This window comes from Marmota flaviventris, chromosome 4 (genome assembly GCF_047511675.1).
Source record: "Marmota flaviventris isolate mMarFla1 chromosome 4, mMarFla1.hap1, whole genome shotgun sequence".
NCBI classification, from domain to species: Eukaryota; Metazoa; Chordata; class Mammalia; order Rodentia; family Sciuridae; genus Marmota; species Marmota flaviventris.
Window position 1 is genome coordinate 98,099,970 of NC_092501.1, and position 72,089 is coordinate 98,172,058.

The window sequence follows — 72,089 nt, forward strand, 5'->3', positions numbered from 1 at the left end:
ATGTCCTGAGCCTTGGAATTGCCAAACTCCTCAATGAATCAGAAGAGCTGGCGTTCAGGCTCAGTGGTAGAGAAACTGCTTCGCATGTCAAGGTCCTGGGTTCAATTCCCTCCCTTGAAAATGATTATTACAGGCATGAATAGGAATAGGATCCATGGCATCAATGTCGTGAAGGAGGAACTTTGGATGGGCAGCCTCAGAGACCATGCGAGGAAGTTATTGCCTATGTCCTAATAATACAATACTTTTTCTATAGGAAAGAGGAGAGGGGAAATGTATAGTGATGTAACATATTAAGTGAGTGCAGAATAAAGCACACAGAAGGAGGAGGTCACTGACTGAGTAAATCCGTGCATAGAGCACAATGTGGTTGTGAGCCATCAAAGAATATGCTGGGTGTCACGGTAGCACGCAATCTGATTGTTTTTACGTGGCTTCTTCATATGTCTCACTGGCTCACCATCTATTTTTGTGTCCAAGTCCAATATGGACCTCCGTCTCTCAGGAGCCTGACACTACCGCCTAGCTGTCCACTGCACATCTGGAAACTCTGCAGCACCTTAGCCTAAGCTTCCTCATTCATGATTATAAATCCCTAAATACAGTGGTGGATCTTGGGTTTTACACACAACTGAGTTAATGGTTGCCTTCAATGGTATTTTTCTTACATTGATAAAGGCAATTCTGTACCAACGTGAATGCCCAGGTGGACATTGGCCTTTTCTGTATCCAATCTCCCCTTCCAATGGGGGATACAAAAGAATGAGGAATGGGAGCCTTTCAGAGGTTTTCACTTAATGCCAACATTTCAGGTGTTTCCATAGACGCCTTTGCAAAGAACTCCTAGTGCAAAATGTACCTGATGTAATAGTCTTGACATCCTTCTTCCTGGCACCCTTCATCTCTATGTCTGTAGTTTCACGAGAATGTCTCAATCCAGTGGGATGCTGGATGGGTTTGGGAAAATGATATCCAATAAATGCTGTGTATTTACTGCAATGTGTAGGTCATAGGAAGAGAAGCGCAAGGTGCAATTACCTTCAAGGAAGGAGCCGTCTGAGATACTGAAAAGGAAAAGGGACATAGAGTCAATTAGCCATGCATGTGACAAAACCAGCCATACCTTGGTCTCATATTAAGAAGGAGCTGGACACTCATGCTTCACTTTGGGATTAACTTTGGTAGCCTTTGGCCCTTTAGGGTTTGTGTGCATATTTCCTGGTTTTGGGTTCTCAAAACCACAAGGCTGCATGGTAGCACCTTAAACAGGGGCAGAAACGTAGGTTGAATCAACACAAGCAGTGAAGTTTCCAACCCTGAGACTCTTTTCAATAGCCATAAATCAAAGAGGAAAGCGAATGGATGCCAACAGAAAGAGGCACAGTGAGGAAGGATGTGATGGCAGATATCTTCGTTGATACATAAGGGAGTTCTTCAGTGCGCTGCACTCCCAACACCTGTGCTGTTCCTCCAGTTGTACTAGAAGTCAGTGAGCACCAATTGTGTAGAGTCCAGTGAAAGGGGTCATCCATTTCTGATCCAAGAACTTTCCCTCCACCGATTGGCTGAGATATACACTTTCAGCAGAAGGGCTCATTAAAAACATTCTTGATTTCCATACCCACGGGGGACACTGGTGTGCCCTCCTTTCTTGCATCCTCTGCTTTAGGCAACTTGGGCTTGCTTGATGCAATCACAGGAGAAGACAGAGGGCCCAGTTCTATGAAACAATGGATGGTAAGATTAAAGTCTCAAACTATGGTAAAGCAAAGGGAAAGAGTCGACTGTGTTATCGCAGAAGTATTTCCTACCCATAACTTTCCATACTTAAAACTTCTGGGAAGGCCCATGAAAAATAAGTCTTTGGATACTCAAAAGTATGAGCTCTACAAAGTCTTCTGTTCCCACCGAGTCTGCTTTCCTATATCTTGGTCATCTTTCAAGGATTTCCATGAAATGACTCTCTCACAAAATGAGCTCTGAATAGGGTCAGGTGTCACTCAGCACTAGAGCACATTTGTAGCTTGCTAAGAGCTCTGGATTCCATCGCACTATGTCCCCCTCCCAGAATAGGGAAGGAGATGAGAGCTGTCTTTTTGAAAAAAGCCAGTGCTTCTACAAACATAGAGATCCCCTCGGAACCATTGACATCACTGCAAAATGCAGGCTCCAGGCCTGCAAGTGCGGCACAGGGAAATGACTTGCTCAAGTTTGACTCCATATACCATTCTCCTCTACTTTGAATAATCTACGGACAGAGTGTACCCCCAGTTTTCATTGGAAGACAGCTGAGATGCATTCCCTGCTTCCTCATCACCGTCTCCAAATGGACCTAGCTAACTTCATGCTTGCCTTCCTCCTTTCCCTTACCCTTGTGCTTTTCAGAAAGAACCTCGACTACGGTGGTCTCCATCTTGATTGTCCACTTGATTGCCTTTGTATGGATTTCTCCCACTCCCCCTTTTCTCAAATAACCTTACAAGGACCTTCCCCCTTGTCAAGAGCCATGCTCAGAGATGAAAGCAAAACCTTGGCCTTCCATTCGTCTCCTTTGGTCCTCAGCTATCTCCCCATGGCTCTTCACTGAGGCTACATTAAGGAGAAGCCCATTCCCTGACTCCTCAGAATGTGCTCGAGGGCCAGGAGCATTGGAATCACCTTAGAACCCATTACAGATGCAGAATTCAAGACCTGCCGAATTGCAATGCGTATCTTGAACCTGGTCCCCAACAGATGACCCACGGGAGTGGAGAGATGCAGTCTGTGGGAGTCCAACCCTAAATTCTTCAACTTCAACTGCCTATTAGGAATCGAGCCACAGTCTCCACTCTACCAGGTCCCCCAAACCAAAGATGTACAAGGAGTCAATTTTTCCAGTGGATCTTCGGTCAGGCTGGCACCTTGGTGATCAATCCATAACCAACCCTACACTTCCCAAGTCCACGAGGGTGCTCCAAAGAATACCAGCGTTTCTTAGGATGTTCAATTGTGTTTGTGGCTGTGGGAACATGTCAGTTTACCGGTGGTCCATCAAGGTAGCTCTGCATGACCTGGGACTGAGTTCCTAAACGCCTTTCTCACCAGGAGGAAGACTGGAAGATTGGAATAACTGGCACTACATCTAATGCCAAGTTTGGTCCCTGAAGCTCACAAGGCTTTCTGGCATCTCTAATATGCTTCTCTCCCTCTCTCTCTCTTTCTCTCTCTGTAGCCAGTCATCTGAGTATCCCCCCTTCACGGTGCACACCTGCTTGCTTCTTTTCTCTCCATTGACTCCCGGTACTCTGTTTTGCTCCTTCTTTAATCCACCTTCTACTGTCCCCTCCAGTGTTTCCCAACCTTAGTCTGCTCAGGTTTTGAATCATTGGTTCCAATCACCTCATGACACTCTGGATGTTACCTGTCCCTCAAAAGGCAGGAGATGTACCCATTGTTACCTTCCACTACTCAGTAGATTCCTGTCTTCCACTATTCAAATAGACTGCTGCTTAGGATTGAAATAAATATGCTGTCCACTGTAATTTTTTATATGAAAAATATAAAGGCTCTTACCTTCCAGAGTATGTGCTTCCATTTCAATCGTATCCTCAGAGGAACAATCCAAGCTCTCTCCTGAGCAAATCTCAGAGACTCTCTGGTAAAATTAATATGAAAATTGATAGCATTTAAAATTAATATCAATAACCGATTCTGAATCAGCATTTTAAAGCAGACATGTCACTTGGGCTGTGCACGTCAGTAAGGATTAACAAACTAGACAAGTCTAATCTTCCAAAATTGAACGATTGAAAAGAGATCTCCATATATCCTCCCCCATGAAGACCAACTTTCATCTTCACATGGCTACTGACTCTGAAAGGAGAACGCCACCACAGAAGAAACACATTCTCCCAAAACATACTATCTGATGCGCGAAACTGCGCAGACATACTACTCCTGTAACACCTAACCCGACTCAATGTTTTCTAGCATAAAGGAGAGAATGATATTTAAAATATACTGGAACACATTCTGACAAATTCGGATATCAGCCAGCATTACACACTGGCAACATTCTGATGACAGGACATTTGTGATAGAATCACATAGGTTTGTAAGACAATTGGAATTATGCTATGCTGAAGGGAAACAGAAGACTGTTACCTGGGCCTCCTTAGCTGAACAAAAATTTTTGCAATCTAAATCACCTTTGGGGAAATTTTTACTGAGAGGAAGACCCATCCATCTCATATGATGATAAAATTAGGGAGAGAAAGGTTTCTCCATTTTGCATTTACCTAACTTGGGCTTAATGATGTGGTTGTGTAGGCAGCACTTTTTAGTCAAAAAGAAAACAGTGACAGAAAAGGGTACCAAGGCATAAAATTGATTTTGAGTACACATTTTCAAGACGCCCTGGTACATGAAAATTGAATATGCCAGGAGACAGGCACAAAAAGAGTTCGGAAGAATGTAGCAGGGCAACTCAGAATATCATGGGAATGAAAATGGCTTTCCTGATTGCATAGTCCGAACATTCACTGTGGTTCTATGGGAAAGCACAGGTTTCTTTTCTTTTCTTTCTTTTCTTTTCTTTCATTCTTTCTTTATTTCCTTCTTTCTTTCTTTCTCTTTATTTCTTTCTTTATTTTTAAATATTCATTTTCTATCCTGCTCCTTTTGTCAATTTGTTTATTACTTCTGCAGTCCTTTGGGGGAGTTTCTTGGATCTTCGAGATACAAGATCCTATTCTTGTGCCAACAGTAATATTTTAACATCTTCCTTTCCTATTCTTGCCCCTTCCCCCATTTTCTCATGGCTCTCTTGCCTGAATGCTCAGGAAGCTGTGTTCCAGAATTGACCCAGTTCTCTAATGGGGAATAGACACTGAAGACAAGGCCTCTTGAAATCCATGGCCCTTGGTTAGAGGCTAGTGGTATAATCCTAACCTTTTGGGCCACAAGTAGGGACCACACTTGAACATGAGTCCATTCGGTGGCCATTGGTGTTTTTCATTAGTTCATCATAATAACCAGCTGTTACATCAGTCTAATATTTGATCAGAAGTCATTGATCATTTAAGGAGGTTATCCAAATGGAAGCAGAAAACACCAAGCAATTTTAGGCCTCAGACCTAAGGAGCAACTAGTTCAATAAGGTACCATGAATTCTGAAATGGTTTGCACGTTCTTAAACTTTCCAAGTGTTTTTAGACCTAAGGATTCAGTGATGATCTCGGCTTGATGAGAATAGTCAGAGAGGTCATTTCATGGGGCCTACTGTCCATTAGTAGAGCAAGGCAAATGTTGGGTAGCCAGGAAGGGAAATGGACATGTTTACATACCTTTGGCTTCCGCTTCTTGGAACCACCAAGGGTTGTGCCCGCTTCCTCTGCCTTCACATTGAAATGTGGTTCTGCTGACAAATATGCAGATTTACATAAATGAATTAGAACATCCTGAACAGTGATGCTGTGTCCTAATGGAAATACATAGGTCTAACAGTAATTCACTTCTCTTTTCCCACACATGCATTTACGTGCAGCTTCACTTTCAGCTGAATGCTGATTTTAGTACTTACATTGCTACCGTGTGTGAGTGAGTGATCCTGGAATGGAACCCATGGACTTTGGCATGCTTGGCAAACATTCTGCCACCGGATTTCCTCCCTTGGGATCTTACGCTAGGTATTAGGAAAACCATTGGATGAACCTGACATAAATTTCCTAGGTACACAGATTGGTGTTTCTTGCATTGCTCTTTGGCTAGCAATTTACTTGTTTTTCCACTGGATGATTCCCTTAGTTCTGGATCATCATGATTTCTGGATTGCAGGGAACAACATTATGGGTCCCATCCTCAGTCAATGGTATCAGTCACCATTGCCAAGAGTCTTGATTTACTTGACCTGATAGTTGACTGAGCTCCTGGTAAGTGCTAGTGTGGATAAAAGACTTCAGATGTGGTGGTGTTCCTGCAGGTAGGGCCAGAGCAGTGTCTCAATGAGTGAGCATGGGGGGCAGCCATGGGTCGGAAATGGTGACAGCAAGGAAGGGATTTGCAAGGGAGAGAAAGAGACCATGATTCAATGGCATCTGCATGGCTCAAAACAAATACAGTTGGAGTCGTGTCAAGTGACTGAAAGGACAGGGGACAGGGATGCATACACTGAGAGAGGCCCAATTTACACTCTGAAAGGTTTCTAGTTTACTTGACAACACTGGGAGCATCACGTGCATAAAACATCATTGCATAAAGGCAGCATGGGTACACCGAGGTTCATGCCTCATATGTGCAGTGTAGCGAGAACCACATGACAAATCCCCTGGGTACATCGAATGCGAGGGGCCTGTGCCAAATTGGTGGCGAATGTGTAGAAGGCAACCGCCCAATAAAATATCGATGCACACCTGGACTGGGGGAAGGTATGCAGACACGTAGAGGACACGAAGTCGTCGGTGTGAGGGAACAAAGAGCTTTTTAAGTGAATTCAACTAAAAATCTGTGTCCCTAGAACGGGACATCATTTCACAAGTCTACAAAACTTATCCAATCAGAAGGGACATGAAATAGAGAACAGGATTCAGGTTTTTGTGTTCACCATCTGGTTTCTGTCCTGCTCAGCTGCCTACACTGAGGAAAGTGTTCTTCATGTTTGGCGTGCGATGTCCTGAGCCTTGGAATTGCCAAACTCCTCAATGAATCAGAAGAGCTGGCATTCAGGCTCAGTGGTAGAGAAACTGCTTCGCATGTCAAGGTCCTGGGTTCAATTCCCTCCCTTGAAAATGATTATTACAGGCATGAATAGGAATAGGATCCATGGCATCAATGTCGTGAAGGAGGAACTTTGGATGGGCAGCCTCAGAGACCATGCGAGGAAGTTATTGCCTATGTCCTAATAATACAATACTTTTTCTATAGGAAAGAGGAGAGGGGAAATGTATAGTGATGTAACATATTAAGTGAGTGCAGAATAAAGCACACAGAAGGAGGAGGTCACTGACTGAGTAAATCCGTGCATAGAGCACAATGTGGTTGTGAGCCATCAAAGAATATGCTGGGTGTCACGGTAGCACGCAATCTGATTGTTTTTACGTGGCTTCTTCATATGTCTCACTGGCTCACCATCTATTTTTGTGTCCAAGTCCAATATGGACCTCCGTCTCTCAGGAGCCTGACACTACCGCCTAGCTGTCCACTGCACATCTGGAAACTCTGCAGCACCTTAGCCTAAGCTTCCTCATTCATGATTATAAATCCCTAAATACAGTGGTGGATCTTGGGTTTTACACACAACTGAGTTAATGGTTGCCTTCAATGGTATTTTTCTTACATTGATAAAGGCAATTCTGTACCAACGTGAATGCCCAGGTGGACATTGGCCTTTTCTGTATCCAATCTCCCCTTCCAATGGGGGATACAAAAGAATGAGGAATGGGAGCCTTTCAGAGGTTTTCACTTAATGCCAACATTTCAGGTGTTTCCATAGACGCCTTTGCAAAGAACTCCTAGTGCAAAATGTACCTGATGTAATAGTCTTGACATCCTTCTTCCTGGCACCCTTCATCTCTATGTCTGTAGTTTCACGAGAATGTCTCAATCCAGTGGGATGCTGGATGGGTTTGGGAAAATGATATCCAATAAATGCTGTGTATTTACTGCAATGTGTAGGTCATAGGAAGAGAAGCGCAAGGTGCAATTACCTTCAAGGAAGGAGCCGTCTGAGATACTGAAAAGGAAAAGGGACATAGAGTCAATTAGCCATGCATGTGACAAAACCAGCCATACCTTGGTCTCATATTAAGAAGGAGCTGGACACTCATGCTTCACTTTGGGATTAACTTTGGTAGCCTTTGGCCCTTTAGGGTTTGTGTGCATATTTCCTGGTTTTGGGTTCTCAAAACCACAAGGCTGCATGGTAGCACCTTAAACAGGGGCAGAAACGTAGGTTGAATCAACACAAGCAGTGAAGTTTCCAACCCTGAGACTCTTTTCAATAGCCATAAATCAAAGAGGAAAGCGAATGGATGCCAACAGAAAGAGGCACAGTGAGGAAGGATGTGATGGCAGATATCTTCGTTGATACATAAGGGAGTTCTTCAGTGCGCTGCACTCCCAACACCTGTGCTGTTCCTCCAGTTGTACTAGAAGTCAGTGAGCACCAATTGTGTAGAGTCCAGTGAAAGGGGTCATCCATTTCTGATCCAAGAACTTTCCCTCCACCGATTGGCTGAGATATACACTTTCAGCAGAAGGGCTCATTAAAAACATTCTTGATTTCCATACCCACGGGGGACACTGGTGTGCCCTCCTTTCTTGCATCCTCTGCTTTAGGCAACTTGGGCTTGCTTGATGCAATCACAGGAGAAGACAGAGGGCCCAGTTCTATGAAACAATGGATGGTAAGATTAAAGTCTCAAAGTATGGTAAAGCAAAGGGAAAGAGTCGACTGTGTTATCGCAGAAGTATTTCCTACCCATAACTTTCCATACTTAAAACTTCTGGGAAGGCCCATGAAAAATAAGTCTTTGGATACTCAAAAGTATGAGCTCTACAAAGTCTTCTGTTCCCACCGAGTCTGCTTTCCTATATCTTGGTCATCTTTCAAGGATTTCCATGAAATGACTCTCTCACAAAATGAGCTCTGAATAGGGTCAGGTGTCACTCAGCACTAGAGCACATTTGTAGCTTGCTAAGAGCTCTGGATTCCATCGCACTATGTCCCCCTCCCAGAATAGGGAAGGAGATGAGAGCTGTCTTTTTGAAAAAAGCCAGTGCTTCTACAAACATAGAGATCCCCTCGGAACCATTGACATCACTGCAAAATGCAGGCTCCAGGCCTGCAAGTGCGGCACAGGGAAATGACTTGCTCAAGTTTGACTCCATATACCATTCTCCTCTACTTTGAATAATCTACGGACAGAGTGTACCCCCAGTTTTCATTGGAAGACAGCTGAGATGCATTCCCTGCTTCCTCATCACCGTCTCCAAATGGACCTAGCTAACTTCATGCTTGCCTTCCTCCTTTCCCTTACCCTTGTGCTTTTCAGAAAGAACCTCGACTACGGTGGTCTCCATCTTGATTGTCCACTTGATTGCCTTTGTATGGATTTCTCCCACTCCCCCTTTTCTCAAATAACCTTACAAGGACCTTCCCCCTTGTCAAGAGCCATGCTCAGAGATGAAAGCAAAACCTTGGCCTTCCATTCGTCTCCTTTGGTCCTCAGCTATCTCCCCATGGCTCTTCACTGAGGCTACATTAAGGAGAAGCCCATTCCCTGACTCCTCAGAATGTGCTCGAGGGCCAGGAGCATTGGAATCACCTTAGAACCCATTACAGATGCAGAATTCAAGACCTCCCGAATTGCAATGCGTATCTTGAACCTGGTCCCCAACAGATGACCCACGGGAGTGGAGAGATGCAGTCTGTGGGAGTCCAACCCTAAATTCTTCAACTTCAACTGCCTATTAGGAATCGAGCCACAGTCTCCACTCTACCAGGTCCCCCAAACCAAAGATGTACAAGGAGTCAATTTTTCCAGTGGATCTTCGGTCAGGCTGGCACCTTGGTGATCAATCCATAACCAACCCTACACTTCCCAAGTCCACGAGGGTGCTCTAAAGAATACCAGCGTTTCTTAGGATGTTCAATTGTGTTTGTGGCTGTGGGAACATGTCAGTTTACCGGTGGTCCATCAAGGTAGCTCTGCATGACCTGGGACTGAGTTCCTAAACGCCTTTCTCACCAGGAGGAAGACAGGAAGATTGGAATAACTGGCACTACATCTAATGCCAAGTTTGGTCCCTGAAGCTCACAAGGCTTTCTGGCATCTCTAATATGCTTCTCTCCCTCTCTCTCTCTTTCTCTCTCTGTAGCCAGTCATCTGAGTATCCCCCCTTCACGGTGCACACCTGCTTGCTTCTTTTCTCTCCATTGACTCCCGGTACTCTGTTTTGCTCCTTCTTTAATCCACCTTCTACTGTCCCCTCCAGTGTTTCCCAACCTTAGTCTGCTCAGGTTTTGAATCATTGGTTCCAATCACCTCATGACACTCTGGATGTTACCTGTCCCTCAAAAGGCAGGAGATGTACCCATTGTTACCTTCCACTACTCAGTAGATTCCTGTCTTCCACTATTCAAATAGACTGCTGCTTAGGATTGAAATAAATATGCTGTCCACTGTAATTTTTTATATGAAAAATATAAAGGCTCTTACCTTCCAGAGTATGTGCTTCCATTTCAATCGTATCCTCAGAGGAACAATCCAAGCTCTCTCCTGAGCAAATCTCAGAGACTCTCTGGTAAAATTAATATGAAAATTGATAGCATTTAAAATTAATATCAATAACCGATTCTGAATCAGCATTTTAAAGCAGACATGTCACTTGGGCTGTGCACGTCAGTAAGGATTAACAAACTAGACAAGTCTAATCTTCCAAAATTGAACGATTGAAAAGAGATCTCCATATATCCTCCCCCATGAAGACCAACTTTCATCTTCACATGGCTACTGACTCTGAAAGGAGAACGCCACCACAGAAGAAACACATTCTCCCAAAACATACTATCTGATGCGCGAAACTGCGCAGACATACTACTCCTGTAACACCTAACCCGACTCAATGTTTTCTAGCATAAAGGAGAGAATGATATTTAAAATATACTGGAACACATTCTGACAAATTCGGATATCAGCCAGCATTACACACTGGCAACATTCTGATGACAGGACATTTGTGATAGAATCACATAGGTTTGTAAGACAATTGGAATTATGCTATGCTGAAGGGAAACAGAAGACTGTTACCTGGGCCTCCTTAGCTGAACAAAAATTTTTGCAATCTAAATCACCTTTGGGGAAATTTTTACTGAGAGGAAGACCCATCCATCTCATATGATGATAAAATTAGGGAGAGAAAGGTTTCTCCATTTTGCATTTACCTAACTTGGGCTTAATGATGTGGTTGTGTAGGCAGCACTTTTTAGTCAAAAAGAAAACAGTGACAGAAAAGGGTACCAAGGCATAAAATTGATTTTGAGTACACATTTTCAAGACGCCCTGGTACATGAAAATTGAATATGCCAGGAGACAGGCACAAAAAGAGTTCGGAAGAATGTAGCAGGGCAACTCAGAATATCATGGGAATGAAAATGGCTTTCCTGATTGCATAGTCCGAACATTCACTGTGGTTCTATGGGAAAGCACAGGTTTCTTTTCTTTTCTTTCTTTTCTTTTCTTTCATTCTTTCTTTATTTCCTTCTTTCTTTCTTTCTCTTTATTTCTTTCTTTATTTTTAAATATTCATTTTCTATCCTGCTCCTTTTGTCAATTTGTTTATTACTTCTGCAGTCCTTTGGGGGAGTTTCTTGGATCTTCGAGATACAAGATCCTATTCTTGTGCCAACAGTAATATTTTAACATCTTCCTTTCCTATTCTTGCCCCTTCCCCCATTTTCTCATGGCTCTCTTGCCTGAATGCTCAGGAAGCTGTGTTCCAGAATTGACCCAGTTCTCTAATGGGGAATAGACACTGAAGACAAGGCCTCTTGAAATCCATGGCCCTTGGTTAGAGGCTAGTGGTATAATCCTAACCTTTTGGGCCACAAGTAGGGACCACCCTTGAACATGAGTCCATTCGGTGGCCATTGGTGTTTTTCATTAGTTCATCATAATAACCAGCTGTTACATCAGTCTAATATTTGATCAGAAGTCATTGATCATTTAAGGAGGTTATCCAAATGGAAGCAGAAAACACCAAGCAATTTTAGGCCTCAGACCTAAGGAGCAACTAGTTCAATAAGGTACCATGAATTCTGAAATGGTTTGCACGTTCTTAAACTTTCCAAGTGTTTTTAGACCTAAGGATTCAGTGATGATCTCGGCTTGATGAGAATAGTCAGAGAGGTCATTTCATGGGGCCTACTGTCCATTAGTAGAGCAAGGCAAATGTTGGGTAGCCAGGAAGGGAAATGGACATGTTTACATACCTTTGGCTTCCGCTTCTTGGAACCACCAAGGGTTGTGCCCGCTTCCTCTGCCTTCACATTGAAATGTGGTTCTGCTGACAAATATGCAGATTTACATAAATGAATTAGAACATCCTGAACAGTGATGCTGTGTCCTAATGGAAATACATAGGTCTAACAGTAATTCACTTCTCTTTTCCCACACATGCATTTACGTGCAGCTTCACTTTCAGCTGAATGCTGATTTTAGTACTTACATTGCTACCGTGTGTGAGTGAGTGATCCTGGAATGGAACCCATGGACTTTGGCATGCTTGGCAAACATTCTGCCACCGGATTTCCTCCCTTGGGATCTTACGCTAGGTATTAGGAAAACCATTGGATGAACCTGACATAAATTTCCTAGGTACACAGATTGGTGTTTCTTGCATTGCTCTTTGGCTAGCAATTTACTTGTTTTTCCACTGGATGATTCCCTTAGTTCTGGATCATCATGATTTCTGGATTGCAGGGAACAACATTATGGGTCCCATCCTCAGTCAATGGTATCAGTCACCATTGCCAAGAGTCTTGATTTACTTGACCTGATAGTTGACTGAGCTCCTGGTAAGTGCTAGTGTGGATAAAAGACTTCAGATGTGGTGGTGTTCCTGCAGGTAGGGCCAGAGCAGTGTCTCAATGAGTGAGCATGGGGGGCAGCCATGGGTCGGAAATGGTGACAGCAAGGAAGGGATTTGCAAGGGAGAGAAAGAGACCATGATTCAATGGCATCTGCATGGCTCAAAACAAATACAGTTGGAGTCGTGTCAAGTGACTGAAAGGACAGGGGACAGGGATGCATACACTGAGAGAGGCCCAATTTACACTCTGAAAGGTTTCTAGTTTACTTGACAACACTGGGAGCATCACGTGCATAAAACATCATTGCATAAAGGCAGCATGGGTACACCGAGGTTCATGCCTCATATGTGCAGTGTAGCGAGAACCACATGACAAATCCCCTGGGTACATCGAATGCGAGGGGCCTGTGCCAAATTGGTGGCGAATGTGTAGAAGGCAACCGCCCAATAAAATATCGATGCACACCTGGACTGGGGGAAGGTATGCAGACACGTAGAGGACACGAAGTCGTCGGTGTGAGGGAACAAAGAGCTTTTTAAGTGAATTCAACTAAAAATCTGTGTCCCTAGAACGGGACATCATTTCACAAGTCTACAAAACTTATCCAATCAGAAGGGACATGAAATAGAGAACAGGATTCAGGTTTTTGTGTTCACCATCTGGTTTCTGTCCTGCTCAGCTGCCTACACTGAGGAAAGTGTTCTTCATGTTTGGCGTGCGATGTCCTGAGCCTTGGAATTGCCAAACTCCTCAATGAATCAGAAGAGCTGGCATTCAGGCTCAGTGGTAGAGAAACTGCTTCGCATGTCAAGGTCCTGGGTTCAATTCCCTCCCTTGAAAATGATTATTACAGGCATGAATAGGAATAGGATCCATGGCATCAATGTCGTGAAGGAGGAACTTTGGATGGGCAGCCTCAGAGACCATGCGAGGAAGTTATTGCCTATGTCCTAATAATACAATACTTTTTCTATAGGAAAGAGGAGAGGGGAAATGTATAGTGATGTAACATATTAAGTGAGTGCAGAATAAAGCACACAGAAGGAGGAGGTCACTGACTGAGTAAATCCGTGCATAGAGCACAATGTGGTTGTGAGCCATCAAAGAATATGCTGGGTGTCACGGTAGCACGCAATCTGATTGTTTTTACGTGGCTTCTTCATATGTCTCACTGGCTCACCATCTATTTTTGTGTCCAAGTCCAATATGGACCTCCGTCTCTCAGGAGCCTGACACTACCGCCTAGCTGTCCACTGCACATCTGGAAACTCTGCAGCACCTTAGCCTAAGCTTCCTCATTCATGATTATAAATCCCTAAATACAGTGGTGGATCTTGGGTTTTACACACAACTGAGTTAATGGTTGCCTTCAATGGTATTTTTCTTACATTGATAAAGGCAATTCTGTACCAACGTGAATGCCCAGGTGGACATTGGCCTTTTCTGTATCCAATCTCCCCTTCCAATGGGGAATACAAAAGAATGAGGAATGGGAGCCTTTCAGAGGTTTTCACTTAATGCCAACATTTCAGGTGTTTCCATAGACGCCTTTGCAAAGAACTCCTAGTGCAAAATGTACCTGATGTAATAGTCTTGACATCCTTCTTCCTGGCACCCTTCATCTCTATGTCTGTAGTTTCACGAGAATGTCTCAATCCAGTGGGATGCTGGATGGGTTTGGGAAAATGATATCCAATAAATGCTGTGTATTTACTGCAATGTGTAGGTCATAGGAAGAGAAGCGCAAGGTGCAATTACCTTCAAGGAAGGAGCCGTCTGAGATACTGAAAAGGAAAAGGGACATAGAGTCAATTAGCCATGCATGTGACAAAACCAGCCATACCTTGGTCTCATATTAAGAAGGAGCTGGACACTCATGCTTCACTTTGGGATTAACTTTGGTAGCCTTTGGCCCTTTAGGGTTTGTGTGCATATTTCCTGGTTTTGGGTTCTCAAAACCACAAGGCTGCATGGTAGCACCTTAAACAGGGGCAGAAACGTAGGTTGAATCAACACAAGCAGTGAAGTTTCCAACCCTGAGACTCTTTTCAATAGCCATAAATCAAAGAGGAAAGCGAATGGATGCCAACAGAAAGAGGCACAGTGAGGAAGGATGTGATGGCAGATATCTTCGTTGATACATAAGGGAGTTCTTCAGTGCGCTGCACTCCCAACACCTGTGCTGTTCCTCCAGTTGTACTAGAAGTCAGTGAGCACCAATTGTGTAGAGTCCAGTGAAAGGGGTCATCCATTTCTGATCCAAGAACTTTCCCTCCACCGATTGGCTGAGATATACACTTTCAGCAGAAGGGCTCATTAAAAACATTCTTGATTTCCATACCCACGGGGGACACTGGTGTGCCCTCCTTTCTTGCATCCTCTGCTTTAGGCAACTTGGGCTTGCTTGATGCAATCACAGGAGAAGACAGAGGGCCCAGTTCTATGAAACAATGGATGGTAAGATTAAAGTCTCAAACTATGGTAAAGCAAAGGGAAAGAGTCAACTGTGTTATCGCAGAAGTATTTCCTACCCATAACTTTCCATACTTAAAACTTCTGGGAAGGCCCATGAAAAATAAGTCTTTGGATACTCAAAAGTATGAGCTCTACAAAGTCTTCTGTTCCCACCGAGTCTGCTTTCCTATATCTTGGTCATCTTTCAAGGATTTCCATGAAATGACTCTCTCACAAAATGAGCTCTGAATAGGGTCAGGTGTCACTCAGCACTAGAGCACATTTGTAGCTTGCTAAGAGCTCTGGATTCCATCGCACTATGTCCCCCTCCCAGAATAGGGAAGGAGATGAGAGCTGTCTTTTTGAAAAAAGCCAGTGCTTCTACAAACATAGAGATCCCCTCGGAACCATTGACATCACTGCAAAATGCAGGCTCCAGGCCTGCAAGTGCGGCACAGGGAAATGACTTGCTCAAGTTTGACTCCATATACCATTCTCCTCTACTTTGAATAATCTACGGACAGAGTGTACCCCCAGTTTTCATTGGAAGACAGCTGAGATGCATTCCCTGCTTCCTCATCACCGTCTCCAAATGGACCTAGCTAACTTCATGCTTGCCTTCCTCCTTTCCCTTACCCTTGTGCTTTTCAGAAAGAACCTCGACTACGGTGGTCTCCATCTTGATTGTCCACTTGATTGCCTTTGTATGGATTTCTCCCACTCCCCCTTTTCTCAAATAACCTTACAAGGACCTTCCCCCTTGTCAAGAGCCATGCTCAGAGATGAAAGCAAAACCTTGGCCTTCCATTCGTCTCCTTTGGTCCTCAGCTATCTCCCCATGGCTCTTCACTGAGGCTACATTAAGGAGAAGCCCATTCCCTGACTCCTCAGAATGTGCTCGAGGGCCAGGAGCATTGGAATCACCTTAGAACCCATTACAGATGCAGAATTCAAGACCTGCCGAATTGCAATGCGTATCTTGAACCTGGTCCCCAACAGATGACCCACGGGAGTGGAGAGATGCAGTCTGTGGGAGTCCAACCCTAAATTCTTCAACTTCAACTGCCTATTAGGAATCGAGCCACAGTCTCCACTCTACCAGGTCCCCCAAACCAAAGATGTACAAGGAGTCAATTTTTCCAGTGGATCTTCGGTCAGGCTGGCACCTTGGTGATCAATCCATAACCAACCCTACACTTCCCAAGTCCACGAGGGTGCTCCAAAGAATACCAGCGTTTCTTAGGATGTTCAATTGTGTTTGTGGCTGTGGGAACATGTCAGTTTACCGGTGGTCCATCAAGGTAGCTCTGCATGACCTGGGACTGAGTTCCTAAACGCCTTTCTCACCAGGAGGAAGACAGGAAGATTGGAATAACTGGCACTACATCTAATGCCAAGTTTGGTCCCTGAAGCTCACAAGGCTTTCTGGCATCTCTAATATGCTTCTCTCCCTCTCTCTCTCTTTCTCTCTCTGTAGCCAGTCATCTGAGTATCCCCCCTTCACGGTGCACACCTGCTTGCTTCTTTTCTCTCCATTGACTCCCGGTACTCTGTTTTGCTCCTTCTTTAATCCACCTTCTACTGTCCCCTCCAGTGTTTCCCAACCTTAGTCTGCTCAGGTTTTGAATCATTGGTTCCAATCACCTCATGACACTCTGGATGTTACCTGTCCCTCAAAAGGCAGGAGATGTACCCATTGTTACCTTCCACTACTCAGTAGATTCCTGTCTTCCACTATTCAAATAGACTGCTGCTTAGGATTGAAATAAATATGCTGTCCACTGTAATTTTTTATATGAAAAATATAAAGGCTCTTACCTTCCAGAGTATGTGCTTCCATTTCAATCGTATCCTCAGAGGAACAATCCAAGCTCTCTCCTGAGCAAATCTCAGAGACTCTCTGGTAAAATTAATATGAAAATTGATAGCATTTAAAATTAATATCAATAACCGATTCTGAATCAGCATTTTAAAGCAGACATGTCACTTGGGCTGTGCACGTCAGTAAGGATTAACAAACTAGACAAGTCTAATCTTCCAAAATTGAACGATTGAAAAGAGATCTCCATATATCCTCCCCCATGAAGACCAACTTTCATCTTCACATGGCTACTGACTCTGAAAGGAGAACGCCACCACAGAAGAAACACATTCTCCCAAAACATACTATCTGATGCGCGAAACTGCGCAGACATACTACTCCTGTAACACCTAACCCGACTCAATGTTTTCTAGCATAAAGGAGAGAATGATATTTAAAATATACTGGAACACATTCTGACAAATTCGGATATCAGCCAGCATTACACACTGGCAACATTCTGATGACAGGACATTTGTGATAGAATCACATAGGTTTGTAAGACAATTGGAATTATGCTATGCTGAAGGGAAACAGAAGACTGTTACCTGGGCCTCCTTAGCTGAACAAAAATTTTTGCAATCTAAATCACCTTTGGGGAAATTTTTACTGAGAGGAAGACCCATCCATCTCATATGATGATAAAATTAGGGAGAGAAAGGTTTCTCCATTTTGCATTTACCTAACTTGGGCTTAATGATGTGGTTGTGTAGGCAGCACTTTTTAGTCAAAAAGAAAACAGTGACAGAAAAGGGTACCAAGGCATAAAATTGATTTTGAGTACACATTTTCAAGACGCCCTGGTACATGAAAATTGAATATGCCAGGAGACAGGCACAAAAAGAGTTCGGAAGAATGTAGCAGGGCAACTCAGAATATCATGGGAATGAAAATGGCTTTCCTGATTGCATAGTCCGAACATTCACTGTGGTTCTATGGGAAAGCACAGGTTTCTTTTCTTTTCTTTCATTCTTTCTTTATTTCCTTCTTTCTTTCTTTCTCTTTCTTTCTTTCTTTATTTTTAAATATTCATTTTCTATCCTGCTCCTTTTGTCAATTTGTTTATTACTTCTGCAGTCCTTTGGGGGAGTTTCTTGGATCTTCGAGATACAAGATCCTATTCTTGTGCCAACAGTAATATTTTAACATCTTCCTTTCCTATTCTTGCCCCTTCCCCCATTTTCTCATGGCTCTCTTGCCTGAATGCTCAGGAAGCTGTGTTCCAGAATTGACCCAGTTCTCTAATGGGGAATAGACACTGAAGACAAGGCCTCTTGAAATCCATGGCCCTTGGTTAGAGGCTAGTGGTATAATCCTAACCTTTTGGGCCACAAGTAGGGACCACCCTTGAACATGAGTCCATTCGGTGGCCATTGGTGTTTTTCATTAGTTCATCATAATAACCAGCTGTTACATCAGTCTAATATTTGATCAGAAGTCATTGATCATTTAAGGAGGTTATCCAAATGGAAGCAGAAAACACCAAGCAATTTTAGGCCTCAGACCTAAGGAGCAACTAGTTCAATAAGGTACCATGAATTCTGAAATGGTTTGCACGTTCTTAAACTTTCCAAGTGTTTTTAGACCTAAGGATTCAGTGATGATCTCGGCTTGATGAGAATAGTCAGAGAGGTCATTTCATGGGGCCTACTGTCCATTAGTAGAGCAAGGCAAATGTTGGGTAGCCAGGAAGGGAAATGGACATGTTTACATACCTTTGGCTTCCGCTTCTTGGAACCACCAAGGGTTGTGCCCGCTTCCTCTGCCTTCACATTGAAATGTGGTTCTGCTGACAAATATGCAGATTTACATAAATGAATTAGAACATCCTGAACAGTGATGCTGTGTCCTAATGGAAATACATAGGTCTAACAGTAATTCACTTCTCTTTTCCCACACATGCATTTACGTGCAGCATCACTTTCAGCTGAATGCTGATTTTAGTACTTACATTGCTACCGTGTGTGAGTGAGTGATCCTGGAATGGAACCCATGGACTTTGGCATGCTTGGCAAACATTCTGCCACCGGATTTCCTCCCTTGGGATCTTACGCTAGGTATTAGGAAAACCATTGGATGAACCTGACATAAATTTCCTAGGTACACAGATTGGTGTTTCTTGCATTGCTCTTTGGCTAGCAATTTACTTGTTTTTCCACTGGATGATTCCCTTAGTTCTGGATCATCATGATTTCTGGATTGCAGGGAACAACATTATGGGTCCCATCCTCAGTCAATGGTATCAGTCACCATTGCCAAGAGTCTTGATTTACTTGACCTGATAGTTGACTGAGCTCCTGGTAAGTGCTAGTGTGGATAAAAGACTTCAGATGTGGTGGTGTTCCTGCAGGTAGGGCCAGAGCAGTGTCTCAATGAGTGAGCATGGGGGGCAGCCATGGGTCGGAAATGGTGACAGCAAGGAAGGGATTTGCAAGGGAGAGAAAGAGACCATGATTCAATGGCATCTGCATGGCTCAAAACAAATACAGTTGGAGTCGTGTCAAGTGACTGAAAGGACAGGGGACAGGGATGCATACACTGAGAGAGGCCCAATTTACACTCTGAAAGGTTTCTAGTTTACTTGACAACACTGGGAGCATCACGTGCATAAAACATCATTGCATAAAGGCAGCATGGGTACACCGAGGTTCATGCCTCATATGTGCAGTGTAGCGAGAACCACATGACAAATCCCCTGGGTACATCGAATGCGAGGGGCCTGTGCCAAATTGGTGGCGAATGTGTAGAAGGCAACCGCCCAATAAAATATCGATGCACACCTGGACTGGGGTAAGGTATGCAGACACGTAGAGGACACGAAGTCGTCGGTGTGAGGGAACAAAGAGCTTTTTAAGTGAATTCAACTAAAAATCTGTGTCCCTAGAACGGGACATCATTTCACAAGTCTACAAAACTTATCCAATCAGAAGGGACATGAAATAGAGAACAGGATTCAGGTTTTTGTGTTCACCATCTGGTTTCTGTCCTGCTCAGCTGCCTACACTGAGGAAAGTGTTCTTCATGTTTGGCGTGTGATGTCCTGAGCCTTGGAATTGCCAAACTCCTCAATGAATCAGAAGAGCTGGCGTTCAGGCTCAGTGGTAGAGAAACTGCTTCGCATGTCAAGGTCCTGGGTTCAATTCCCTCCCTTGAAAATGATTATTACAGGCATGAATAGGAATAGGATCCATGGCATCAATGTCGTGAAGGAGGAACTTTGGATGGGCAGCCTCAGAGACCATGCGAGGAAGTTATTGCCTATGTCCTAATAATACAATACTTTTTCTATAGGAAAGAGGAGAGGGGAAATGTATAGTGATGTAACATATTAAGTGAGTGCAGAATAAAGCACACAGAAGGAGGAGGTCACTGACTGAGTAAATCCGTGCATAGAGCACAATGTGGTTGTGAGCCATCAAAGAATATGCTGGGTGTCACGGTAGCACGCAATCTGATTGTTTTTACGTGGCTTCTTCATATGTCTCACTGGCTCACCATCTATTTTTGTGTCCAAGTCCAATATGGACCTCCGTCTCTCAGGAGCCTGACACTACCGCCTAGCTGTCCACTGCACATCTGGAAACTCTGCAGCACCTTAGCCTAAGCTTCCTCATTCATGATTATAAATCCCTAAATACAGTGGTGGATCTTGGGTTTTACACACAACTGAGTTAATGGTTGCCTTCAATGGTATTTTTCTTACATTGATAAAGGCAATTCTGTACCAACGTGAATGCCCAGGTTGACATTGGCCTTTTCTGTATCCAATCTCCCCTTCCAATGGGGGATACAAAAGAATGAGGAATGGGAGCCTTTCAGAGGTTTTCACTTAATGCCAACATTTCAGGTGTTTCCATAGACGCCTTTGCAAAGAACTCCTAGTGCAAAATGTACCTGATGTAATAGTCTTGACATCCTTCTTCCTGGCACCCTTCATCTCTATGTCTGTAGTTTCACGAGAATGTCTCAATCCAGTGGGATGCTGGATGGGTTTGGGAAAATGATATCCAATAAATGCTGTGTATTTACTGCAATGTGTAGGTCATAAAGAGAAGCGCAAGGTGCAATTACCTTCAAGGAAGGAGCCGTCTGAGATACTGAAAAGGAAAAGGGACATAGAGTCAATTAGCCATGCATGTGACAAAACCAGCCATACCTTGGTCTCATATTAAGAAGGAGCTGGACACTCATGCTTCACTTTGGGATTAACTTTGGTAGCCTTTGGCCCTTTAGGGTTTGTGTGCATATTTCCTGGTTTTGGGTTCTCAAAACCACAAGGCTGCATGGTAGCACCTTAAACAGGGGCAGAAACGTAGGTTGAATCAACACAAGCAGTGAAGTTTCCAACCCTGAGACTCTTTTCAATAGCCATAAATCAAAGAGGAAAGCGAATGGATGCCAACAGAAAGAGGCACAGTGAGGAAGGATGTGATGGCAGATATCTTCGTTGATACATAAGGGAGTTCTTCAGTGCGCTGCACTCCCAACACCTGTGCTGTTCCTCCAGTTGTACTAGAAGTCAGTGAGCACCAATTGTGTAGAGTCCAGTGAAAGGGGTCATCCATTTCTGATCCAAGAACTTTCCCTCCACCGATTGGCTGAGATATACACTTTCAGCAGAAGGGCTCATTAAAAACATTCTTGATTTCCATACCCACGGGGGACACTGGTGTGCCCTCCTTTCTTGCATCCTCTGCTTTAGGCAACTTGGGCTTGCTTGATGCAATCACAGGAGAAGACAGAGGGCCCAGTTCTATGAAACAATGGATGGTAAGATTAAAGTCTCAAAGTATGGTAAAGCAAAGGGAAAGAGTCGACTGTGTTATCGCAGAAGTATTTCCTACCCATAACTTTCCATACTTAAAACTTCTGGGAAGGCCCATGAAAAATAAGTCTTTGGATACTCAAAAGTATGAGCTCTACAAAGTCTTCTGTTCCCACCGAGTCTGCTTTCCTATATCTTGGTCATCTTTCAAGGATTTCCATGAAATGACTCTCTCACAAAATGAGCTCTGAATAGGGTCAGGTGTCACTCAGCACTAGAGCACATTTGTAGCTTGCTAAGAGCTCTGGATTCCATCGCACTATGTCCCCCTCCCAGAATAGGGAAGGAGATGAGAGCTGTCTTTTTGAAAAAAGCCAGTGCTTCTACAAACATAGAGATCCCCTCGGAACCATTGACATCACTGCAAAATGCAGGCTCCAGGCCTGCAAGTGCGGCACAGGGAAATGACTTGCTCAAGTTTGACTCCATATACCATTCTCCTCTACTTTGAATAATCTACGGACAGAGTGTACCCCCAGTTTTCATTGGAAGACAGCTGAGATGCATTCCCTGCTTCCTCATCACCGTCTCCAAATGGACCTAGCTAACTTCATGCTTGCCTTCCTCCTTTCCCTTACCCTTGTGCTTTTCAGAAAGAACCTCGACTACGGTGGTCTCCATCTTGATTGTCCACTTGATTGCCTTTGTATGGATTTCTCCCACTCCCCCTTTTCTCAAATAACCTTACAAGGACCTTCCCCCTTGTCAAGAGCCATGCTCAGAGATGAAAGCAAAACCTTGGCCTTCCATTCGTCTCCTTTGGTCCTCAGCTATCTCCCCATGGCTCTTCACTGAGGCTACATTAAGGAGAAGCCCATTCCCTGACTCCTCAGAATGTGCTCGAGGGCCAGGAGCATTGGAATCACCTTAGAACCCATTACAGATGCAGAATTCAAGACCTGCCGAATTGCAATGCGTATCTTGAACCTGGTCCCCAACAGATGACCCACGGGAGTGGAGAGATGCAGTCTGTGGGAGTCCAACCCTAAATTCTTCAACTTCAACTGCCTATTAGGAATCGAGCCACAGTCTCCACTCTACCAGGTCCCCCAAACCAAAGATGTACAAGGAGTCAATTTTTCCAGTGGATCTTCGGTCAGGCTGGCACCTTGGTGATCAATCCATAACCAACCCTACACTTCCCAAGTCCACGAGGGTGCTCCAAAGAATACCAGCGTTTCTTAGGATGTTCAATTGTGTTTGTGGCTGTGGGAACATGTCAGTTTACCGGTGGTCCATCAAGGTAGCTCTGCATGACCTGGGACTGAGTTCCTAAACGCCTTTCTCACCAGGAGGAAGACAGGAAGATTGGAATAACTGGCACTACATCTAATGCCAAGTTTGGTCCCTGAAGCTCACAAGGCTTTCTGGCATCTCTAATATGCTTCTCTCCCTCTCTCTCTCTTTCTCTCTCTGTAGCCAGTCATCTGAGTATCCCCCCTTCACGGTGCACACCTGCTTGCTTCTTTTCTCTCCATTGACTCCCGGTACTCTGTTTTGCTCCTTCTTTAATCCACCTTCTACTGTCCCCTCCAGTGTTTCCCAACCTTAGTCTGCTCAGGTTTTGAATCATTGGTTCCAATCACCTCATGACACTCTGGATGTTACCTGTCCCTCAAAAGGCAGGAGATGTACCCATTGTTACCTTCCACTACTCAGTAGATTCCTGTCTTCCACTATTCAAATAGACTGCTGCTTAGGATTGAAATAAACATGCTGTCCACTGTAATTTTTTATATGAAAAATATAAAGGCTCTTACCTTCCAGAGTATGTGCTTCCATTTCAATCGTATCCTCAGAGGAACAATCCAAGCTCTCTCCTGAGCAAATCTCAGAGACTCTCTGGTAAAATTAATATGAAAATTGATAGCATTTAAAATTAATATCAATAACCGATTCTGAATCAGCATTTTAAAGCAGACATGTCACTTGGGCTGTGCACGTCAGTAAGGATTAACAAACTAGACAAGTCTAATCTTCCAAAATTGAACGATTGAAAAGAGATCTCCATATATCCTCCCCCATGAAGACCAACTTTCATCTTCACATGGCTACTGACTCTGAAAGGAGAACGCCACCACAGAAGAAACACATTCTCCCAAAACATACTATCTGATGCGCGAAACTGCGCAGACATACTACTCCTGTAACACCTAACCCGACTCAATGTTTTCTAGCATAAAGGAGAGAATGATATTTAAAATATACTGGAACACATTCTGACAAATTCGGATATCAGCCAGCATTACACACTGGCAACATTCTGATGACAGGACATTTGTGATAGAATCACATAGGTTTGTAAGACAATTGGAATTATGCTATGCTGAAGGGAAACAGAAGACTGTTACCTGGGCCTCCTTAGCTGAACAAAAATTTTTGCAATCTAAATCACCTTTGGGGAAATTTTTACTGAGAGGAAGACCCATCCATCTCATATGATGATAAAATTAGGGAGAGAAAGGTTTCTCCATTTTGCATTTACCTAACTTGGGCTTAATGATGTGGTTGTGTAGGCAGCACTTTTTAGTCAAAAAGAAAACAGTGACAGAAAAGGGTACCAAGGCATAAAATTGATTTTGAGTACACATTTTCAAGACGCCCTGGTACATGAAAATTGAATATGCCAGGAGACAGGCACAAAAAGAGTTCGGAAGAATGTAGCAGGGCAACTCAGAATATCATGGGAATGAAAATGGCTTTCCTGATTGCATAGTCCGAACATTCACTGTGGTTCTATGGGAAAGCACAGGTTTCTTTTCTTTTCTTTCTTTTCTTTTCTTTCATTCTTTCTTTATTTCCTTCTTTCTTTCTTTCTTTCTTTCTCTTTATTTCTTTCTTTATTTTTAAATATTCATTTTCTATCCTGCTCCTTTTGTCAATTTGTTTATTACTTCTGCAGTCCTTTGGGGGAGTTTCTTGGATCTTCGAGATACAAGATCCTATTCTTGTGCCAACAGTAATATTTTAACATCTTCCTTTCCTATTCTTGCCCCTTCCCCCATTTTCTCATGGCTCTCTTGCCTGAATGCTCAGGAAGCTGTGTTCCAGAATTGACCCAGTTCTCTAATGGGGAATAGACACTGAAGACAAGGCCTCTTGAAATCCATGGCCCTTGGTTAGAGGCTAGTGGTATAATCCTAACCTTTTGGGCCACAAGTAGGGACCACACTTGAACATGAGTCCATTCGGTGGCCATTGGTGTTTTTCATTAGTTCATCATAATAACCAGCTGTTACATCAGTCTAATATTTGATCAGAAGTCATTGATCATTTAAGGAGGTTATCCAAATGGAAGCAGAAAACACCAAGCAATTTTAGGCCTCAGACCTAAGGAGCAACTAGTTCAATAAGGTACCATGAATTCTGAAATGGTTTGCACGTTCTTAAACTTTCCAAGTGTTTTTAGACCTAAGGATTCAGTGATGATCTCGGCTTGATGAGAATAGTCAGAGAGGTCATTTCATGGGGCCTACTGTCCATTAGTAGAGCAAGGCAAATGTTGGGTAGCCAGGAAGGGAAATGGACATGTTTACATACCTTTGGCTTCCGCTTCTTGGAACCACCAAGGGTTGTGCCCGCTTCCTCTGCCTTCACATTGAAATGTGGTTCTGCTGACAAATATGCAGATTTACATAAATGAATTAGAACATCCTGAACAGTGATGCTGTGTCCTAATGGAAATACATAGGTCTAACAGTAATTCACTTCTCTTTTCCCACACATGCATTTACGTGCAGCTTCACTTTCAGCTGAATGCTGATTTTAGTACTTACATTGCTACCGTGTGTGAGTGAGTGATCCTGGAATGGAACCCATGGACTTTGGCATGCTTGGCAAACATTCTGCCACCGGATTTCCTCCCTTGGGATCTTACGCTAGGTATTAGGAAAACCATTGGATGAACCTGACATAAATTTCCTAGGTACACAGATTGGTGTTTCTTGCATTGCTCTTTGGCTAGCAATTTACTTGTTTTTCCACTGGATGATTCCCTTAGTTCTGGATCATCATGATTTCTGGATTGCAGGGAACAACATTATGGGTCCCATCCTCAGTCAATGGTATCAGTCACCATTGCCAAGAGTCTTGATTTACTTGACCTGATAGTTGACTGAGCTCCTGGTAAGTGCTAGTGTGGATAAAAGACTTCAGATGTGGTGGTGTTCCTGCAGGTAGGGCCAGAGCAGTGTCTCAATGAGTGAGCATGGGGGGCAGCCATGGGTCGGAAATGGTGACAGCAAGGAAGGGATTTGCAAGGGAGAGAAAGAGACCATGATTCAATGGCATCTGCATGGCTCAAAACAAATACAGTTGGAGTCGTGTCAAGTGACTGAAAGGACAGGGGACAGGGATGCATACACTGAGAGAGGCCCAATTTACACTCTGAAAGGTTTCTAGTTTACTTGACAACACTGGGAGCATCACGTGCATAAAACATCATTGCATAAAGGCAGCATGGGTACACCGAGGTTCATGCCTCATATGTGCAGTGTAGCGAGAACCACATGACAAATCCCCTGGGTACATCGAATGCGAGGGGCCTGTGCCAAATTGGTGGCGAATGTGTAGAAGGCAACCGCCCAATAAAATATCGATGCACACCTGGACTGGGGGAAGGTATGTATGCAGACACGTAGAGGACACGAAGTCGTCGGTGTGAGGGAACAAAGAGCTTTTTAAGTGAATTCAACTAAAAATCTGTGTCCCTAGAACGGGACATCATTTCACAAGTCTACAAAACTTATCCAATCAGAAGGGACATGAAATAGAGAACAGGATTCAGGTTTTTGTGTTCACCATCTGGTTTCTGTCCTGCTCAGCTGCCTACACTGAGGAAAGTGTTCTTCATGTTTGGCGTGCGATGTCCTGAGCCTTGGAATTGCCAAACTCCTCAATGAATCAGAAGAGCTGGCATTCAGGCTCAGTGGTAGAGAAACTGCTTCACATGTCAAGGTCCTGGGTTCAATTCCCTCCCTTGAAAATGATTATTACAGGCATGAATAGGAATAGGATCCATGGCATCAATGTCGTGAAGGAGGAACTTTGGATGGGCAGCCTCAGAGACCATGCGAGGAAGTTATTGCCTATGTCCTAATAATACAATACTTTTTCTATAGGAAAGAGGAGAGGGGAAATGTATAGTGATGTAACATATTAAGTGAGTGCAGAATAAAGCACACAGAAGGAGGAGGTCACTGACTGAGTAAATCCGTGCATAGAGCACAATGTGGTTGTGAGCCATCAAAGAATATGCTGGGTGTCACGGTAGCACGCAATCTGATTGTTTTTACGTGGCTTCTTCATATGTCTCACTGGCTCACCATCTATTTTTGTGTCCAAGTCCAATATGGACCTCCGTCTCTCAGGAGCCTGACACTACCGCCTAGCTGTCCACTGCACATCTGGAAACTCTGCAGCACCTTAGCCTAAGCTTCCTCATTCATGATTATAAATCCCTAAATACAGTGGTGGATCTTGGGTTTTACACACAACTGAGTTAATGGTTGCCTTCAATGGTATTTTTCTTACATTGATAAAGGCAATTCTGTACCAACGTGAATGCCCAGGTTGACATTGGCCTTTTCTGTATCCAATCTCCCCTTCCAGTGGGGGATACAAAAGAATGAGGAATGGGAGCCTTTCAGAGGTTTTCACTTAATGCCAACATTTCAGGTGTTTCCATAGACGCCTTTGCAAAGAACTCCTAGTGCAAAATGTACCTGATGTAATAGTCTTGACATCCTTCTTCCTGGCACCCTTCATCTCTATGTCTGTAGTTTCACGAGAATGTCTCAATCCAGTGGGATGCTGGATGGGTTTGGGAAAATGATATCCAATAAATGCTGTGTATTTACTGCAATGTGTAGGTCATAGGAAGAGAAGCGCAAGGTGCAATTACCTTCAAGGAAGGAGCCGTCTGAGATACTGAAAAGGAAAAGGGACATAGAGTCAATTAGCCATGCATGTGACAAAACCAGCCATACCTTGGTCTCATATTAAGAAGGAGCTGGACACTCATGCTTCACTTTGGGATTAACTTTGGTAGCCTTTGGCCCTTTAGGGTTTGTGTGCATATTTCCTGGTTTTGGGTTCTCAAAACCACAAGGCTGCATGGTAGCACCTTAAACAGGGGCAGAAACGTAGGTTGAATCAACACAAGCAGTGAAGTTTCCAACCCTGAGACTCTTTTCAATAGCCATAAATCAAAGAGGAAAGCGAATGGATGCCAACAGAAAGAGGCACAGTGAGGAAGGATGTGATGGCAGATATCTTCGTTGATACATAAGGGAGTTCTTCAGTGCGCTGCACTCCCAACACCTGTGCTGTTCCTCCAGTTGTACTAGAAGTCAGTGAGCACCAATTGTGTAGAGTCCAGTGAAAGGGGTCATCCATTTCTGATCCAAGAACTTTCCCTCCACCGATTGGCTGAGATATACACTTTCAGCAGAAGGGCTCATTAAAAACATTCTTGATTTCCATACCCACGGGGGACACTGGTGTGCCCTCCTTTCTTGCATCCTCTGCTTTAGGCAACTTGGGCTTGCTTGATGCAATCACAGGAGAAGACAGAGGGCCCAGTTCTATGAAACAATGGATGGTAAGATTAAAGTCTCAAAGTATGGTAAAGCAAAGGGAAAGAGTCGACTGTGTTATCGCAGAAGTATTTCCTACCCATAACTTTCCATACTTAAAACTTCTGGGAAGGCCCATGAAAAATAAGTCTTTGGATACTCAAAAGTATGAGCTCTACAAAGTCTTCTGTTCCCACCGAGTCTGCTTTCCTATATCTTGGTCATCTTTCAAGGATTTCCATGAAATGACTCTCTCACAAAATGAGCTCTGAATAGGGTCAGGTGTCACTCAGCACTAGAGCACATTTGTAGCTTGCTAAGAGCTCTGGATTCCATCGCACTATGTCCCCCTCCCAGAATAGGGAAGGAGATGAGAGCTGTCTTTTTGAAAAAAGCCAGTGCTTCTACAAACATAGAGATCCCCTCGGAACCATTGACATCACTGCAAAATGCAGGCTCCAGGCCTGCAAGTGCGGCACAGGGAAATGACTTGCTCAAGTTTGACTCCATATACCATTCTCCTCTACTTTGAATAATCTACGGACAGAGTGTACCCCCAGTTTTCATTGGAAGACAGCTGAGATGCATTCCCTGCTTCCTCATCACCGTCTCCAAATGGACCTAGCTAACTTCATGCTTGCCTTCCTCCTTTCCCTTACCCTTGTGCTTTTCAGAAAGAACCTCGACTACGGTGGTCTCCATCTTGATTGTCCACTTGATTGCCTTTGTATGGATTTCTCCCACTCCCCCTTTTCTCAAATAACCTTACAAGGACCTTCCCCCTTGTCAAGAGCCATGCTCAGAGATGAAAGCAAAACCTTGGCCTTCCATTCGTCTCCTTTGGTCCTCAGCTATCTCCCCATGGCTCTTCACTGAGGCTACATTAAGGAGAAGCCCATTCCCTGACTCCTCAGAATGTGCTCGAGGGCCAGGAGCATTGGAATCACCTTAGAACCCATTACAGATGCAGAATTCAAGACCTGCCGAATTGCAATGCGTATCTTGAACCTGGTCCCCAACAGATGACCCACGGGAGTGGAGAGATGCAGTCTGTGGGAGTCCAACCCTAAATTCTTCAACTTCAACTGCCTATTAGGAATCGAGCCACAGTCTCCACTCTACCAGGTCCCCCAAACCAAAGATGTACAAGGAGTCAATTTTTCCAGTGGATCTTCGGTCAGGCTGGCACCTTGGTGATCAATCCATAACCAACCCTACACTTCCCAAGTCCACGAGGGTGCTCCAAAGAATACCAGCGTTTCTTAGGATGTTCAATTGTGTTTGTGGCTGTGGGAACATGTCAGTTTACCGGTGGTCCATCAAGGTAGCTCTGCATGACCTGGGACTGAGTTCCTAAACGCCTTTCTCACCAGGAGGAAGACAGGAAGATTGGAATAACTGGCACTACATCTAATGCCAAGTTTGGTCCCTGAAGCTCACAAGGCTTTCTGGCATCTCTAATATGCTTCTCTCCCTCTCTCTCTCTTTCTCTCTCTGTAGCCAGTCATCTGAGTATCCCCCCTTCACGGTGCACACCTGCTTGCTTCTTTTCTCTCCATTGACTCCCGGTACTCTGTTTTGCTCCTTCTTTAATCCACCTTCTACTGTCCCCTCCAGTGTTTCCCAACCTTAGTCTGCTCAGGTTTTGAATCATTGGTTCCAATCACCTCATGACACTCTGGATGTTACCTGTCCCTCAAAAGGCAGGAGATGTACCCATTGTTACCTTCCACTACTCAGTAGATTCCTGTCTTCCACTATTCAAATAGACTGCTGCTTAGGATTGAAATAAACATGCTGTCCACTGTAATTTTTTATATGAAAAATATAAAGGCTCTTACCTTCCAGAGTATGTGCTTCCATTTCAATCGTATCCTCAGAGGAACAATCCAAGCTCTCTCCTGAGCAAATCTCAGAGACTCTCTGGTAAAATTAATATGAAAATTGATAGCATTTAAAATTAATATCAATAACCGATTCTGAATCAGCATTTTAAAGCAGACATGTCACTTGGGCTGTGCACGTCAGTAAGGATTAACAAACTAGACAAGTCTAATCTTCCAAAATTGAACGATTGAAAAGAGATCTCCATATATCCTCCCCCATGAAGACCAACTTTCATCTTCACATGGCTACTGACTCTGAAAGGAGAACGCCACCACAGAAGAAACACATTCTCCCAAAACATACTATCTGATGCGCGAAACTGCGCAGACATACTACTCCTGTAACACCTAACCCGACTCAATGTTTTCTAGCATAAAGGAGAGAATGATATTTAAAATATACTGGAACACATTCTGACAAATTCGGATATCAGCCAGCATTACACACTGGCAACATTCTGATGACAGGACATTTGTGATAGAATCACATAGGTTTGTAAGACAATTGGAATTATGCTATGCTGAAGGGAAACAGAAGACTGTTACCTGGGCCTCCTTAGCTGAACAAAAATTTTTGCAATCTAAATCACCTTTGGGGAAATTTTTACTGAGAGGAAGACCCATCCATCTCATATGATGATAAAATTAGGGAGAGAAAGGTTTCTCCATTTTGCATTTACCTAACTTGGGCTTAATGATGTGGTTGTGTAGGCAGCACTTTTTAGTCAAAAAGAAAACAGTGACAGAAAAGGGTACCAAGGCATAAAATTGATTTTGAGTACACATTTTCAAGACGCCCTGGTACATGAAAATTGAATATGCCAGGAGACAGGCACAAAAAGAGTTCGGAAGAATGTAGCAGGGCAACTCAGAATATCATGGGAATGAAAATGGCTTTCCTGATTGCATAGTCCGAACATTCACTGTGGTTCTATGGGAAAGCACAGGTTTCTTTTCTTTTCTTTCTTTTCTTTTCTTTCATTCTTTCTTTATTTCCTTCTTTCTTTCTTTCTTTCTTTCTCTTTATTTCTTTCTTTATTTTTAAATATTCATTTTCTATCCTGCTCCTTTTGTCAATTTGTTTATTACTTCTGCAGTCCTTTGGGGGAGTTTCTTGGATCTTCGAGATACAAGATCCTATTCTTGTGCCAACAGTAATATTTTAACATCTTCCTTTCCTATTCTTGCCCCTTCCCCCATTTTCTCATGGCTCTCTTGCCTGAATGCTCAGGAAGCTGTGTTCCAGAATTGACCCAGTTCTCTAATGGGGAATAGACACTGAAGACAAGGCCTCTTGAAATCCATGGCCCTTGGTTAGAGGCTAGTGGTATAATCCTAACCTTTTGGGCCACAAGTAGGGACCACACTTGAACATGAGTCCATTCGGTGGCCATTGGTGTTTTTCATTAGTTCATCATAATAACCAGCTGTTACATCAGTCTAATATTTGATCAGAAGTCATTGATCATTTAAGGAGGTTATCCAAATGGAAGCAGAAAACACCAAGCAATTTTAGGCCTCAGACCTAAGGAGCAACTAGTTCAATAAGGTACCATGAATTCTGAAATGGTTTGCACGTTCTTAAACTTTCCAAGTGTTTTTAGACCTAAGGATTCAGTGATGATCTCGGCTTGATGAGAATAGTCAGAGAGGTCATTTCATGGGGCCTACTGTCCATTAGTAGAGCAAGGCAAATGTTGGGTAGCCAGGAAGGGAAATGGACATGTTTACATACCTTTGGCTTCCGCTTCTTGGAACCACCAAGGGTTGTGCCCGCTTCCTCTGCCTTCACATTGAAATGTGGTTCTGCTGACAAATATGCAGATTTACATAAATGAATTAGAACATCCTGAACAGTGATGCTGTGTCCTAATGGAAATACATAGGTCTAACAGTAATTCACTTCTCTTTTCCCACACATGCATTTACGTGCAGCTTCACTTTCAGCTGAATGCTGATTTTAGTACTTACATTGCTACCGTGTGTGAGTGAGTGATCCTGGAATGGAACCCATGGACTTTGGCATGCTTGGCAAACATTCTGCCACCGGATTTCCTCCCTTGGGATCTTACGCTAGGTATTAGGAAAACCATTGGATGAACCTGACATAAATTTCCTAGGTACACAGATTGGTGTTTCTTGCATTGCTCTTTGGCTAGCAATTTACTTGTTTTTCCACTGGATGATTCCCTTAGTTCTGGATCATCATGATTTCTGGATTGCAGGGAACAACATTATGGGTCCCATCCTCAGTCAATGGTATCAGTCACCATTGCCAAGAGTCTTGATTTACTTGACCTGATAGTTGACTGAGCTCCTGGTAAGTGCTAGTGTGGATAAAAGACTTCAGATGTGGTGGTGTTCCTGCAGGTAGGGCCAGAGCAGTGTCTCAATGAGTGAGCATGGGGGGCAGCCATGGGTCGGAAATGGTGACAGCAAGGAAGGGATTTGCAAGGGAGAGAAAGAGACCATGATTCAATGGCATCTGCATGGCTCAAAACAAATACAGTTGGAGTCGTGTCAAGTGACTGAAAGGACAGGGGACAGGGATGCATACACTGAGAGAGGCCCAATTTACACTCTGAAAGGTTTCTAGTTTACTTGACAACACTGGGAGCATCACGTGCATAAAACATCATTGCATAAAGGCAGCATGGGTACACCGAGGTTCATGCCTCATATGTGCAGTGTAGCGAGAACCACATGACAAATCCCCTGGGTACATCGAATGCGAGGAGCCTGTGCCAAATTGGTGGCGAATGTGTAGAAGGCAACCGCCCAATAAAATATCGATGCACACCTGGACTGGGGGAAGGTATGTATGCAGACACGTAGAGGACACGAAGTCGTCGGTGTGAGGGAACAAAGAGCTTTTTAAGTGAATTCAACTAAAAATCTGTGTCCCTAGAACGGGACATCATTTCACAAGTCTACAAAACTTATCCAATCAGAAGGGACATGAAATAGAGAACAGGATTCAGGTTTTTGTGTTCACCATCTGGTTTCTGTCCTGCTCAGCTGCCTACACTGAGGAAAGTGTTCTTCATGTTTGGCGTGCGATGTCCTGAGCCTTGGAATTGCCAAACTCCTCAATGAATCAGAAGAGCTGGCATTCAGGCTCAGTGGTAGAGAAACTGCTTCACATGTCAAGGTCCTGGGTTCAATTCCCTCCCTTGAAAATGATTATTACAGGCATGAATAGGAATAGGATCCATGGCATCAATGTCGTGAAGGAGGAACTTTGGATGGGCAGCCTCAGAGACCATGCGAGGAAGTTATTGCCTATGTCCTAATAATACAATACTTTTTCTATAGGAAAGAGGAGAGGGGAAATGTATAGTGATGTAACATATTAAGTGAGTGCAGAATAAAGCACACAGAAGGAGGAGGTCACTGACTGAGTAAATCCGTGCATAGAGCACAATGTGGTTGTGAGCCATCAAAGAATATGCTGGGTGTCACGGTAGCACGCAATCTGATTGTTTTTACGTGGCTTCTTCATATGTCTCACTGGCTCACCATCTATTTTTGTGTCCAAGTCCAATATGGACCTCCGTCTCTCAGGAGCCTGACACTACCGCCTAGCTGTCCACTGCACATCTGGAAACTCTGCAGCACCTTAGCCTAAGCTTCCTCATTCATGATTATAAATCCCTAAATACAGTGGTGGATCTTGGGTTTTACACACAACTGAGTTAATGGTTGCCTTCAATGGTATTTTTCTTACATTGATAAAGGCAATTCTGTACCAACGTGAATGCCCAGGTTGACATTGGCCTTTTCTGTATCCAATCTCCCCTTCCAGTGGGGGATACAAAAGAATGAGGAATGGGAGCCTTTCAGAGGTTTTCACTTAATGCCAACATTTCAGGTGTTTCCATAGACGCCTTTGCAAAGAACTCCTAGTGCAAAATGTACCTGATGTAATAGTCTTGACATCCTTCTTCCTGGCACCCTTCATCTCTATGTCTGTAGTTTCACGAGAATGTCTCAATCCAGTGGGATGCTGGATGGGTTTGGGAAAATGATATCCAATAAATGCTGTGTATTTACTGCAATGTGTAGGTCATAGGAAGAGAAGCGCAAGGTGCAATTACCTTCAAGGAAGGAGCCGTCTGAGATACTGAAAAGGAAAAGGGACATAGAGTCAATTAGCCATGCATGTGACAAAACCAGCCATACCTTGGTCTCATATTAAGAAGGAGCTGGACACTCATGCTTCACTTTGGGATTAACTTTGGTAGCCTTTGGCCCTTTAGGGTTTGTGTGCATATTTCCTGGTTTTGGGTTCTCAAAACCACAAGGCTGCATGGTAGCACCTTAAACAGGGGCAGAAACGTAGGTTGAATCAACACAAGCAGTGAAGTTTCCAACCCTGAGACTCTTTTCAATAGCCATAAATCAAAGAGGAAAGCGAATGGATGCCAACAGAAAGAGGCACAGTGAGGAAGGATGTGATGGCAGATATCTTCGTTGATACATAAGGGAGTTCTTCAGTGCGCTGCACTCCCAACACCTGTGCTGTTCCTCCAGTTGTACTAGAAGTCAGTGAGCACCAATTGTGTAGAGTCCAGTGAAAGGGGTCATCCATTTCTGATCCAAGAACTTTCCCTCCACCGATTGGCTGAGATATACACTTTCAGCAGAAGGGCTCATTAAAAACATTCTTGATTTCCATACCCACGGGGGACACTGGTGTGCCCTCCTTTCTTGCATCCTCTGCTTTAGGCAACTTGGGCTTGCTTGATGCAATCACAGGAGAAGACAGAGGGCCCAGTTCTATGAAACAATGGATGGTAAGATTAAAGTCTCAAAGTATGGTAAAGCAAAGGGAAAGAGTCGACTGTGTTATCGCAGAAGTATTTCCTACCCATAACTTTCCATACTTAAAACTTCTGGGAAGGCCCATGAAAAATAAGTCTTTGGATACTCAAAAGTATGAGCTCTACAAAGTCTTCTGTTCCCACCGAGTCTGCTTTCCTATATCTTGGTCATCTTTCAAGGATTTCCATGAAATGACTCTCTCACAAAATGAGCTCTGAATAGGGTCAGGTGTCACTCAGCACTAGAGCACATTTGTAGCTTGCTAAGAGCTCTGGATTCCATCGCACTATGTCCCCCTCCCAGAATAGGGAAGGAGATGAGAGCTGTCTTTTTGAAAAAAGCCAGTGCTTCTACAAACATAGAGATCCCCTCGGAACCATTGACATCACTGCAAAATGCAGGCTCCAGGCCTGCAAGTGCGGCACAGGGAAATGACTTGCTCAAGTTTGACTCCATATACCATTCTCCTCTACTTTGAATAATCTACGGACAGAGTGTACCCCCAGTTTTCATTGGAAGACAGCTGAGATGCATTCCCTGCTTCCTCATCACCGTCTCCAAATGGACCTAGCTAACTTCATGCTTGCCTTCCTCCTTTCCCTTACCCTTGTGCTTTTCAGAAAGAACCTCGACTACGGTGGTCTCCATCTTGATTGTCCACTTGATTGCCTTTGTATGGATTTCTCCCACTCCCCCTTTTCTCAAATAACCTTACAAGGACCTTCCCCCTTGTCAAGAGCCATGCTCAGAGATGAAAGCAAAACCTTGGCCTTCCATTCGTCTCCTTTGGTCCTCAGCTATCTCCCCATGGCTCTTCACTGAGGCTACATTAAGGAGAAGCCCATTCCCTGACTCCTCAGAATGTGCTCGAGGGCCAGGAGCATTGGAATCACCTTAGAACCCATTACAGATGCAGAATTCAAGACCTGCCGAATTGCAATGCGTATCTTGAACCTGGTCCCCAACAGATGACCCACGGGAGTGGAGAGATGCAGTCTGTGGGAGTCCAACCCTAAATTCTTCAACTTCAACTGCCTATTAGGAATCGAGCCACAGTCTCCACTCTACCAGGTCCCCCAAACCAAAGATGTACAAGGAGTCAATTTTTCCAGTGGATCTTCGGTCAGGCTGGCACCTTGGTGATCAATCCATAACCAACCCTACACTTCCCAAGTCCACGAGGGTGCTCCAAAGAATACCAGCGTTTCTTAGGATGTTCAATTGTGTTTGTGGCTGTGGGAACATGTCAGTTTACCGGTGGTCCATCAAGGTAGCTCTGCATGACCTGGGACTGAGTTCCTAAACGCCTTTCTCACCAGGAGGAAGACAGGAAGATTGGAATAACTGGCACTACATCTAATGCCAAGTTTGGTCCCTGAAGCTCACAAGGCTTTCTGGCATCTCTAATATGCTTCTCTCCCTCTCTCTCTCTTTCTCTCTCTGTAGCCAGTCATCTGAGTATCCCCCCTTCACGGTGCACACCTGCTTGCTTCTTTTCTCTCCATTGACTCCCGGTACTCTGTTTTGCTCCTTCTTTAATCCACCTTCTACTGTCCCCTCCAGTGTTTCCCAACCTTAGTCTGCTCAGGTTTTGAATCATTGGTTCCAATCACCTCATGACACTCTGGATGTTACCTGTCCCTCAAAAGGCAGGAGATGTACCCATTGTTACCTTCCACTACTCAGTAGATTCCTGTCTTCCACTATTCAAATAGACTGCTGCTTAGGATTGAAATAAATATGCTGTCCACTGTAATTTTTTATATGAAAAATATAAAGGCTCTTACCTTCCAGAGTATGTGCTTCCATTTCAATCGTATCCTCAGAGGAACAATCCAAGCTCTCTCCTGAGCAAATCTCAGAGACTCTCTGGTAAAATTAATATGAAAATTGATAGCATTTAAAATTAATATCAATAACCGATTCTGAATCAGCATTTTAAAGCAGACATGTCACTTGGGCTGTGCACGTCAGTAAGGATTAACAAACTAGACAAGTCTAATCTTCCAAAATTGAACGATTGAAAAGAGATCTCCATATATCCTCCCCCATGAAGACCAACTTTCATCTTCACATGGCTACTGACTCTGAAAGGAGAACGCCACCACAGAAGAAACACATTCTCCCAAAACATACTATCTGATGCGCGAAACTGCGCAGACATACTACTCCTGTAACACCTAACCCGACTCAATGTTTTCTAGCATAAAGGAGAGAATGATATTTAAAATATACTGGAACACATTCTGACAAATTCGGATATCAGCCAGCATTACACACTGGCAACATTCTGATGACAGGACATTTGTGATAGAATCACATAGGTTTGTAAGACAATTGGAATTATGCTATGCTGAAGGGAAACAGAAGACTGTTACCTGGGCCTCCTTAGCTGAACAAAAATTTTTGCAATCTAAATCACCTTTGGGGAAATTTTTACTGAGAGGAAGACCCATCCATCTCATATGATGATAAAATTAGGGAGAGAAAGGTTTCTCCATTTTGCATTTACCTAACTTGGGCTTAATGATGTGGTTGTGTAGGCAGCACTTTTTAGTCAAAAAGAAAACAGTGACAGAAAAGGGTACCAAGGCATAAAATTGATTTTGAGTACACATTTTCAAGACGCCCTGGTACATGAAAATTGAATATGCCAGGAGACAGGCACAAAAAGAGTTCGGAAGAATGTAGCAGGGCAACTCAGAATATCATGGGAATGAAAATGGCTTTCCTGATTGCATAGTCCGAACATTCACTGTGGTTCTATGGGAAAGCACAGGTTTCTTTTCTTTTCTTTCTTTTCTTTTCTTTCATTCTTTCTTTATTTCCTTCTTTCTTTCTTTCTTTCTTTCTCTTTATTTCTTTCTTTATTTTTAAATATTCATTTTCTATCCTGCTCCTTTTGTCAATTTGTTTATTACTTCTGCAGTCCTTTGGGGGAGTTTCTTGGATCTTCGAGATACAAGATCCTATTCTTGTGCCAACAGTAATATTTTAACATCTTCCTTTCCTATTCTTGCCCCTTCCCCCATTTTCTCATGGCTCTCTTGCCTGAATGCTCAGGAAGCTGTGTTCCAGAATTGACCCAGTTCTCTAATGGGGTATAGACACTGAAGACAAGGCCTCTTGAAATCCATGGCCCTTGGTTAGAGGCTAGTGGTATAATCCTAACCTTTTGGGCCACAAGTAGGGACCACACTTGAACATGAGTCCATTCGGTGGCCATTGGTGTTTTTCATTAGTTCATCATAATAACCAGCTGTTACATCAGTCTAATATTTGATCAGAAGTCATTGATCATTTAAGGAGGTTATCCAAATGGAAGCAGAAAACACCAAGCAATTTTAGGCCTCAGACCTAAGGAGCAACTAGTTCAATAAGGTACCATGAATTCTGAAATGGTTTGCACGTTCTTAAACTTTCCAAGTGTTTTTAGACCTAAGGATTCAGTGATGATCTCGGCTTGATGAGAATAGTCAGAGAGGTCATTTCATGGGGCCTACTGTCCATTAGTAGAGCAAGGCAAATGTTGGGTAGCCAGGAAGGGAAATGGACATGTTTACATACCTTTGGCTTCCGCTTCTTGGAACCACCAAGGGTTGTGCCCGCTTCCTCTGCCTTCACATTGAAATGTGGTTCTGCTGACAAATATGCAGATTTACATAAATGAATTAGAACATCCTGAACAGTGATGCTGTGTCCTAATGGAAATACATAGGTCTAACAGTAATTCACTTCTCTTTTCCCACACATGCATTTACGTGCAGCATCACTTTCAGCTGAATGCTGATTTTAGTACTTACATTGCTACCGTGTGTGAGTGAGTGATCCTGCAATGGAACCCATGGACTTTGGCATGCTTGGCAAACATTCTGTCACCGGATTTCCTCCCTTGGGATCTTACGCTAGGTATTAGGAAAACCATTGGATGAACCTGACATAAATTTCCTAGGTACACAGATTGGTGTTTCTTGCATTGCTCTTTGGCTAGCAATTTACTTGTTTTTCCACTGGATGATTCCCTTAGTTCTGGATCATCATGATTTCTGGATTGCAGGGAACAACATTATGGGTCCCATCCTCAGTCAATGGTATCAGTCACCATTGCCAAGAGTCTTGATTTACTTGACCTGATAGTTGACTGAGCTCCTGGTAAGTGCTAGTGTGGATAAAAGACTTCAGATGTGGTGGTGTTCCTGCAGGTAGGGCCAGAGCAGTGTCTCAATGAGTGAGCATGGGGGGCAGCCATGGGTCGGAAATGGTGACAGCAAGGAAGGGATTTGCAAGGGAGAGAAAGAGACCATGATTCAATGGCATCTGCATGGCTCAAAACAAATACAGTTGGAGTCGTGTCAAGTGACTGAAAGGACAGGGGACAGTGATGCATACACTGAGAGAGGCCCAATTTACACTCTGAAAGGTTTCTAGTTTACTTGACAACACTGGGAGCATCACGTGCATAAAACATCATTGCATAAAGGCAGCATGGGTACACCGAGGTTCATGCCTCATATGTGCAGTGTAGCGAGAACCACATGACAAATCCCCTGGGTACATCGAATGCGAGGGGCCTGTGCCAAATTGGTGGCGAATGTGTAGAAGGCAACCGCCCAATAAAATATCGATGCACACCTGGACTGGGGGAAGGTATGCAGACACGTAGAGGACACAAAGTCGTCGGTGTGAGGGAACAAAGAGCTTTTTAAGTGAATTCAACTAAAAATCTGTGTCCCTAGAACGGGACATCATTTCACAAGTCTACAAAACTTATCCAATCAGAAGGGACATGAAATAGAGAACAGGATTCAGGTTTTTGTGTTCACCATCTGGTTTCTGTCCTGCTCAGCTGCCTACACTGAGGAAAGTGTTCTTCATGTTTGGCGTGCGATGTCCTGAGCCTTGGAATTGCCAAACTCCTCAATGAATCAGAAGAGCTGGCATTCAGGCTCAGTGGTAGAGAAACTGCTTCGCATGTCAAGGTCCTGGGTTCAATTCCCTCCCTTGAAAATGATTATTACAGGCATGAATAGGAATAGGATCCATGGCATCAATGTCGTGAAGGAGGAACTTTGGATGGGCAGCCTCAGAGACCATGCGAGGAAGTTATTGCCTATGTCCTAATAATACAATACTTTTTCTATAGGAAAGAGGAGAGGGGAAATGTATAGTGATGTAACATATTAAGTGAGTGCAGAATAAAGCACACAGAAGGAGGAGGTCACTGACTGAGTAAATCCGTGCATAGAGCACAATGTGGTTGTGAGCCATCAAAGAATATGCTGGGTGTCACGGTAGCACGCAATCTGATTGTTTTTACGTGGCTTCTTCATATGTCTCACTGGCTCACCATCTATTTTTGTGTCCAAGTCCAATATGGACCTCCATCTCTCAGGAGCCTGACACTACCGCCTAGCTGTCCACTGCACATCTGGAAACTCTGCAGCACCTTAGCCTAAGCTTCCTCATTCATGATTATAAATCCCTAAATACAGTGGTGGATCTTGGGTTTTACACACAACTGAGTTAATGGTTGCCTTCAATGGTATTTTTCTTACATTGATAAAGGCAATTCTGTACCAACGTGAATGCCCAGGTTGACATTGGCCTTTTCTGTATCCAATCTCCCCTTCCAATGGGGGATACAAAAGAATGAGGAATGGGAGCCTTTCAGAGGTTTTCACTTAATGCCAACATTTCAGGTGTTTCCATAGACGCCTTTGCAAAGAACTCCTAGTGCAAAATGTACCTGATGTAATAGTCTTGACATCCTTCTTCCTGGCACCCTTCATCTCTATGTCTGTAGTTTCACGAGAATGTCTCAATCCAGTGGGATGCTGGATGGGTTTGGGAAAATGATATCCAATAAATGCTGTGTATTTACTGCAATATGTAGGTCATAGGAAGAGAAGCGCAAGGTGCAATTACCTTCAAGGAAGGAGCCGTCTGAGATACTGAAAAGGAAAAGGGACATAGAGTCAATTAGCCATGCATGTGACAAAACCAGCCATACCTTGGTCTCATATTAAGAAGGAGCTGGACACTCATGCTTCACTTTGGGATTAACTTTGGTAGCCTTTGGCCCTTTAGGGTTTGTGTGCATATTTCCTGGTTTTGGGTTCTCAAAACCACAAGGCTGCATGGTAGCACCTTAAACAGGGGCAGAAACGTAGGTTGAATCAACACAAGCAGTGAAGTTTCCAACCCTGAGACTCTTTTCAATAACCATAAATCAAAGAGGAAAGCGAATGGATGCCAACAGAAAGAGGCACAGTGAGGAAGGATGTGATGGCAGATATCTTCGTTGATACTTAAGGGAGTTCTTCAGTGCGCTGCACTCCCAACACCTGTGCTGTTCCTCCAGTTGTACTAGAAGTCAGTGAGCACCAATTGTGTAGAGTCCAGTGAAAGGGGTCATCCATTTCTGATCCAAGAACTTTCCCTCCACCGATTGGCTGAGATATACACTTTCAGCAGAAGGGCTCATTGAAAACATTCTTGATTTCCATACCCACGGGGGACACTGGTGTGCCCTCCTTTCTTGCATCCTCTGCTTTAGGCAACTTGGGCTTGCTTGATGCAATCACAGGAGAAGACAGAGGGCCCAGTTCTATGAAACAATGGATGGTAAGATTAAAGTCTCAAACTATGGTAAAGCAAAGGGAAAGAGTCGACTGTGTTATCGCAGAAGTATTTTCTACCCATAACTTTCCATACTTAAAACTTCTGGGAAGGCCCATGAAAAATAAGTCTTTGGATACTCAAAAGTATGAGCTCTACAAAGTCTTCTGTTCCCACCGAGTCTGCTTTCCTATATCTTGGTCATCTTTCAAGGATTTCCATGAAATGACTCTCTCACAAAATGAGCTCTGAATAGGGTCAGGTGTCACTCAGCACTAGAGCACATTTGTAGCTTGCTAAGAGCTCTGGATTCCATCGCACTATGTCCCCCTCCCAGAATAGGGAAGGAGATGAGAGCTGTCTTTTTGAAAAAAGCCAGTGCTTCTACAAACATAGAGATCCCCTCGGAACCATTGACATCACTGCAAAATGCAGGCTCCAGGCCTGCAAGTGCGGCACAGGGAAATGACTTGCTCAAGTTTGACTCCATATACCATTCTCCTCTACTTTGAATAATCTACGGACAGAGTGTACCCCCAGTTTTCATTGGAAGACAGCTGAGATGCATTCCATGCTTCCTCATCACAGTCTCCAAATGTACCTAGCTAACTTCTTGTTTGCCTTCCTCCTTTCCCTTACCCTTCTGCTTTTCAGAAAGAACCTCGACTACGGTGGTCTCCATCTTGATTGTCCACTTGATTGCCTTTGTATGGATTTCTCCCACTCACCCTTTTCTCAAATAACCTTACAAGGACCTTCCCCCTTGTCAAGAGCCATGCTCAGAGATGAAAGCAAAACCTTGGCCTTCCATTCGTCTCCTTTGGTCCTCAGCTATCTCCCCATGGCTCTTCACTGAGGCTACATTAAGGAGAAGCCCATTCCCTGACTCCTCAGAATGTGCTCTGAGGGCCAGGAGCATTGGAATCACCTTAGAACCCATTACAGATGCAGAATTCAAGACCTGCCGAATTGCAATGCGTATCTTGAACCTGGTCCCCAACAGATGACCCACGGGAGTGGAGAGATGCAGTCTGTGGGAGTCCAACCCTAAATTCTTCAACTTCAACTGCCTATTAGGAATCGAGCCACAGTCTCCTCTCTACCAGGTCCCCCAAACCAAAGATGTATAAGGAGTCAATTTTTCCAGTGGATCTTCGGTCAGGCTGGCACCTTGGTGATCAATCCATAACCAACCCTACACTTCCCAAGTCCACGAGGGTGCTCCAAAGAATACCAGTGTTTCTTAGGATGTTCAATTCTGTTTGTGGCTGTGGGAACATGTCAGTTTACAGGTGGTCCATCAAGGTAGCTCTGCATGACCTGGGACTGAGTTCCTGAACGCCTTTCTCACCAGGAGGAAGATAGGAAGATTGGAACAACGGGCACTACATCTCATGCCAAGTTTGTTCCTGAAGCTCACAAGGCTTTCTGGCATCTCTAATATGCTTCTCTCCCTCTCTCTCTCTTTTTCTCTCTTAGCCAGTCATCTGAGTTTCCCGCCTTCACGGTGCACATCTGCTTGATTCTTTTCTCTCCATTGACTCCCTGTACTCTGTTTTGCTCCTTCTTCAATCCACCTTCTACTGTCCCCTCCAGTGTTTCCCAACCTTAGTCTGCTCAGGTTTTGGATCATTGGTTCCAATCACCTCATGACACTCTGGATGTTACCTGTCCCTCAAAAGGCAGGAGATGTACCCATTGTTACTTTCCACTACTCAGTAGATTCCTGTCTTCCACTATTCAAATAGACTGCTGCTTAGGATTGAACTAAATAGGCTGTCCACTGTAATTTTTTATATGAAAAATATAAAGGCTCTTACCTTCCAGAGTATGTGCTTCCTTTTCAATCGTATCTTCAGAGGAACCATCCACGCTCTCTCCTGAGCAAATCTCAGAGACTCTCTGGTAAAATTAATATGAAAATTGATAGCATTTAAAATTAATATCAATAACCGATTCTGAATCAGCATTTTAAAGCAGACATGTCACTTGGGCTGTGCACGTCAGTAAGGATTAACAAACTAGACAAGTCTAATCTTCCAAAATTGAATGATTGAAAAGAGATCTCCATATATCCTCCCCCATGAAGACCAACTTTCATCTTCACATGGCTACTGACTCTGAAAGGAGAACGCCACCACAGAAGAAACACATTCTCCCAAAACATACTATCTGATGCGCGAAACTGCGCAGACATACTACTCCTGTAACACCTAACCCGACTCAACGTTTTCTAGCATAAAGGAGAGAATGATATTTAAAATATACTGGAACACATTCTGACAAATTCGGATATCAGCCAGCATTACACACTGGCAACATTCTGATGACAGGACATTTGTGATAGAATCACGTAGGTTTGTAAGACAATTGGAATTATGCTATGCTGAAGGGAAACAGAACAGCGTTACCTGGGCCTCCTTAGCTGAACAAAAACTTTTGCAATCTAAGTAACGTTTGGGGAAATTTTTACTGAGAGGAAGACCCATTCATCTCATATGATGATAAAATTAGGGAGAGAAAGGTTTCTCCATTTTGCATTTACCTAACTTGGGCTTAATGATGTGGTTGTGTAGGCAGCACTTTTTAGTCAAAAAGAAAACAGTGACAGAAAAGGGTACCAAGGCATAAAATTGATTTTGAGTACACATTTTCAAGACCCCCTGGTACATGAAAATTGAATATGCCAGGAGACAGGCACAAAAAGATTTCGGAAGAATGTAGCAGGGCAACTCAGAATATCATGGGAATGAAAATGGCTTTCCTGATTGCATACTCCGAACATTCACTGTGGTTCTATGGGAAAGCACAGGTTTCTTTCTGTTCTTTTCTTTCTTGATTTCTTTTTAAATATTCATTTTCTATCCTGCTCCTTTTGTCAATTTGTTTATTACTTCTGCAGTCCTTTGGGGGAGTTTCTTGGATCTTCGAGATACAAGATCCTATTCTTGTGCCAACAGTAATATTTTAACATCTTCCTTTCCTATTCTTGCCCCTTCCCTCATTTTCTCATGGCTCTCTTGCCTGAATGCTCAGGAAGCTGTGTTCCAGAATTGACCCAGTTCTCTAATGGGGAATAGACACTGAAGACAAGGCCTATTGAAATCCATGGCCCTTGATTAGAGGCTAGTGGTATAATCCTAACCTTTTGGGCCACAAGTAGGGACCACCCTTGAACATGAGTCCATTCGGTGGCCATTGGTGTTTTTCATTAGTTCATCATAATAACCAGCTGTTACATCAGTCTAATATTTGATCAGAAGTCATTGATCATTTAAGGAGGTTATCCAAATGGAAGCAGAAAACACCAAGCAATTTTAGGCCTCAGACCTAAGGAGCAACTAGTTCAATAAGGTACCATGAATTCTGAAATGGTTTGCACGTTCTTAAACTTTCCAAGTGTTTTTAGACCTAAGGATTCAGTGATGATCTCGGCTTGATGAGAATAGTCAGAGAGGTCATTTCATGGGGCCTACTGTCCATTAGTAGAGCAAGGCAAATGTTGGGTAGCCAGGAAGGGAAATGGACATGTTTACATACCTTTGGCTTCCGCTTCTTGGAACCACCAAGGGTTGTGCCCGCTTCCTCTGCCTTCACATTGAAATGTGGTTCTGCTGACAAATATGCAGATTTCCATAAATGAATTAGAACATCCTGAACAGTGATGCTGTGTCCTAATGGAAATACATAGGTCTAACAGTAATTCACTTCTCTTTTCCCACACATGCATTTACGTGCAGCTTCACTTTCAGCTGAATGCTGATTTTAGTACTTACATTGCTACCGTGTGTGAGTGAGTGATCCTGGAATGGAACCCATGGACTTTGGCATGCTTGGCAAACATTCTGCCACCGGATTTCCTCCCTTGGGATCTTACGCTAGGTATTAGGAAAACCATTGGATGAGCCTGACATAAATTTCCTAGGTACACAGATTGGTGTTTCTTGCATTGCTCTTTGGCTAGCAATTTACTTGTTTTTCCACTGGATGATTCCCTTAGTTCTGGATCATCATGATTTCTGGATTGCAGGGAACAACATTATGGGTCCCATCCTCAGTCAATGGTATCAGTCACCATTGCCAAGAGTCTTGATTTACTTGACCTGATAGTTGACTGAGCTCCTGGTAAGTGCTAGTGTGGATAAAAGACTTCAGATGTGGTGGTGTTCCTGCAGGTAGGGCCAGAGCAGTGTCTCAATGAGTGAGCATGGGGGGCAGCCATGGGTCGGAAATGGTGACAGCAAGGAAGGGATTTGCAAGGGAGAGAAAGAGACCATGATTCAATGGCATCTGCATGGCTCAAAACAAATACAGTTGGAGTCGTGTCAAGTGACTGAAAGGACAGGGGACAGGGATGCATACACTGAGAGAGGCCCAATTTACACTCTGAAAGGTTTCTAGTTTACTTGACAACACTGGGAGCATCACGTGCATAAAACATCATTGCATAAAGGCAGCATGGGTACACCGAGGTTCATGCCTCATATGTGCAGTGTAGCGAGAACCACATGACAAATCCCCTGGGTACATCGAATGCGAGGGGCCTGTGCCAAATTGGTGGCGAATGTGTAGAAGGCAACCGCCCAATAAAATATCGATGCACACCTGGACTGGGGGAAGGTATGCAGACACGTAGAGGACACGAAGTCGTCGGTGTGAGGGAACAAAGAGCTTTTTAAGTGAATTCAACTAAAAATCTGTGTCCCTAGAACGGGACATCATTTCACAAGTCTACAAAACTTATCCAATCAGAAGGGACATGAAATAGAGAACAGGATTCAGGTTTTTGTGTTCACCATCTGGTTTCTGTCCTGCTCAGCTGCCTACACTGAGGAAAGTGTTCTTCATGTTTGGCGTGCGATGTCCTGAGCCTTGGAATTGCCAAACTCCTCAATGAATCAGAAGAGCTGGCATTCAGGCTCAGTGGTAGAGAAACTGCTTCGCATGTCAAGGTCCTGGGATCAATTCCCTCCCTTGAAAATGATTATTACAGGCATGAATAGGAATAGGATCCATGGCATCAATGTCGTGAAGGAGGAACTTTGGATGGGCAGCCTCAGAGACCATGCGAGGAAGTTATTGCCTATGTCCTAATAATACAATACTTTTTCTATAGGAAAGAGGAGAGGGGAAATGTATAGTGATGTAACATATTAAGTGAGTGCAGAATAAAGCACACAGAAGGAGGAGGTCACTGACTGAGTAAATCCGTGCATAGAGCACAATGTGGTTGTGAGCCATCAAAGAATATGCTGGGTGTCACGGTAGCACGCAATCTGATTGTTTTTACGTGGCTTCTTCATATGTCTCACTGGCTCACCATCTATTTTTGTGTCCAAGTCCAATATGGACCTCCGTCTCTCAGGAGCCTGACACTACCGCCTAGCTGTCCACTGCACATCTGGAAACTCTGCAGCACCTTAGCCTAAGCTTCCTCATTCATGATTATAAATCCCTAAATACAGTGGTGGATCTTGGGTTTTACACACAACTGAGTTAATGGTTGCCTTCAATGGTATTTTTCTTACATTGATAAAGGCAATTCTGTACCAACGTGAATGCCCAGGTGGACATTGGCCTTTTCTGTATCCAATCTCCCCTTCCAATGGGGGATACAAAAGAATGAGGAATGGGAGCCTTTCAGAGGTTTTCACTTAATGCCAACATTTCAGGTGTTTCCATAGACGCCTTTGCAAAGAACTCCTAGTGCAAAATGTACCTGATGTAATAGTCTTGACATCCTTCTTCCTGGCACCCTTCATCTCTATGTCTGTAGTTTCACGAGAATGTCTCAATCCAGTGGGATGCTGGATGGGTTTGGGAAAATGATATCCAATAAATGCTGTGTATTTACTGCAATGTGTAGGTCATAGGAAGAGAAGCGCAAGGTGCAATTACCTTCAAGGAAGGAGCCGTCTGAGATACTGAAAAGGAAAAGGGACATAGAGTCAATTAGCCATGCATGTGACAAAACCAGCCATACCTTGGTCTCATATTAAGAAGGAGCTGGACACTCATGCTTCACTTTGGGATTAACTTTGGTAGCCTTTGGCCCTTTAGGGTTTGTGTGCATATTTCCTGGTTTTGGGTTCTCAAAACCACAAGGCTGCATGGTAGCACCTTAAACAGGGGCAGAAACGTAGGTTGAATCAACACAAGCAGTGAAGTTTCCAACCCTGAGACTCTTTTCAATAGCCATAAATCAAAGAGGAAAGCGAATGGATGCCAACAGAAAGAGGCACAGTGAGGAAGGATGTGATGGCAGATATCTTCGTTGATACATAAGGGAGTTCTTCAGTGCGCTGCACTCCCAACACCTGTGCTGTTCCTCCAGTTGTACTAGAAGTCAGTGAGCACCAATTGTGTAGAGTCCAGTGAAAGGGGTCATCCATTTCTGATCCAAGAACTTTCCCTCCACCGATTGGCTGAGATATACACTTTCAGCAGAAGGGCTCATTAAAAACATTCTTGATTTCCATACCCACGGGGGACACTGGTGTGCCCTCCTTTCTTGCATCCTCTGCTTTAGGCAACTTGGGCTTGCTTGATGCAATCACAGGAGAAGACAGAGGGCCCAGTTCTATGAAACAATGGATGGTAAGATTAAAGTCTCAAAGTATGGTAAAGCAAAGGGAAAGAGTCGACTGTGTTATCGCAGAAGTATTTCCTACCCATAACTTTCCATACTTAAAACTTCTGGGAAGGCCCATGAAAAATAAGTCTTTGGATACTCAAAAGTATGAGCTCTACAAAGTCTTCTGTTCCCACCGAGTCTGCTTTCCTATATCTTGGTCATCTTTCAAGGATTTCCATGAAATGACTCTCTCACAAAATGAGCTCTGAATAGGGTCAGGTGTCACTCAGCACTAGAGCACATTTGTAGCTTGCTAAGAGCTCTGGATTCCATCGCACTATGTCCCCCTCCCAGAATAGGGAAGGAGATGAGAGCTGTCTTTTTGAAAAAAGCCAGTGCTTCTACAAACATAGAGATCCCCTCGGAACCATTGACATCACTGCAAAATGCAGGCTCCAGGCCTGCAAGTGCGGCACAGGGAAATGACTTGCTCAAGTTTGACTCCATATACCATTCTCCTCTACTTTGAATAATCTACGGACAGAGTGTACCCCCAGTTTTCATTGGAAGACAGCTGAGATGCATTCCCTGCTTCCTCATCACCGTCTCCAAATGGACCTAGCTAACTTCATGCTTGCCTTCCTCCTTTCCCTTACCCTTGTGCTTTTCAGAAAGAACCTCGACTACGGTGGTCTCCATCTTGATTGTCCACTTGATTGCCTTTGTATGGATTTCTCCCACTCCCCCTTTTCTCAAATAACCTTACAAGGACCTTCCCCCTTGTCAAGAGCCATGCTCAGAGATGAAAGCAAAACCTTGGCCTTCCATTCGTCTCCTTTGGTCCTCAGCTATCTCCCCATGGCTCTTCACTGAGGCTACATTAAGGAGAAGCCCATTCCCTGACTCCTCAGAATGTGCTCGAGGGCCAGGAGCATTGGAATCACCTTAGAACCCATTACAGATGCAGAATTCAAGACCTCCCGAATTGCAATGCGTATCTTGAACCTGGTCCCCAACAGATGACCCACGGGAGTGGAGAGATGCAGTCTGTGGGAGTCCAACCCTAAATTCTTCAACTTCAACTGCCTATTAGGAATCGAGCCACAGTCTCCACTCTACCAGGTCCCCCAAACCAAAGATGTACAAGGAGTCAATTTTTCCAGTGGATCTTCGGTCAGGCTGGCACCTTGGTGATCAATCCATAACCAACCCTACACTTCCCAAGTCCACGAGGGTGCTCTAAAGAATACCAGCGTTTCTTAGGATGTTCAATTGTGTTTGTGGCTGTGGGAACATGTCAGTTTACCGGTGGTCCATCAAGGTAGCTCTGCATGACCTGGGACTGAGTTCCTAAACGCCTTTCTCACCAGGAGGAAGACAGGAAGATTGGAATAACTGGCACTACATCTAATGCCAAGTTTGGTCCCTGAAGCTCACAAGGCTTTCTGGCATCTCTAATATGCTTCTCTCCCTCTCTCTCTCTTTCTCTCTCTGTAGCCAGTCATCTGAGTATCCCCCCTTCACGGTGCACACCTGCTTGCTTCTTTTCTCTCCATTGACTCCCGGTACTCTGTTTTGCTCCTTCTTTAATCCACCTTCTACTGTCCCCTCCAGTGTTTCCCAACCTTAGTCTGCTCAGGTTTTGAATCATTGGTTCCAATCACCTCATGACACTCTGGATGTTACCTGTCCCTCAAAAGGCAGGAGATGTACCCATTGTTACCTTCCACTACTCAGTAGATTCCTGTCTTCCACTATTCAAATAGACTGCTGCTTAGGATTGAAATAAATATGCTGTCCACTGTAATTTTTTATATGAAAAATATAAAGGCTCTTACCTTCCAGAGTATGTGCTTCCATTTCAATCGTATCCTCAGAGGAACAATCCAAGCTCTCTCCTGAGCAAATCTCAGAGACTCTCTGGTAAAATTAATATGAAAATTGATAGCATTTAAAATTAATATCAATAACCGATTCTGAATCAGCATTTTAAAGCAGACATGTCACTTGGGCTGTGCACGTCAGTAAGGATTAACAAACTAGACAAGTCTAATCTTCCAAAATTGAACGATTGAAAAGAGATCTCCATATATCCTCCCCCATGAAGACCAACTTTCATCTTCACATGGCTACTGACTCTGAAAGGAGAACGCCACCACAGAAGAAACACATTCTCCCAAAACATACTATCTGATGCGCGAAACTGCGCAGACATACTACTCCTGTAACACCTAACCCGACTCAATGTTTTCTAGCATAAAGGAGAGAATGATATTTAAAATATACTGGAACACATTCTGACAAATTCGGATATCAGCCAGCATTACACACTGGCAACATTCTGATGACAGGACATTTGTGATAGAATCACATAGGTTTGTAAGACAATTGGAATTATGCTATGCTGAAGGGAAACAGAAGACTGTTACCTGGGCCTCCTTAGCTGAACAAAAATTTTTGCAATCTAAATCACCTTTGGGGAAATTTTTACTGAGAGGAAGACCCATCCATCTCATATGATGATAAAATTAGGGAGAGAAAGGTTTCTCCATTTTGCATTTACCTAACTTGGGCTTAATGATGTGGTTGTGTAGGCAGCACTTTTTAGTCAAAAAGAAAACAGTGACAGAAAAGGGTACCAAGGCATAAAATTGATTTTGAGTACACATTTTCAAGACGCCCTGGTACATGAAAATTGAATATGCCAGGAGACAGGCACAAAAAGAGTTCGGAAGAATGTAGCAGGGCAACTCAGAATATCATGGGAATGAAAATGGCTTTCCTGATTGCATAGTCCGAACATTCACTGTGGTTCTATGGGAAAGCACAGGTTTCTTTTCTTTTCTTTCATTCTTTCTTTATTTCCTTCTTTCTTTCTTTCTCTTTCTTTCTTTCTTTATTTTTAAATATTCATTTTCTATCCTGCTCCTTTTGTCAATTTGTTTATTACTTCTGCAGTCCTTTGGGGGAGTTTCTTGGATCTTCGAGATACAAGATCCTATTCTTGTGCCAACAGTAATATTTTAACATCTTCCTTTCCTATTCTTGCCCCTTCCCCCATTTTCTCATGGCTCTCTTGCCTGAATGCTCAGGAAGCTGTGTTCCAGAATTGACCCAGTTCTCTAATGGGGAATAGACACTGAAGACAAGGCCTCTTGAAATCCATGGCCCTTGGTTAGAGGCTAGTGGTATAATCCTAACCTTTTGGGCCACAAGTAGGGACCACCCTTGAACATGAGTCCATTCGGTGGCCATTGGTGTTTTTCATTAGTTCATCATAATAACCAGCTGTTACATCAGTCTAATATTTGATCAGAAGTCATTGATCATTTAAGGAGGTTATCCAAATGGAAGCAGAAAACACCAAGCAATTTTAGGCCTCAGACCTAAGGAGCAACTAGTTCAATAAGGTACCATGAATTCTGAAATGGTTTGCACGTTCTTAAACTTTCCAAGTGTTTTTAGACCTAAGGATTCAGTGATGATCTCGGCTTGATGAGAATAGTCAGAGAGGTCATTTCATGGGGCCTACTGTCCATTAGTAGAGCAAGGCAAATGTTGGGTAGCCAGGAAGGGAAATGGACATGTTTACATACCTTTGGCTTCCGCTTCTTGGAACCACCAAGGGTTGTGCCCGCTTCCTCTGCCTTCACATTGAAATGTGGTTCTGCTGACAAATATGCAGATTTACATAAATGAATTAGAACATCCTGAACAGTGATGCTGTGTCCTAATGGAAATACATAGGTCTAACAGTAATTCACTTCTCTTTTCCCACACATGCATTTACGTGCAGCATCACTTTCAGCTGAATGCTGATTTTAGTACTTACATTGCTACCGTGTGTGAGTGAGTGATCCTGGAATGGAACCCATGGACTTTGGCATGCTTGGCAAACATTCTGCCACCGGATTTCCTCCCTTGGGATCTTACGCTAGGTATTAGGAAAACCATTGGATGAACCTGACATAAATTTCCTAGGTACACAGATTGGTGTTTCTTGCATTGCTCTTTGGCTAGCAATTTACTTGTTTTTCCACTGGATGATTCCCTTAGTTCTGGATCATCATGATTTCTGGATTGCAGGGAACAACATTATGGGTCCCATCCTCAGTCAATGGTATCAGTCACCATTGCCAAGAGTCTTGATTTACTTGACCTGATAGTTGACTGAGCTCCTGGTAAGTGCTAGTGTGGATAAAAGACTTCAGATGTGGTGGTGTTCCTGCAGGTAGGGCCAGAGCAGTGTCTCAATGAGTGAGCATGGGGGGCAGCCATGGGTCGGAAATGGTGACAGCAAGGAAGGGATTTGCAAGGGAGAGAAAGAGACCATGATTCAATGGCATCTGCATGGCTCAAAACAAATACAGTTGGAGTCGTGTCAAGTGACTGAAAGGACAGGGGACAGGGATGCATACACTGAGAGAGGCCCAATTTACACTCTGAAAGGTTTCTAGTTTACTTGACAACACTGGGAGCATCACGTGCATAAAACATCATTGCATAAAGGCAGCATGGGTACACCGAGGTTCATGCCTCATATGTGCAGTGTAGCGAGAACCACATGACAAATCCCCTGGGTACATCGAATGCGAGGGGCCTGTGCCAAATTGGTGGCGAATGTGTAGAAGGCAACCGCCCAATAAAATATCGATGCACACCTGGACTGGGGTAAGGTATGCAGACACGTAGAGGACACGAAGTCGTCGGTGTGAGGGAACAAAGAGCTTTTTAAGTGAATTCAACTAAAAATCTGTGTCCCTAGAACGGGACATCATTTCACAAGTCTACAAAACTTATCCAATCAGAAGGGACATGAAATAGAGAACAGGATTCAGGTTTTTGTGTTCACCATCTGGTTTCTGTCCTGCTCAGCTGCCTACACTGAGGAAAGTGTTCTTCATGTTTGGCGTGTGATGTCCTGAGCCTTGGAATTGCCAAACTCCTCAATGAATCAGAAGAGCTGGCGTTCAGGCTCAGTGGTAGAGAAACTGCTTCGCATGTCAAGGTCCTGGGTTCAATTCCCTCCCTTGAAAATGATTATTACAGGCATGAATAGGAATAGGATCCATGGCATCAATGTCGTGAAGGAGGAACTTTGGATGGGCAGCCTCAGAGACCATGCGAGGAAGTTATTGCCTATGTCCTAATAATACAATACTTTTTCTATAGGAAAGAGGAGAGGGGAAATGTATAGTGATGTAACATATTAAGTGAGTGCAGAATAAAGCACACAGAAGGAGGAGGTCACTGACTGAGTAAATCCGTGCATAGAGCACAATGTGGTTGTGAGCCATCAAAGAATATGCTGGGTGTCACGGTAGCACGCAATCTGATTGTTTTTACGTGGCTTCTTCATATGTCTCACTGGCTCACCATCTATTTTTGTGTCCAAGTCCAATATGGACCTCCGTCTCTCAGGAGCCTGACACTACCGCCTAGCTGTCCACTGCACATCTGGAAACTCTGCAGCACCTTAGCCTAAGCTTCCTCATTCATGATTATAAATCCCTAAATACAGTGGTGGATCTTGGGTTTTACACACAACTGAGTTAATGGTTGCCTTCAATGGTATTTTTCTTACATTGATAAAGGCAATTCTGTACCAACGTGAATGCCCAGGTTGACATTGGCCTTTTCTGTATCCAATCTCCCCTTCCAATGGGGGATACAAAAGAATGAGGAATGGGAGCCTTTCAGAGGTTTTCACTTAATGCCAACATTTCAGGTGTTTCCATAGACGCCTTTGCAAAGAACTCCTAGTGCAAAATGTACCTGATGTAATAGTCTTGACATCCTTCTTCCTGGCACCCTTCATCTCTATGTCTGTAGTTTCACGAGAATGTCTCAATCCAGTGGGATGCTGGATGGGTTTGGGAAAATGATATCCAATAAATGCTGTGTATTTACTGCAATGTGTAGGTCATAAAGAGAAGCGCAAGGTGCAATTACCTTCAAGGAAGGAGCCGTCTGAGATACTGAAAAGGAAAAGGGACATAGAGTCAATTAGCCATGCATGTGACAAAACCAGCCATACCTTGGTCTCATATTAAGAAGGAGCTGGACACTCATGCTTCACTTTGGGATTAACTTTGGTAGCCTTTGGCCCTTTAGGGTTTGTGTGCATATTTCCTGGTTTTGGGTTCTCAAAACCACAAGGCTGCATGGTAGCACCTTAAACAGGGGCAGAAACGTAGGTTGAATCAACACAAGCAGTGAAGTTTCCAACCCTGAGACTCTTTTCAATAGCCATAAATCAAAGAGGAAAGCGAATGGATGCCAACAGAAAGAGGCACAGTGAGGAAGGATGTGATGGCAGATATCTTCGTTGATACATAAGGGAGTTCTTCAGTGCGCTGCACTCCCAACACCTGTGCTGTTCCTCCAGTTGTACTAGAAGTCAGTGAGCACCAATTGTGTAGAGTCCAGTGAAAGGGGTCATCCATTTCTGATCCAAGAACTTTCCCTCCACCGATTGGCTGAGATATACACTTTCAGCAGAAGGGCTCATTAAAAACATTCTTGATTTCCATACCCACGGGGGACACTGGTGTGCCCTCCTTTCTTGCATCCTCTGCTTTAGGCAACTTGGGCTTGCTTGATGCAATCACAGGAGAAGACAGAGGGCCCAGTTCTATGAAACAATGGATGGTAAGATTAAAGTCTCAAAGTATGGTAAAGCAAAGGGAAAGAGTCGACTGTGTTATCGCAGAAGTATTTCCTACCCATAACTTTCCATACTTAAAACTTCTGGGAAGGCCCATGAAAAATAAGTCTTTGGATACTCAAAAGTATGAGCTCTACAAAGTCTTCTGTTCCCACCGAGTCTGCTTTCCTATATCTTGGTCATCTTTCAAGGATTTCCATGAAATGACTCTCTCACAAAATGAGCTCTGAATAGGGTCAGGTGTCACTCAGCACTAGAGCACATTTGTAGCTTGCTAAGAGCTCTGGATTCCATCGCACTATGTCCCCCTCCCAGAATAGGGAAGGAGATGAGAGCTGTCTTTTTGAAAAAAGCCAGTGCTTCTACAAACATAGAGATCCCCTCGGAACCATTGACATCACTGCAAAATGCAGGCTCCAGGCCTGCAAGTGCGGCACAGGGAAATGACTTGCTCAAGTTTGACTCCATATACCATTCTCCTCTACTTTGAATAATCTACGGACAGAGTGTACCCCCAGTTTTCATTGGAAGACAGCTGAGATGCATTCCCTGCTTCCTCATCACCGTCTCCAAATGGACCTAGCTAACTTCATGCTTGCCTTCCTCCTTTCCCTTACCCTTGTGCTTTTCAGAAAGAACCTCGACTACGGTGGTCTCCATCTTGATTGTCCACTTGATTGCCTTTGTATGGATTTCTCCCACTCCCCCTTTTCTCAAATAACCTTACAAGGACCTTCCCCCTTGTCAAGAGCCATGCTCAGAGATGAAAGCAAAACCTTGGCCTTCCATTCGTCTCCTTTGGTCCTCAGCTATCTCCCCATGGCTCTTCACTGAGGCTACATTAAGGAGAAGCCCATTCCCTGACTCCTCAGAATGTGCTCGAGGGCCAGGAGCATTGGAATCACCTTAGAACCCATTACAGATGCAGAATTCAAGACCTGCCGAATTGCAATGCGTATCTTGAACCTGGTCCCCAACAGATGACCCACGGGAGTGGAGAGATGCAGTCTGTGGGAGTCCAACCCTAAATTCTTCAACTTCAACTGCCTATTAGGAATCGAGCCACAGTCTCCACTCTACCAGGTCCCCCAAACCAAAGATGTACAAGGAGTCAATTTTTCCAGTGGATCTTCGGTCAGGCTGGCACCTTGGTGATCAATCCATAACCAACCCTACACTTCCCAAGTCCACGAGGGTGCTCCAAAGAATACCAGCGTTTCTTAGGATGTTCAATTGTGTTTGTGGCTGTGGGAACATGTCAGTTTACCGGTGGTCCATCAAGGTAGCTCTGCATGACCTGGGACTGAGTTCCTAAACGCCTTTCTCACCAGGAGGAAGACAGGAAGATTGGAATAACTGGCACTACATCTAATGCCAAGTTTGGTCCCTGAAGCTCACAAGGCTTTCTGGCATCTCTAATATGCTTCTCTCCCTCTCTCTCTCTTTCTCTCTCTGTAGCCAGTCATCTGAGTATCCCCCCTTCACGGTGCACACCTGCTTGCTTCTTTTCTCTCCATTGACTCCCGGTACTCTGTTTTGCTCCTTCTTTAATCCACCTTCTACTGTCCCCTCCAGTGTTTCCCAACCTTAGTCTGCTCAGGTTTTGAATCATTGGTTCCAATCACCTCATGACACTCTGGATGTTACCTGTCCCTCAAAAGGCAGGAGATGTACCCATTGTTACCTTCCACTACTCAGTAGATTCCTGTCTTCCACTATTCAAATAGACTGCTGCTTAGGATTGAAATAAACATGCTGTCCACTGTAATTTTTTATATGAAAAATATAAAGGCTCTTACCTTCCAGAGTATGTGCTTCCATTTCAATCGTATCCTCAGAGGAACAATCCAAGCTCTCTCCTGAGCAAATCTCAGAGACTCTCTGGTAAAATTAATATGAAAATTGATAGCATTTAAAATTAATATCAATAACCGATTCTGAATCAGCATTTTAAAGCAGACATGTCACTTGGGCTGTGCACGTCAGTAAGGATTAACAAACTAGACAAGTCTAATCTTCCAAAATTGAACGATTGAAAAGAGATCTCCATATATCCTCCCCCATGAAGACCAACTTTCATCTTCACATGGCTACTGACTCTGAAAGGAGAACGCCACCACAGAAGAAACACATTCTCCCAAAACATACTATCTGATGCGCGAAACTGCGCAGACATACTACTCCTGTAACACCTAACCCGACTCAATGTTTTCTAGCATAAAGGAGAGAATGATATTTAAAATATACTGGAACACATTCTGACAAATTCGGATATCAGCCAGCATTACACACTGGCAACATTCTGATGACAGGACATTTGTGATAGAATCACATAGGTTTGTAAGACAATTGGAATTATGCTATGCTGAAGGGAAACAGAAGACTGTTACCTGGGCCTCCTTAGCTGAACAAAAATTTTTGCAATCTAAATCACCTTTGGGGAAATTTTTACTGAGAGGAAGACCCATCCATCTCATATGATGATAAAATTAGGGAGAGAAAGGTTTCTCCATTTTGCATTTACCTAACTTGGGCTTAATGATGTGGTTGTGTAGGCAGCACTTTTTAGTCAAAAAGAAAACAGTGACAGAAAAGGGTACCAAGGCATAAAATTGATTTTGAGTACACATTTTCAAGACGCCCTGGTACATGAAAATTGAATATGCCAGGAGACAGGCACAAAAAGAGTTCGGAAGAATGTAGCAGGGCAACTCAGAATATCATGGGAATGAAAATGGCTTTCCTGATTGCATAGTCCGAACATTCACTGTGGTTCTATGGGAAAGCACAGGTTTCTTTTCTTTTCTTTCTTTTCTTTTCTTTCATTCTTTCTTTATTTCCTTCTTTCTTTCTTTCTTTCTTTCTCTTTATTTCTTTCTTTATTTTTAAATATTCATTTTCTATCCTGCTCCTTTTGTCAATTTGTTTATTACTTCTGCAGTCCTTTGGGGGAGTTTCTTGGATCTTCGAGATACAAGATCCTATTCTTGTGCCAACAGTAATATTTTAACATCTTCCTTTCCTATTCTTGCCCCTTCCCCCATTTTCTCATGGCTCTCTTGCCTGAATGCTCAGGAAGCTGTGTTCCAGAATTGACCCAGTTCTCTAATGGGGAATAGACACTGAAGACAAGGCCTCTTGAAATCCATGGCCCTTGGTTAGAGGCTAGTGGTATAATCCTAACCTTTTGGGCCACAAGTAGGGACCACACTTGAACATGAGTCCATTCGGTGGCCATTGGTGTTTTTCATTAGTTCATCATAATAACCAGCTGTTACATCAGTCTAATATTTGATCAGAAGTCATTGATCATTTAAGGAGGTTATCCAAATGGAAGCAGAAAACACCAAGCAATTTTAGGCCTCAGACCTAAGGAGCAACTAGTTCAATAAGGTACCATGAATTCTGAAATGGTTTGCACGTTCTTAAACTTTCCAAGTGTTTTTAGACCTAAGGATTCAGTGATGATCTCGGCTTGATGAGAATAGTCAGAGAGGTCATTTCATGGGGCCTACTGTCCATTAGTAGAGCAAGGCAAATGTTGGGTAGCCAGGAAGGGAAATGGACATGTTTACATACCTTTGGCTTCCGCTTCTTGGAACCACCAAGGGTTGTGCCCGCTTCCTCTGCCTTCACATTGAAATGTGGTTCTGCTGACAAATATGCAGATTTACATAAATGAATTAGAACATCCTGAACAGTGATGCTGTGTCCTAATGGAAATACATAGGTCTAACAGTAATTCACTTCTCTTTTCCCACACATGCATTTACGTGCAGCTTCACTTTCAGCTGAATGCTGATTTTAGTACTTACATTGCTACCGTGTGTGAGTGAGTGATCCTGGAATGGAACCCATGGACTTTGGCATGCTTGGCAAACATTCTGCCACCGGATTTCCTCCCTTGGGATCTTACGCTAGGTATTAGGAAAACCATTGGATGAACCTGACATAAATTTCCTAGGTACACAGATTGGTGTTTCTTGCATTGCTCTTTGGCTAGCAATTTACTTGTTTTTCCACTGGATGATTCCCTTAGTTCTGGATCATCATGATTTCTGGATTGCAGGGAACAACATTATGGGTCCCATCCTCAGTCAATGGTATCAGTCACCATTGCCAAGAGTCTTGATTTACTTGACCTGATAGTTGACTGAGCTCCTGGTAAGTGCTAGTGTGGATAAAAGACTTCAGATGTGGTGGTGTTCCTGCAGGTAGGGCCAGAGCAGTGTCTCAATGAGTGAGCATGGGGGGCAGCCATGGGTCGGAAATGGTGACAGCAAGGAAGGGATTTGCAAGGGAGAGAAAGAGACCATGATTCAATGGCATCTGCATGGCTCAAAACAAATACAGTTGGAGTCGTGTCAAGTGACTGAAAGGACAGGGGACAGGGATGCATACACTGAGAGAGGCCCAATTTACACTCTGAAAGGTTTCTAGTTTACTTGACAACACTGGGAGCATCACGTGCATAAAACATCATTGCATAAAGGCAGCATGGGTACACCGAGGTTCATGCCTCATATGTGCAGTGTAGCGAGAACCACATGACAAATCCCCTGGGTACATCGAATGCGAGGGGCCTGTGCCAAATTGGTGGCGAATGTGTAGAAGGCAACCGCCCAATAAAATATCGATGCACACCTGGACTGGGGGAAGGTATGTATGCAGACACGTAGAGGACACGAAGTCGTCGGTGTGAGGGAACAAAGAGCTTTTTAAGTGAATTCAACTAAAAATCTGTGTCCCTAGAACGGGACATCATTTCACAAGTCTACAAAACTTATCCAATCAGAAGGGACATGAAATAGAGAACAGGATTCAGGTTTTTGTGTTCACCATCTGGTTTCTGTCCTGCTCAGCTGCCTACACTGAGGAAAGTGTTCTTCATGTTTGGCGTGCGATGTCCTGAGCCTTGGAATTGCCAAACTCCTCAATGAATCAGAAGAGCTGGCATTCAGGCTCAGTGGTAGAGAAACTGCTTCACATGTCAAGGTCCTGGGTTCAATTCCCTCCCTTGAAAATGATTATTACAGGCATGAATAGGAATAGGATCCATGGCATCAATGTCGTGAAGGAGGAACTTTGGATGGGCAGCCTCAGAGACCATGCGAGGAAGTTATTGCCTATGTCCTAATAATACAATACTTTTTCTATAGGAAAGAGGAGAGGGGAAATGTATAGTGATGTAACATATTAAGTGAGTGCAGAATAAAGCACACAGAAGGAGGAGGTCACTGACTGAGTAAATCCGTGCATAGAGCACAATGTGGTTGTGAGCCATCAAAGAATATGCTGGGTGTCACGGTAGCACGCAATCTGATTGTTTTTACGTGGCTTCTTCATATGTCTCACTGGCTCACCATCTATTTTTGTGTCCAAGTCCAATATGGACCTCCGTCTCTCAGGAGCCTGACACTACCGCCTAGCTGTCCACTGCACATCTGGAAACTCTGCAGCACCTTAGCCTAAGCTTCCTCATTCATGATTATAAATCCCTAAATACAGTGGTGGATCTTGGGTTTTACACACAACTGAGTTAATGGTTGCCTTCAATGGTATTTTTCTTACATTGATAAAGGCAATTCTGTACCAACGTGAATGCCCAGGTTGACATTGGCCTTTTCTGTATCCAATCTCCCCTTCCAGTGGGGGATACAAAAGAATGAGGAATGGGAGCCTTTCAGAGGTTTTCACTTAATGCCAACATTTCAGGTGTTTCCATAGACGCCTTTGCAAAGAACTCCTAGTGCAAAATGTACCTGATGTAATAGTCTTGACATCCTTCTTCCTGGCACCCTTCATCTCTATGTCTGTAGTTTCACGAGAATGTCTCAATCCAGTGGGATGCTGGATGGGTTTGGGAAAATGATATCCAATAAATGCTGTGTATTTACTGCAATGTGTAGGTCATAGGAAGAGAAGCGCAAGGTGCAATTACCTTCAAGGAAGGAGCCGTCTGAGATACTGAAAAGGAAAAGGGACATAGAGTCAATTAGCCATGCATGTGACAAAACCAGCCATACCTTGGTCTCATATTAAGAAGGAGCTGGACACTCATGCTTCACTTTGGGATTAACTTTGGTAGCCTTTGGCCCTTTAGGGTTTGTGTGCATATTTCCTGGTTTTGGGTTCTCAAAACCACAAGGCTGCATGGTAGCACCTTAAACAGGGGCAGAAACGTAGGTTGAATCAACACAAGCAGTGAAGTTTCCAACCCTGAGACTCTTTTCAATAGCCATAAATCAAAGAGGAAAGCGAATGGATGCCAACAGAAAGAGGCACAGTGAGGAAGGATGTGATGGCAGATATCTTCGTTGATACATAAGGGAGTTCTTCAGTGCGCTGCACTCCCAACACCTGTGCTGTTCCTCCAGTTGTACTAGAAGTCAGTGAGCACCAATTGTGTAGAGTCCAGTGAAAGGGGTCATCCATTTCTGATCCAAGAACTTTCCCTCCACCGATTGGCTGAGATATACACTTTCAGCAGAAGGGCTCATTAAAAACATTCTTGATTTCCATACCCACGGGGGACACTGGTGTGCCCTCCTTTCTTGCATCCTCTGCTTTAGGCAACTTGGGCTTGCTTGATGCAATCACAGGAGAAGACAGAGGGCCCAGTTCTATGAAACAATGGATGGTAAGATTAAAGTCTCAAAGTATGGTAAAGCAAAGGGAAAGAGTCGACTGTGTTATCGCAGAAGTATTTCCTACCCATAACTTTCCATACTTAAAACTTCTGGGAAGGCCCATGAAAAATAAGTCTTTGGATACTCAAAAGTATGAGCTCTACAAAGTCTTCTGTTCCCACCGAGTCTGCTTTCCTATATCTTGGTCATCTTTCAAGGATTTCCATGAAATGACTCTCTCACAAAATGAGCTCTGAATAGGGTCAGGTGTCACTCAGCACTAGAGCACATTTGTAGCTTGCTAAGAGCTCTGGATTCCATCGCACTATGTCCCCCTCCCAGAATAGGGAAGGAGATGAGAGCTGTCTTTTTGAAAAAAGCCAGTGCTTCTACAAACATAGAGATCCCCTCGGAACCATTGACATCACTGCAAAATGCAGGCTCCAGGCCTGCAAGTGCGGCACAGGGAAATGACTTGCTCAAGTTTGACTCCATATACCATTCTCCTCTACTTTGAATAATCTACGGACAGAGTGTACCCCCAGTTTTCATTGGAAGACAGCTGAGATGCATTCCCTGCTTCCTCATCACCGTCTCCAAATGGACCTAGCTAACTTCATGCTTGCCTTCCTCCTTTCCCTTACCCTTGTGCTTTTCAGAAAGAACCTCGACTACGGTGGTCTCCATCTTGATTGTCCACTTGATTGCCTTTGTATGGATTTCTCCCACTCCCCCTTTTCTCAAATAACCTTACAAGGACCTTCCCCCTTGTCAAGAGCCATGCTCAGAGATGAAAGCAAAACCTTGGCCTTCCATTCGTCTCCTTTGGTCCTCAGCTATCTCCCCATGGCTCTTCACTGAGGCTACATTAAGGAGAAGCCCATTCCCTGACTCCTCAGAATGTGCTCGAGGGCCAGGAGCATTGGAATCACCTTAGAACCCATTACAGATGCAGAATTCAAGACCTGCCGAATTGCAATGCGTATCTTGAACCTGGTCCCCAACAGATGACCCACGGGAGTGGAGAGATGCAGTCTGTGGGAGTCCAACCCTAAATTCTTCAACTTCAACTGCCTATTAGGAATCGAGCCACAGTCTCCACTCTACCAGGTCCCCCAAACCAAAGATGTACAAGGAGTCAATTTTTCCAGTGGATCTTCGGTCAGGCTGGCACCTTGGTGATCAATCCATAACCAACCCTACACTTCCCAAGTCCACGAGGGTGCTCCAAAGAATACCAGCGTTTCTTAGGATGTTCAATTGTGTTTGTGGCTGTGGGAACATGTCAGTTTACCGGTGGTCCATCAAGGTAGCTCTGCATGACCTGGGACTGAGTTCCTAAACGCCTTTCTCACCAGGAGGAAGACAGGAAGATTGGAATAACTGGCACTACATCTAATGCCAAGTTTGGTCCCTGAAGCTCACAAGGCTTTCTGGCATCTCTAATATGCTTCTCTCCCTCTCTCTCTCTTTCTCTCTCTGTAGCCAGTCATCTGAGTATCCCCCCTTCACGGTGCACACCTGCTTGCTTCTTTTCTCTCCATTGACTCCCGGTACTCTGTTTTGCTCCTTCTTTAATCCACCTTCTACTGTCCCCTCCAGTGTTTCCCAACCTTAGTCTGCTCAGGTTTTGAATCATTGGTTCCAATCACCTCATGACACTCTGGATGTTACCTGTCCCTCAAAAGGCAGGAGATGTACCCATTGTTACCTTCCACTACTCAGTAGATTCCTGTCTTCCACTATTCAAATAGACTGCTGCTTAGGATTGAAATAAATATGCTGTCCACTGTAATTTTTTATATGAAAAATATAAAGGCTCTTACCTTCCAGAGTATGTGCTTCCATTTCAATCGTATCCTCAGAGGAACAATCCAAGCTCTCTCCTGAGCAAATCTCAGAGACTCTCTGGTAAAATTAATATGAAAATTGATAGCATTTAAAATTAATATCAATAACCGATTCTGAATCAGCATTTTAAAGCAGACATGTCACTTGGGCTGTGCACGTCAGTAAGGATTAACAAACTAGACAAGTCTAATCTTCCAAAATTGAACGATTGAAAAGAGATCTCCATATATCCTCCCCCATGAAGACCAACTTTCATCTTCACATGGCTACTGACTCTGAAAGGAGAACGCCACCACAGAAGAAACACATTCTCCCAAAACATACTATCTGATGCGCGAAACTGCGCAGACATACTACTCCTGTAACACCTAACCCGACTCAATGTTTTCTAGCATAAAGGAGAGAATGATATTTAAAATATACTGGAACACATTCTGACAAATTCGGATATCAGCCAGCATTACACACTGGCAACATTCTGATGACAGGACATTTGTGATAGAATCACATAGGTTTGTAAGACAATTGGAATTATGCTATGCTGAAGGGAAACAGAAGACTGTTACCTGGGCCTCCTTAGCTGAACAAAAATTTTTGCAATCTAAATCACCTTTGGGGAAATTTTTACTGAGAGGAAGACCCATCCATCTCATATGATGATAAAATTAGGGAGAGAAAGGTTTCTCCATTTTGCATTTACCTAACTTGGGCTTAATGATGTGGTTGTGTAGGCAGCACTTTTTAGTCAAAAAGAAAACAGTGACAGAAAAGGGTACCAAGGCATAAAATTGATTTTGAGTACACATTTTCAAGACGCCCTGGTACATGAAAATTGAATATGCCAGGAGACAGGCACAAAAAGAGTTCGGAAGAATGTAGCAGGGCAACTCAGAATATCATGGGAATGAAAATGGCTTTCCTGATTGCATAGTCCGAACATTCACTGTGGTTCTATGGGAAAGCACAGGTTTCTTTTCTTTTCTTTCTTTTCTTTTCTTTCATTCTTTCTTTATTTCCTTCTTTCTTTCTTTCTCTTTATTTCTTTCTTTATTTTTAAATATTCATTTTCTATCCTGCTCCTTTTGTCAATTTGTTTATTACTTCTGCAGTCCTTTGGGGGAGTTTCTTGGATCTTCGAGATACAAGATCCTATTCTTGTGCCAACAGTAATATTTTAACATCTTCCTTTCCTATTCTTGCCCCTTCCCCCATTTTCTCATGGCTCTCTTGCCTGAATGCTCAGGAAGCTGTGTTCCAGAATTGACCCAGTTCTCTAATGGGGTATAGACACTGAAGACAAGGCCTCTTGAAATCCATGGCCCTTGGTTAGAGGCTAGTGGTATAATCCTAACCTTTTGGGCCACAAGTAGGGACCACACTTGAACATGAGTCCATTCGGTGGCCATTGGTGTTTTTCATTAGTTCATCATAATAACCAGCTGTTACATCAGTCTAATATTTGATCAGAAGTCATTGATCATTTAAGGAGGTTATCCAAATGGAAGCAGAAAACACCAAGCAATTTTAGGCCTCAGACCTAAGGAGCAACTAGTTCAATAAGGTACCATGAATTCTGAAATGGTTTGCACGTTCTTAAACTTTCCAAGTGTTTTTAGACCTAAGGATTCAGTGATGATCTCGGCTTGATGAGAATAGTCAGAGAGGTCATTTCATGGGGCCTACTGTCCATTAGTAGAGCAAGGCAAATGTTGGGTAGCCAGGAAGGGAAATGGACATGTTTACATACCTTTGGCTTCCGCTTCTTGGAACCACCAAGGGTTGTGCCCGCTTCCTCTGCCTTCACATTGAAATGTGGTTCTGCTGACAAATATGCAGATTTACATAAATGAATTAGAACATCCTGAACAGTGATGCTGTGTCCTAATGGAAATACATAGGTCTAACAGTAATTCACTTCTCTTTTCCCACACATGCATTTACGTGCAGCATCACTTTCAGCTGAATGCTGATTTTAGTACTTACATTGCTACCGTGTGTGAGTGAGTGATCCTGCAATGGAACCCATGGACTTTGGCATGCTTGGCAAACATTCTGTCACCGGATTTCCTCCCTTGGGATCTTACGCTAGGTATTAGGAAAACCATTGGATGAACCTGACATAAATTTCCTAGGTACACAGATTGGTGTTTCTTGCATTGCTCTTTGGCTAGCAATTTACTTGTTTTTCCACTGGATGATTCCCTTAGTTCTGGATCATCATGATTTCTGGATTGCAGGGAACAACATTATGGGTCCCATCCTCAGTCAATGGTATCAGTCACCATTGCCAAGAGTCTTGATTTACTTGACCTGATAGTTGACTGAGCTCCTGGTAAGTGCTAGTGTGGATAAAAGACTTCAGATGTGGTGGTGTTCCTGCAGGTAGGGCCAGAGCAGTGTCTCAATGAGTGAGCATGGGGGGCAGCCATGGGTCGGAAATGGTGACAGCAAGGAAGGGATTTGCAAGGGAGAGAAAGAGACCATGATTCAATGGCATCTGCATGGCTCAAAACAAATACAGTTGGAGTCGTGTCAAGTGACTGAAAGGACAGGGGACAGTGATGCATACACTGAGAGAGGCCCAATTTACACTCTGAAAGGTTTCTAGTTTACTTGACAACACTGGGAGCATCACGTGCATAAAACATCATTGCATAAAGGCAGCATGGGTACACCGAGGTTCATGCCTCATATGTGCAGTGTAGCGAGAACCACATGACAAATCCCCTGGGTACATCGAATGCGAGGGGCCTGTGCCAAATTGGTGGCGAATGTGTAGAAGGCAACCGCCCAATAAAATATCGATGCACACCTGGACTGGGGGAAGGTATGCAGACACGTAGAGGACACGAAGTCGTCGGTGTGAGGGAACAAAGAGCTTTTTAAGTGAATTCAACTAAAAATCTGTGTCCCTAGAACGGGACATCATTTCACAAGTCTACAAAACTTATCCAATCAGAAGGGACATGAAATAGAGAACAGGATTCAGGTTTTTGTGTTCACCATCTGGTTTCTGTCCTGCTCAGCTGCCTACACTGAGGAAAGTGTTCTTCATGTTTGGCGTGCGATGTCCTGAGCCTTGGAATTGCCAAACTCCTCAATGAATCAGAAGAGCTGGCATTCAGGCTCAGTGGTAGAGAAACTGCTTCGCATGTCAAGGTCCTGGGTTCAATTCCCTCCCTTGAAAATGATTATTACAGGCATGAATAGGAATAGGATCCATGGCATCAATGTCGTGAAGGAGGAACTTTGGATGGGCAGCCTCAGAGACCATGCGAGGAAGTTATTGCCTATGTCCTAATAATACAATACTTTTTCTATAGGAAAGAGGAGAGGGGAAATGTATAGTGATGTAACATATTAAGTGAGTGCAGAATAAAGCACACAGAAGGAGGAGGTCACTGACTGAGTAAATCCGTGCATAGAGCACAATGTGGTTGTGAGCCATCAAAGAATATGCTGGGTGTCACGGTAGCACGCAATCTGATTGTTTTTACGTGGCTTCTTCATATGTCTCACTGGCTCACCATCTATTTTTGTGTCCAAGTCCAATATGGACCTCCGTCTCTCAGGAGCCTGACACTACCGCCTAGCTGTCCACTGCACATCTGGAAACTCTGCAGCACCTTAGCCTAAGCTTCCTCATTCATGATTATAAATCCCTAAATACAGTGGTGGATCTTGGGTTTTACACACAACTGAGTTAATGGTTGCCTTCAATGGTATTTTTCTTACATTGATAAAGGCAATTCTGTACCAACGTGAATGCCCAGGTTGACATTGGCCTTTTCTGTATCCAATCTCCCCTTCCAGTGGGGGATACAAAAGAATGAGGAATGGGAGCCTTTCAGAGGTTTTCACTTAATGCCAACATTTCAGGTGTTTCCATAGACGCCTTTGCAAAGAACTCCTAGTGCAAAATGTACCTGATGTAATAGTCTTGACATCCTTCTTCCTGGCACCCTTCATCTCTATGTCTGTAGTTTCACGAGAATGTCTCAATCCAGTGGGATGCTGGATGGGTTTGGGAAAATGATATCCAATAAATGCTGTGTATTTACTGCAATGTGTAGGTCATAGGAAGAGAAGCGCAAGGTGCAATTACCTTCAAGGAAGGAGCCGTCTGAGATACTGAAAAGGAAAAGGGACATAGAGTCAATTAGCCATGCATGTGACAAAACCAGCCATACCTTGGTCTCATATTAAGAAGGAGCTGGACACTCATGCTTCACTTTGGGATTAACTTTGGTAGCCTTTGGCCCTTTAGGGTTTGTGTGCATATTTCCTGGTTTTGGGTTCTCAAAACCACAAGGCTGCATGGTAGCACCTTAAACAGGGGCAGAAACGTAGGTTGAATCAACACAAGCAGTGAAGTTTCCAACCCTGAGACTCTTTTCAATAGCCATAAATCAAAGAGGAAAGCGAATGGATGCCAACAGAAAGAGGCACAGTGAGGAAGGATGTGATGGCAGATATCTTCGTTGATACATAAGGGAGTTCTTCAGTGCGCTGCACTCCCAACACCTGTGCTGTTCCTCCAGTTGTACTAGAAGTCAGTGAGCACCAATTGTGTAGAGTCCAGTGAAAGGGGTCATCCATTTCTGATCCAAGAACTTTCCCTCCACCGATTGGCTGAGATATACACTTTCAGCAGAAGGGCTCATTAAAAACATTCTTGATTTCCATACCCACGGGGGACACTGGTGTGCCCTCCTTTCTTGCATCCTCTGCTTTAGGCAACTTGGGCTTGCTTGATGCAATCACAGGAGAAGACAGAGGGCCCAGTTCTATGAAACAATGGATGGTAAGATTAAAGTCTCAAAGTATGGTAAAGCAAAGGGAAAGAGTCGACTGTGTTATCGCAGAAGTATTTCCTACCCATAACTTTCCATACTTAAAACTTCTGGGAAGGCCCATGAAAAATAAGTCTTTGGATACTCAAAAGTATGAGCTCTACAAAGTCTTCTGTTCCCACCGAGTCTGCTTTCCTATATCTTGGTCATCTTTCAAGGATTTCCATGAAATGACTCTCTCACAAAATGAGCTCTGAATAGGGTCAGGTGTCACTCAGCACTAGAGCACATTTGTAGCTTGCTAAGAGCTCTGGATTCCATCGCACTATGTCCCCCTCCCAGAATAGGGAAGGAGATGAGAGCTGTCTTTTTGAAAAAAGCCAGTGCTTCTACAAACATAGAGATCCCCTCGGAACCATTGACATCACTGCAAAATGCAGGCTCCAGGCCTGCAAGTGCGGCACAGGGAAATGACTTGCTCAAGTTTGACTCCATATACCATTCTCCTCTACTTTGAATAATCTACGGACAGAGTGTACCCCCAGTTTTCATTGGAAGACAGCTGAGATGCATTCCCTGCTTCCTCATCACCGTCTCCAAATGGACCTAGCTAACTTCATGCTTGCCTTCCTCCTTTCCCTTACCCTTGTGCTTTTCAGAAAGAACCTCGACTACGGTGGTCTCCATCTTGATTGTCCACTTGATTGCCTTTGTATGGATTTCTCCCACTCCCCCTTTTCTCAAATAACCTTACAAGGACCTTCCCCCTTGTCAAGAGCCATGCTCAGAGATGAAAGCAAAACCTTGGCCTTCCATTCGTCTCCTTTGGTCCTCAGCTATCTCCCCATGGCTCTTCACTGAGGCTACATTAAGGAGAAGCCCATTCCCTGACTCCTCAGAATGTGCTCGAGGGCCAGGAGCATTGGAATCACCTTAGAACCCATTACAGATGCAGAATTCAAGACCTGCCGAATTGCAATGCGTATCTTGAACCTGGTCCCCAACAGATGACCCACGGGAGTGGAGAGATGCAGTCTGTGGGAGTCCAACCCTAAATTCTTCAACTTCAACTGCCTATTAGGAATCGAGCCACAGTCTCCACTCTACCAGGTCCCCCAAACCAAAGATGTACAAGGAGTCAATTTTTCCAGTGGATCTTCGGTCAGGCTGGCACCTTGGTGATCAATCCATAACCAACCCTACACTTCCCAAGTCCACGAGGGTGCTCCAAAGAATACCAGCGTTTCTTAGGATGTTCAATTGTGTTTGTGGCTGTGGGAACATGTCAGTTTACCGGTGGTCCATCAAGGTAGCTCTGCATGACCTGGGACTGAGTTCCTAAACGCCTTTCTCACCAGGAGGAAGACAGGAAGATTGGAATAACTGGCACTACATCTAATGCCAAGTTTGGTCCCTGAAGCTCACAAGGCTTTCTGGCATCTCTAATATGCTTCTCTCCCTCTCTCTCTCTTTCTCTCTCTGTAGCCAGTCATCTGAGTATCCCCCCTTCACGGTGCACACCTGCTTGCTTCTTTTCTCTCCATTGACTCCCGGTACTCTGTTTTGCTCCTTCTTTAATCCACCTTCTACTGTCCCCTCCAGTGTTTCCCAACCTTAGTCTGCTCAGGTTTTGAATCATTGGTTCCAATCACCTCATGACACTCTGGATGTTACCTGTCCCTCAAAAGGCAGGAGATGTACCCATTGTTACCTTCCACTACTCAGTAGATTCCTGTCTTCCACTATTCAAATAGACTGCTGCTTAGGATTGAAATAAATATGCTGTCCACTGTAATTTTTTATATGAAAAATATAAAGGCTCTTACCTTCCAGAGTATGTGCTTCCATTTCAATCGTATCCTCAGAGGAACAATCCAAGCTCTCTCCTGAGCAAATCTCAGAGACTCTCTGGTAAAATTAATATGAAAATTGATAGCATTTAAAATTAATATCAATAACCGATTCTGAATCAGCATTTTAAAGCAGACATGTCACTTGGGCTGTGCACGTCAGTAAGGATTAACAAACTAGACAAGTCTAATCTTCCAAAATTGAACGATTGAAAAGAGATCTCCATATATCCTCCCCCATGAAGACCAACTTTCATCTTCACATGGCTACTGACTCTGAAAGGAGAACGCCACCACAGAAGAAACACATTCTCCCAAAACATACTATCTGATGCGCGAAACTGCGCAGACATACTACTCCTGTAACACCTAACCCGACTCAATGTTTTCTAGCATAAAGGAGAGAATGATATTTAAAATATACTGGAACACATTCTGACAAATTCGGATATCAGCCAGCATTACACACTGGCAACATTCTGATGACAGGACATTTGTGATAGAATCACATAGGTTTGTAAGACAATTGGAATTATGCTATGCTGAAGGGAAACAGAAGACTGTTACCTGGGCCTCCTTAGCTGAACAAAAATTTTTGCAATCTAAATCACCTTTGGGGAAATTTTTACTGAGAGGAAGACCCATCCATCTCATATGATGATAAAATTAGGGAGAGAAAGGTTTCTCCATTTTGCATTTACCTAACTTGGGCTTAATGATGTGGTTGTGTAGGCAGCACTTTTTAGTCAAAAAGAAAACAGTGACAGAAAAGGGTACCAAGGCATAAAATTGATTTTGAGTACACATTTTCAAGACGCCCTGGTACATGAAAATTGAATATGCCAGGAGACAGGCACAAAAAGAGTTCGGAAGAATGTAGCAGGGCAACTCAGAATATCATGGGAATGAAAATGGCTTTCCTGATTGCATAGTCCGAACATTCACTGTGGTTCTATGGGAAAGCACAGGTTTCTTTTCTTTTCTTTCTTTTCTTTTCTTTCATTCTTTCTTTATTTCCTTCTTTCTTTCTTTCTCTTTATTTCTTTCTTTATTTTTAAATATTCATTTTCTATCCTGCTCCTTTTGTCAATTTGTTTATTACTTCTGCAGTCCTTTGGGGGAGTTTCTTGGATCTTCGAGATACAAGATCCTATTCTTGTGCCAACAGTAATATTTTAACATCTTCCTTTCCTATTCTTGCCCCTTCCCCCATTTTCTCATGGCTCTCTTGCCTGAATGCTCAGGAAGCTGTGTTCCAGAATTGACCCAGTTCTCTAATGGGGTATAGACACTGAAGACAAGGCCTCTTGAAATCCATGGCCCTTGGTTAGAGGCTAGTGGTATAATCCTAACCTTTTGGGCCACAAGTAGGGACCACACTTGAACATGAGTCCATTCGGTGGCCATTGGTGTTTTTCATTAGTTCATCATAATAACCAGCTGTTACATCAGTCTAATATTTGATCAGAAGTCATTGATCATTTAAGGAGGTTATCCAAATGGAAGCAGAAAACACCAAGCAATTTTAGGCCTCAGACCTAAGGAGCAACTAGTTCAATAAGGTACCATGAATTCTGAAATGGTTTGCACGTTCTTAAACTTTCCAAGTGTTTTTAGACCTAAGGATTCAGTGATGATCTCGGCTTGATGAGAATAGTCAGAGAGGTCATTTCATGGGGCCTACTGTCCATTAGTAGAGCAAGGCAAATGTTGGGTAGCCAGGAAGGGAAATGGACATGTTTACATACCTTTGGCTTCCGCTTCTTGGAACCACCAAGGGTTGTGCCCGCTTCCTCTGCCTTCACATTGAAATGTGGTTCTGCTGACAAATATGCAGATTTACATAAATGAATTAGAACATCCTGAACAGTGATGCTGTGTCCTAATGGAAATACATAGGTCTAACAGTAATTCACTTCTCTTTTCCCACACATGCATTTACGTGCAGCATCACTTTCAGCTGAATGCTGATTTTAGTACTTACATTGCTACCGTGTGTGAGTGAGTGATCCTGCAATGGAACCCATGGACTTTGGCATGCTTGGCAAACATTCTGTCACCGGATTTCCTCCCTTGGGATCTTACGCTAGGTATTAGGAAAACCATTGGATGAA

At 43.7% G+C, this 72,089-nt stretch overlaps 2 protein-coding genes across 2 annotated transcripts in view; both read right to left on the bottom strand.

The window, feature by feature from the left end:
* Positions 1-31,648: 31,648 nt before the first annotated feature.
* Positions 31,649-47,373, bottom strand: LOC139705509 (uncharacterized). Its single transcript, XM_071611738.1, has 10 exons — positions 47,331-47,373; positions 45,152-45,285; positions 43,432-43,513; positions 41,502-41,600; positions 40,919-40,944; positions 40,740-40,827; positions 38,561-38,634; positions 36,781-36,862; positions 34,088-34,948; positions 31,649-31,975 (listed from the first exon to the last, which is right to left on the bottom strand). The coding sequence occupies exons 1-9, from the start codon at positions 47,371-47,373 to the stop codon at positions 34,809-34,811; spliced, it is 768 nt and encodes a 255-aa protein (XP_071467839.1). The 3' UTR covers positions 31,649-31,975; positions 34,088-34,808.
* A 17,450-nt stretch (positions 47,374-64,823) lies between these two features.
* The window catches only part of LOC139705510 (uncharacterized), a 13,150-nt gene continuing 5,884 nt past the window's right edge, over positions 64,824-72,089 (bottom strand). The window contains exons 6-9 of the mRNA XM_071611739.1: positions 71,724-71,797; positions 69,952-70,033; positions 67,259-68,119; positions 64,824-65,150 (exon numbers count right to left, since the gene is read on the bottom strand). Coding sequence (XP_071467840.1) covers positions 67,980-68,119; positions 69,952-70,033; positions 71,724-71,797 — 296 coding nt within the window. The 3' untranslated portion in view covers positions 64,824-65,150; positions 67,259-67,979. The remainder of the gene's footprint in view (positions 65,151-67,258; positions 68,120-69,951; positions 70,034-71,723; positions 71,798-72,089) is intronic.

What these genes read in the sequence shown, in the direction of transcription:
- LOC139705509 (XM_071611738.1), bottom strand. Translation starts at nt 47,373, where the DNA reads ATGAAGGGTGCCAGGAAGAAGGATGTCAAGACTATTACATCAG. An exon ending in TGTCAAGACTATTACATCAG is followed by an intron (nt 38,635 to 40,739) that starts GTACATTTTGCA and finishes CATATTTGTCAG; the next exon opens with CAGAACCACATTTCAATGTG. An exon ending in CCAAGAAGCGGAAGCCAAAG is followed by an intron (nt 36,863 to 38,560) that starts GTATGTAAACAT and finishes TAATTTTACCAG; the next exon opens with AGAGTCTCTGAGATTTGCTC.